This window comes from Lampetra fluviatilis, chromosome 51 (assembly GCF_964198595.1).
Source record: "Lampetra fluviatilis chromosome 51, kcLamFluv1.1, whole genome shotgun sequence".
NCBI classification, from domain to species: Eukaryota; Metazoa; Chordata; class Hyperoartia; order Petromyzontiformes; family Petromyzontidae; genus Lampetra; species Lampetra fluviatilis.
Genome location: NC_136325.1, coordinates 4432936 through 4505024, shown reverse-complemented (window position 1 = coordinate 4505024; position 72089 = coordinate 4432936). Strand labels below are relative to the sequence as shown.

Here is a 72089-nt window from a genome sequence, read left to right as displayed (position 1 = left end):
TTATTGAGATTGCACGATCGTACTTAAAAAAAAACGGAAATTGATTGAGGCAACTGCACTGAGTTACCACCACTGATATCATGGGTCCAAATTTGGACCCCCATAACCCATGACCTCAAATTTGGCATCTTCAAAATAAAAAGCGCAGCCCTGCACACGTGTTGCTCACGCTACTCCTGTCGGAATATTGTTAGCCAATTTGTACCACGCTGGCGGACTGTCTTGGGACAGATGAGAGTGCCCACACTTCATCCCACCAAGGACAAAGATACAGTTACCCCGTATAGCATTAACAGACGTTTTGGGGCCAGTTCTGTTAGCGAGTGGCACCTGTGAAGGCCAACACGGTACACGAGCGGGTGGCTGGGCAGCACCACGCTCGGCCGCCTTTGTCTCTCCCCAATGGGCGACGTTCACACACCGCTTCAGATACTCATTTAAGGCTGAGTCGACCTAGGGGAGGACAAGGACCAGTGGTGTTGTCCGTGAGCGGTAGACGAACTCGGGTCGCAGGGTTCATAACCCAGCGCGATAACCACTGCACCACAGCCCCCGTGCCCCCCAGAACACACACACACAAGACCTGCCGATTGAATAACTGTAGTCGTATCCATTTATTCAGCTGGATGGATAGAGGTGGTGTACAGGGGTTGTTTACGAAACTTGATCCATTCTTTCATCAAGTGCTGAACCGGCGGCCTCTGGGTTGCACATCCAGTGTGTTGACCGTTATCCATCGCAATGGGGGTCCCCTTTCAAATAAGTCCTTTAAAAAGAAAGCCATCTTGTAGCTTACGCCTCCAGTTCTCATCGTGTCTTGAGACGTGGGTCCCATTCTCACTTTATAATTCCAAATGGCACTGCATTTTATTTCCCTATTTCCCCCGTCGATGCCTACTGTATATAAAGTTATCATTAGTTGCCTCTTTTGTGTAAAACCAAAATGTCATTCCTGTGTGTGTGTACGCATGATGTGTGTGTGGGGGGGGGGGGGGCGGCGCAGAAATGAATGCCACATTTTTCTTTCGTGCGTGTAAAATTGCAGCCTCTTTGAGAGCCCCGGCGCGTTGGGTGTCGAACGCATGTGGGGTGCAATTGTAAAGGGGAGAGATTAAACGGCAGCTACCGGTGATGTTAATGTCGGGTTTGTTGGAGATGATTCAGACCGGGGTACGCTTTGTGGGTCTGTACATTGGTAAGTGAAAATGCCACATCTATCACGTGTTGTTCATTTCACAAGCTCCATCCATTTACCTTCATAGATATGACTCAAGTGAGACATATATAATACAACTCTTATCTTCGACCCTATTACATACAATTCTTGTTGTTTGCAGGAGCTGTATGGCATGTGAACACTCCTGTTATCCATGCCCATTGTCATCCAATTATCTGTGATATTCCATGGTTTATACATTGATGCATTGTGTAATGGCTTCCTATCATCCGCAAACTTTGTACAAATACTAATCATCGCACGGCAAATTAATTATGTTTTAGTTGCTGGTTATCCCAAAAAAAATGTCTTCTGACAAATAGGTGGAGTAAAGTCACGGATAACGTCGCAGATAACAGGATCCGTGATGTCCTTCCCGCACAATTCGGCAAAAGAGAGGAGTTCTGACAGCAAAATGTGTCAAGCTACAAAGACAAAGATCCCCCGTGTAGCCCTAACAGACTGTTGGGCCAAGTTCTGTCGGCGAGCACCTATAACTACAGCACACTTTACGCAAACGTTAAACCCCTGGCTCGGTTGACAATGATCATTTCTGAATATTTGTTTGTTTGTTATATTTCTCAGGCTTAAACGTCAACGGTTTATTAGCACTGCTTTATTGTGCTATGTACGCCGCGTCGGGAAGGCTGCCATGGTGCAATGGTGAGCACAACTGGACTTTTGAATTCAGAGGCTACGAGTTCAGCTCTTCTATCTCCCGGTGTGCCAGTTGTAACAGCGATGCAGATTTCTTAAAGCCCCCGCCACCAACGCATCAATATCAGAATCAGAGTGTTTATTTATACTGGGCGAATCCGATGAGCTACAAAGCTTTTTTTCACGAACGTCCAGCCAGGTTCACAGATGCCCAGTAGACAAGGGTACGCCAGAGTTAGGCGATCTGCAGCTCAAGTAGTGTGGGGTTACACGCGCCTGCTCAGCATGGATGAGCAGCAAGCTACCTGCCTCTGTCGGAGACCCTGCTACCAGCAGTGGCACAAACACATCATTGCGGTACGGGGCCTGCACGTTCTGACCGCGTGTTTTTGCTTGCAGCAAAATTCGGATCGCCCCTGCCGAGAAATCTTCCGATCGCGCATTGCAATGCGATGCGAGCTCAGGGTTCGTGCCGTGTGGGCGTTTCTCTCTCCCCCTCTCTCTGTCTCCGCAACACATTCCTGCAGTGGCCTGCAGTGGTGACGCAGCGGGGGCGATTGTATTGGACGCGTGTTGGAACGGGTAACGCGTGTTAGGTTTCGCGATGCTGGGTGTTCTGGAGGCTTCGGGCATGTTGGGCTCTCTCCCCTGCCCATTTTAAATCGTTCCCGTGGAGCCTGTTGAGAACGTGACTCGCGTCACTGAGGATTGCTGATCAATTGTCATTTTGAAATCTAAAATACTGCCATCGCACGTGCGTCAGCCAGCATTGGGTTCGTGTAAAACTATAAACATATATTTGTTTTTAAATCATAATTGGTGCCGCTTTTAGAGATTTGCCTGTGTTTGAAGACTTTTTGTAGCGCGCGTGTTTAATTGGGAGTTAAATGTGCTGATTCCGGGATGAAATGAGCAGCGATGATAGCATTACGTGTGTGCCTTTGAATCTCAGACCTTGCTTGGCTGTATCACATCACAAATGACAGAGCACTCACGGAATGTTTTAATATTCACTGCACAGAGCCTTCAACTAACATTATACATTTATCATGATTCCAGCGAGGGCGGGGGGCTTGCTTGCAGAAATTACACCAACGTAGATACAACTCTCTAAAATCCGTGCATCTAATATTATTCATTCACTGACACACGTAGCACACGAAAAACACCTGGGAATGTATCCGATCTCAGTCAGATCTCCGAAGCTAAGGATAACTTTATTTTTTTTGAGCAGGGAAAGTGCTTGAAATGGTGACCAGCCTGTGTGAAACAGGTGTTACAGGCAATTGCGGGGGTTCTGGGGGGGGGGGGGGGTACGTGTTTGGGCAGTGGAGTTGAGCATTGCAAGACAATCCATTACCAACCCCACCACCCCCTGCCCCCCTGATCTTCGCACCCGATTGGCACACAAGTGACGACGTCGCATTTATCCCCCTCGATTTCAGACCGACACAGGAGGAGGATGCCCCACGACTCTCTGGTCGTCGCCTGACGATGCTGGTTGTTGTAATAACTGGCCAAATGTCACGGTACTCGAATTGTTACTGTTGTAGTGCAGGGGTGGGGAACGTTCGGCCCGCGGGCCGTGTAAGGCCCGCGAAATAATTTGGTGTAGCCTTGCCAAGGTAACCGCAGGCTGGACTCGAAATTCAATAAATCTAGGAGCAAATCTGGAAAAGCAGTTGCGAGTAGCAACATCATCAATACCAGCTAACATCACACGCCTCACCAAAGAGAAGCAGTTCCAGCCATCACATTAGGGGCGAGTTAATTAAATGTTTGACCAAATATAACAGGATAATTTTTAAGCTGATCATTTTGTATGGCCCGCGAATGATGTTAGAATTATCAGCCGGTGTGCTGAATCAGTCACGGATTGGCACGTTCTGTTTACGTGACAAACCTTACTAATTGGCTGTGTCGGGTAGTGGCGGATTTAAGGACACATTTATATATTTACGCGATCTAACCCAAAAGCATCTATTATGGAATAAAATCCATTTATGCTCTCTGCCTCCATAAACCCACGATGGCCAGAGTGGTTCAGAGTGGTCAAATAACCCCCATGACCTGCATAGTACGGGACAGCTCTCATGCACCAGTAAGGCAGTGCATGTGAATATATATATAGACGTATACAAGGAAGAAAAAACATGCATACACATAGATTGCGTGATGTTTACCAACTGGTGTTTGTTTACTTATCAGGATGGAAGCCTACAGATTCCGGTCCATTAGAACTGCATCTGTAGATTTGCACATTTACTGTAGTTGCTTTCTTTTTGGGGTGGGTAATTTATGTCTCCATTTAATTTAATTTCGCCGATTTTCTCTCACAGCGTCACAAGTGTACTAACGTTTGATCAATGTTGGATCATCCTCACAAGAGTTGCCGTGCCGGCATGTGACAACACAGCTCAAGAGATGGACGTGCAGACAAAGGCTGATGCGCTGACGCTTTTTCAACCTTAGTTTGCCCAAGCGTTAATCATTTGATTTCACATTCCAGATAACCCTCTTTTTTCTGTCAATATAACCCCCTTCCCCAGCACAGATGTGCCAAATCCCCGCAGGGCGTGCTGGTGAATGAGTGAAGAGATTGCGGGCACTTGTCCGACTTTGGCTACTACAGGGATGCTAAATGGGCATTTCTTTTGCCAGCATCATGGGATTATATTGCTGGCTGCAAATTCATCGTGCTGTTTAACACTTTTATTGGTTCACTTTACAGGACAATCTTTACAGCGCGATATTTTCCAAGTCCCAGAGTTGGATACGAATGGGTGCGCACATTTTTATTGAAGTTGTGAATCGTGTTGGCTGCTGAGCCAACCAATCGGCGTTGCAGATTCAGTGTCCAAAAACACTGGGAAGAGAGATGCGCGCACTCAAGCGCCGTGCATTTTGCCAAACAGGCCACGCGGCGAGGCTCGTGACCGAAAGATGACAGCTCTTTTGCCAATCAACTGCTGGCTGAAGGTTTTCCCAACACCGTTCCGGTCGTTGGAGGGGTTCGTTTGGCCATACTTCATCACGCTGGCTTAGTGCAAGTTGGGGTGCAGCCACTGTGGATGTCATCGATGTCCGGACACCCCTAAATAATTTTGACCCAACTAAAACTATTAAACTTTTTTTTATATTAAGGCCCATTGAGTTATACAGCTATTTTTCAGAAGAGACCTCCCCACAAATGATAGCCCAACGAAGTGGCTTATCATCATGTGGACATTCATAGCAGTCAAATCCTCTGAACGCACGTTGATTCTAAACGTGGAAGGAAACACCCGGAGGACCTGGAGAAAAATGCACACGACCACGGGAAGAGAGACACACGAACTCCAATGCACAGCAGGCGTCAGGGTCAGGATCGAACCCACTTCCTCCTGTGTGCCAGGCGAGCGCCACCGTAGATGCAACTAAGAGACTCCCACAACATTGTTGGACAGAACTCATGGTGATTTTTCTTTAGAGTCCACGTTTTTCTCCCTTCAACGAGCAGGCACTCTTCGTCTCATTACGTGACAATTGGGATCAATTAATGGCGGCAAAAGGATTCAACAAAGTCAAGTGTTGAGTTCTGCATCAGTTTCAGATGCAACTCTTTGCCATATGATTATCGCCCCCAATCCCCCCTCCCTCCCTCCCTCCCTCCCTCACTCCCTCCCTCCCTCCCCGTCCTTGCAATTCAGAAACAATCGCCGCATTTAAAAAAAATATGTCAATTTATACACCTCCTCCTCACAGCAGCAACAACCAGATTCATCACGTTAACTCGAAACCCCGCAAGATAATCGTTTTTGCTTGAGCGGCCCTTGGCTGGTTGAATTACCGGTGAAGTGAACCGTTGCTAAACAAGAAGAAGCACTCCCTGATATAGGTGCTAAATTTCCCTGCGATCAAATGCGGCGCGCATATTGTCTCGCTGTGCCCAAACAGGCGACGGTGGCGTTTCGTGAGCGACCCTAGAAAAGTTGCAACTCGTGGATTGCAGCTGGAGGATTGGCAAACAACAAAGAGAGAGAGAGAGAGATCACCCGTATAGCCTTAATAGACTGTTGGGTAAAGTGCTGTTAGCGAGCACCTATGAAGGTCGGCAAGGTACACGAAGGGGTGGTTGGCCAGCAACCGCGCCCGGCCGCCTTTGTCTCCCCAGTGGCGATATTTACACATCGTGCCAGGTATTTACTTGAGGCTGAGTCCACCCGGGGGAGGCCTAGGACCGATTCAGATTTTCGTTACTGATGTTGGCCGTTGAGCGGGAATCAAAGCGCTAACCACTCCATCACCGCTCCTCCCAAATAACAAAGACAAAGATCCCCTGTATAGCCTTAGCAGACTATTAGCAAACACCTATGAAGGCCAGCACAGCACACGAGGGGGTGGGTGGCAAGCACCACGCCCGGCCGCCTTTGTCTCCCCAGTGAAGATGTTTACACACTGCCCCAGGTACTCATTTGAGGCTGAGTCGACCTAGGGGAAACCCAGTACCAGTTCGGATAATCGTCACTGGTGTTGGCCGTGAGCGGGAATCGAGCTCAGGTGGCCGGGTTCGTTGCGCAGCGCGCTAACCGCCGCACCACCGCTCCTCCCAAATAACACATTCACACACCAGCTGACTGGTGCTTTAGGCTGCAGGGCATCACGGCAAAATTCCCACAATGCCGTGATTCTGCTGCGGTGTAACGGTCGGAACACTGCGAGTTGCAATCCAGAAGTCGCCCGGTCGATTCGATCTCTTGGCACGGCAGATGAAATCACCGGCACGTTATTTTTTTTTCTTTAAAACCCCCAAACTCTGCCGATTCTTTTCCACCCGGCAGTATGCATGGGTACAGCACGGTTAGTTGACCGTCAGCCGCGTGCAACGGGGCAAAAGAGTGTATACTTGCATTCCACATCCTCACTCGCATCATACATTCATGGGTATAGATAAACATTCTGACGTCCCAGGGCGGTAGTTTGAGGGGCATCGACGGTAGTGGGCATAAGTCCTACACGGGGCTAGGTGGGTAGACTTTACCGAAAGAACCATCGAATATGGAAGGGATATTCTTTGGAGGAAGGGGAGAAGAGGGAGTTGATTGACCGGCCATTGCAGCTACGCCTTTGACTTCGTATGTACGTGTTTATGTTGAACTTCTGTCGCACCGTACGTAGCCAACTGTGCTAATCGTTGCGGCGGGGGAAGGACAACAAACTAAGCACAGTGAGCAGTGCTAAAGATTTGAGTTTCCATTTGAGATGTAAAAGTTGCATAGCTCCAGTGGCTTCCTAATATCGGAAGAAAGAGCGTTCCAGACGGCCGCAGACCCGCATCTGAAAGCGCGCGATGCGGTGACCGTCTTTGTTCGATGGTTAGTCAAACGCCGCTGCGATGATGACCGGAGTTCGTGTAATGAAGGTTCACGCTCCTTGACGAGATCAGCGAGGTATTGTGGTTCATTTGTGGCAAGCACTTTGTGTGGAATGAGAGTCACTTAGGCATCTATTTTTGGCCAATGAATCATCAAATTGTCCTGTGTGAATGTGAAACAAAAAATGGCTTTTCCATTGTCCGTTCAGCGTGCATTGAGTCTTCATGGCCTCTTTAACTCGCCTTTGTTTAAACGCTCGGAGCATTTTGCATGGGTTGGGAACGTGCAGGATGTACCGTTTGTTATTAGGCTGTGCACACTGGAACGTCTGCGAACAGTTTGTACTCTGGTGCCATAGGAATTGCCACTTATATATTTAAAAAAAAGTTTACATTTGACATAAATAACCTGGAAGAAAATAATACATTGCGTATAAATCAACGGGGAGCGCACGTAAATTATTGACAAACGTGTTAAACTAAAAGAAAGGAAGAAAAAACGAGTGCTTTACGTATGTAAAACGTAAATAATTTGTCGGTGCTTTCATGACTCACTTCTTCGGGTTGCATTGAAGCTCCCCGTTGTCTGTCTGGCTGTCATCTGCCATTCCCTCATCCTCTTCGCCTCCCCTCTACCCCACTCCAAGCGACCACACAGCGCCGAGAGGGAGGATACGTTCAGCGTTGTTGTCATTATTTCAAAGGCCTCTTTTTTTCTCCCTGCGAAATGTATTGCTCACAATTCTAACCCTAATTGTAAATCGAGTGCACGCTTCACACATAAAACATTTAGACAGTCGTGACTAAGTAACCGATGTATTTTCTAATTGTTTTCCAGAAGCTCGCTGATATTAGGCGTAAGAATAATGAAGTCACGTTGCTCTGCTGCGTCCATGCTGCTGCCATTGCTATGACATCTTCAGTCATCGTTGTGTCGTGTTCTCTGATTTCTGGTCTCGATCTCTTCCTACTTTGTTTTACACAGTCCTTCTGTGCGTTGACTTTTTTTTACCACCTCTTCCTTTCATTATCTGTCTCTCACATTAATTCTAATTATCGAAACTAAACACATTATATGCGCGCTGCATTGGCAGTGGTGCACTGATACAAATGGCAACAGCAATTCAACACTTTCGTCAATAACACCGTGGCCTTAAAAGGAAAAAACAAGTATACAACAAACATCATCGCGGCATCTGCCATGCTCCGTGCCATTGCAAATGATTGTTTAGCATCATTAAAATAATTACGGGTATGGGAGGGATGGCTCGTTATGGCGGGGCTCTCTCCCGCATCCCACGGGATGGACAAACAATTTATCGGTCCGCTCGCTCCCAACGAGCCGACGAAGGTCACCGATTTGTCATCGGTCCTAGATGGGAATCATCATCGTCATTATCAGCAGTGAGCCATGGTCAATCCGCCACTGGCTGAACGCCTCCCCCGGCCACCGCCACCTTCTCAGCGCCTCCGATTAGCACGGTCGGCTACGTACGGCGCGAAAGAAGTTCAACGTACTGACGTTCGACGTACAAGCATGTTGAACTTCTTTCGCACCGTACGTAGCCGACCGTGCTAATCGGAGGTGCGAGGGAAGGATAATCAAATTAAACACAAAAGCAGTACATACATTGAACACGTCCTCATGAGCCTGAGACGTAATCAATCACACGGCACCTGTTCAAGCACGTGAGCTGACGTCAGCGGCCCATGTCCACTGTGGACGTCCTCTCGGATGCGTTGCATTCAGCGGCTGCCACTCCATGGTGATTCTTGGCGGTCGTCGCCACCGTCCCTCCGAACGACGTTGTCGTCAACGCTCGCTTATTTTATGAACGGTGTGAATTATGCCATTGACCTCTGTGTCTTCCTTGATCCGTGTGTCCTCATTCTGCCTCTCAGTGTCATTCCAAGCGTGCCTCCCTCCGTGCGCCTCTGCGCGCTTTCAGTTTATTTCCCGTTTTTTATTTATTTATTTGGTTAATAATCATGTTTCTGGACCATGTGACATAGCTGTCAGAATGCACTGATCATTAGGTAATGGTTTTAAAACGCTTTCCAACTACACATTATTTATGTCCATCTATTCGTAATTGGGGAGACACTATTACTAAACTTAATACGAAACTATTTCATTTTAACGGGTAAGGCCCACTGAGTTAAATAGCTCTTTTTCAGAAGCGATCTTAGCACAAATGATAGCTCAACCAAGTGCTTCATCGTGTGAAAATGTAAAGCAGCCAAATACTATGAAGTTTAAACTCAAGTTTTTAAATGTGGCAGGGATAAAACTGGAGAACCCGGAGAAAAATCCACGAGACCATGGGGAGAACATGCAAACACCAAATATACAGCAGGCGTCAGGGTCGGCATCGAACCCACGTCCCCTGCATACCAGGCGAGGGAGTTAACATCTATCCCGTACAAAATAATTAAACGTGAATTAATCTTCGCTCTAAAGTCATGTTGTCCTTCAGCACTTTACATTTTGAAAATCTTTCGATTTAAAGCTTTCGTGACTGCAGGGATTCATCTTCTTGGTTCTTTCGGTAAAGTCACGTAGAAGGGAAGTAATAAAATAATAAAAATAAAACATAATAAAACAATTATCACGACGTTTCGGCTACAACGCAAGCAGCCGTCTTCAGGTGAATAATTCTTCACCTGAAGACGACTGCTTGCGTTTATTATTGCATTACTTCCCTTCTACGTGACTTTACCGAAAGAACCAAGACGATTTTGAAAATCAGCTAAATTTATCGATTTTTGTTATCTTTTCCAAAAACCCGCAGACATGATCCAGAGCAAAGAGGACAAATTGGCGAAATACGCAAACTAATTTTGGGGGCCTGGCAACCATTCGGTTTCTTGCTGTGCTGCCAATTAAATGCATCGGAGGACAACGTCGTTGCTTCTAACGTCGCTCGTTATTTATTTCGGACGCGCTCCGTTGTTGTTCGCGAAGTTTCGCGAGCGGACGCGCGCGCACAGCCACACCGCCAATCCTTTTTCTCGCCGCAGCGGGGCTGAGGGCGGATGGATTAGCGATAAAACTCGCCCCTTAATTGCTCCGCGACTCCGTCTGCTTTGTATGCAGACCTGCCGCGTGCCATTGTTCGCCCGTACGCACGACGGAAGCGCACACACCGCGAAGGCTTTAATGCGCCCGCGAACGTCTGACCACGTGCGGTGCTCGTCTGACCCCTTGTCGTGTGTTCGCACTAATTGTTTCCATTCATTTCTGTAATGTGTCTTTGTGTGCGTTAATGCACTCTATTGGGTGTTTTTTTTTCTCATAAAAGATGCCCGAAACTTAAAAAAAAAAGTATACGCATCCCCATTGCTCCAGACTCGTCAAGCTTGCAAATATAGTTAATTAAATCATGCACGCTCGGTTGTGTAACGTTTTAAAAATACGCAATACAAACTTTTTTTTGCGTTTACTTTTGTTGATTCATTCAATTGCGTCATTAACATTAGATGACACTTCTCCAAACGGGTTATTTTCCGGCTGATGAAATAAAAAAAACATTAAAACACATTATGCAAGGCTTTGTGTCGGATCTTACAATCTGTGTTTAGACAATCCGTTAAATAGGCTTATAGAATACATTGGGTCATGCTTATGTCAACATTTCTCTCCAGCCACCGTGTGACGGTTTGATCTTCAGTGCAACGCTATGCTTGTTATTGCACAATTATTTTCCGCTGTTCTGATTGCTTACTCAAGAAGGTCTCACTGAGTCTCCAAGACTCTTTTTCAGCACGGTGCTGCCAAGGTTTCACAGTGGGTAGATGGGGGGGGGGATGTTCCTTCTGTCTGCAATGTCAATTGAGTATTTTTTTGGTATTATTTTAGGCATTTTTTCAGCATTGATATGTTTGGCAAATTCCTGTTATATTGCAACGGTTTTAATGATGTGTTTAACGTTTCACTTCTCGGTGGAAACCAGAGAACCCAGACGAAAGCCAACCAGAACACTGGGAGAACAGAACGTAAATCATCCACCGTTGCTCGTCAGGTCAAGGTGCATAAACCATCACATGAACTCGTCATCCTCGCAGCGGCGTTTGGCTCGTCATCGAACAAAGACGGTCACCCCACGCGCCTCTGCGGCCTTCTGGTATACTCCTCCTTCCAATATTAAGAAGCCACTGGACCTATGCAACTTCGAGATTGTGAACCCATTTCTTTCGAACTGCTTTTTGTGTTTAGCCAGATTTGCTGCATCAAGCATCACTTGATGCAGCAAATCTGGCTGTGACGGTCCCACCTGATGACGGAGACTTGTGTTGCCTCCGAAACGTCGTGATTTTATTGTTTTATTTTTATTAATTTTAATTTCATTTTTTACCTACGTGACTTTACCGAAAGAACTAAGAGTATATAGTTTGTTGCCCTTCCCCTGCACCTCCGATTAGCACGTTTGGCTACATACGGTGTGAAATAAGTTCAACATACATCCATATGTAACAAACTCGTCCCGGTCAGGAATCGAACCCAGCTCCTTCTTGCTCTGAGGATAACGTGTTACCACTGTGCCACCCTGCCGCATGTACTCACACACACTTCACAACTTTAGAAATGGAATTGTTATTGTACAAGACCAACAACAAAACGTAGTGGTTCTAGACTATGCCAGTAAATGCGGAAATGATTGGTCAGACGTTTCGACAGATGCTGTGGACGAGGACAGATTGGCAACCAGACAGATGAACAGACGTGCAGCCAGGGAGGAGAGCATGATGGCTTCGTTTGCTTTGCCTCTTGTACAAAATAACGCTGTGCCATGTTGGTAAAGAGTGCGTATGTGGAATATCAGCAGTATATATTACTGGACCCAGGAACGGTTCGGGTACGACTCGCACTTATGATAGCCATGGCTGAGAATTGAACTCATGTCACTGAGTTTGAAGTACCATGCGCTAAGCACTGCACCACCACGACCGCCATGCATTCTTTTCACGGGTAAACGTCATTCGTGCAATATTGCAGAAATAAAGCCCTTAATTACAGTGCTCAGAAAATATTGTGCGTTTGGAATTACTACAATTAACTTGTTCTGTTATGCCACTTTTTGCTCTTTTTGGACAAAATCACATCATGCCAACATGCACCTTTGGGAGCTGGCAGGAAATTAAAAAATAAACGTGCACATCTCGGTCGCTTCAAGATTGTGTACAAGTTGACGTACATTGAAATCATGACATTGTGCACAGCACAAGGATTTTCCCATCACGTATGGATCAGAACAAATCACAATGGCAAAGCGTAAATTTGTTTCATTGTACGCAATTAAGCGTGGCGAGAGAAATACATCCTGGGAATTACACTCAGAGATAGGAGGAACACGTGGATTAGAGAACAAATGCAAGTCAGGGACATCACATTGGCCGTTAAGAAAAGCTTGGAGAGGGCACATCACTTCGAAAGGATGATAACTGACGAGACTGACGATGGCAGCCAAAGGAGGGAACAGGCCCAGAGTGTGACCATCAGCGAATTGGGTGGGTGAGATTAACTCACGTGCAGTATGTATTGTACATCGAACTTGTTGCGCGCTGTACATAGCGAAACGTGCTCATCGTGAAGGCGGTGTGCAAGACAACAAAGTAAACAGGAAAATCAGTTTAAAAATTAGTTTTCAATCTAGATTTAAAAGTGGCATAGCTCCAGTGGCTTGCTAATATCGGAGGAAAGAGCATTCCAGACGGCCGCAGAAGCGTATCTGAAAGCGCGCGATGCGGTGGCCGTCTTTGTCTGATGGTTAGCCAAAAGCCCCTGCAAGGATGACCGGAGTTCTCATGCTGATGGTTGATCAGCGAGATGGATTTCAGCATCGCTAAAGCCCATCAGGGATGGCGACGATGTGGGGCCGGGGGGACGGGGTGGGGGGGGGGAGGCCTTCATCCAGCAGTGGATAGATCATGTCTGTTGACGACGATAATAATTTTGCATAACCTTTTGCGGACATTCGTCACGTACAAGGGAGCCGACTCGCTTTCATATCGCTCTTACGGGAGAATGGTTGACGTGTATTATTTACCGTGCGGTTATTGCCCGCGTGGAGATAACCACGCACGGAGTTTTTTTTTATTATGACTAAAGGCGAAGATGAAATGGCTTTTGTCTGTGCCAAGGGACCTTAAGACAAAGAGCTAAAATGTTCCGTTCTAGTTATCCAGCATATTCATAATCACAACAGCAACCCCCTCTACCACCTGTCTCCTCTCGCTAATTGTTTATGAATATTTTCATGATGACCCGACTGAAAATATCCCCGTTAATTGATGCTCCCGACTATTTCACGCCGAGCTGATAATTTATTGCGCTGTGGCTGTTGCAAGAGCTGCGTGGTGGGGTGCAAGGCATTCGACCCAATTCGTATGACGGGTAGAGACGATAATTAACAGTGCTTGTTGTCCCATCGTGGTTTGGATGAGTCGCTGTCATTGCCTTGGCATGTATTATTACAATTGTTGTCACCCAGAAAACGCAATTAAAATTCCAGTTTATTAAACAAAAAATGCTTTCAATTGTTTTACGAGATATTTTAATTGTTTATCAATGCATTTAATGCTGGAATTAAAAAAAATTACAATTTTAAAAATGTAGTGTTTACGCCATTCTTATATATATTGAACTTCTTTCGCACCGTACGTAGCCAACCACTTGAATCGGTTGGCTACGTACGATGCAAGGCTATCACCAAGTCGCTGTGTTCGACTGATGCAGTCTGCAGCAGTTTCACGGTCGGGTGAGACGTGACTGCATGCAATCCCTATTGAGTAATTTTCATGGGTGCCACGGTGGCAAGATCTTAACGACCTCGCCTAGTATGAAGGATGTTATGGGTTCGATGCCAACCCTGACGCCTGTATATTTGGAGTTTGTGTGTTCTCCCCGTGGTCGCATGGATTTTTCTCTGGGTCATACGGTTTTTTCCCTCCACATTTAGAAACATGCGTTGAGAGCATTTGGCTGCTATACATTTCCACGTGATAAGCCACTTCGTTGAGCTATCATTTGTGGCCAGGTATCTTCTGAAAAAGAGCTGCATAGCTTCGTGGGCCTTACCTGGTGAATAGTTTGTGTTTTTTCTAATTTGGAAAATCTGCACCATAACGCTAGCACAGAATGGCCTACTCATTTTGAATGACGTCAGAGGATCTTTAATGTCCACTTTGAAGCAGATGGTCCATATTTTATGGCTAGTACATCTGCAGTAATAACCAGGGCGGCCTGTCGGTAACGAACCATGAACTTTGCGATACCCCTGGGCCATCTAACCATCCCAATATAGCTATTGAGTGGCAATAACAATGTGTTAATTGTATTCAGGATTACTTAGCACATGCTCATCTCAAGTTGTTCATTTTTGCCAACATCTCCATAACCAACATTGGGTTAAATCATCTTAGGAATTCTATTCCTGAAGAAGCTGCCAACACGTGGAGCAAAACGTCGAACATCGTGCCAAACAACACGCGTCACAACCCGAAAATGCATCGGAGGGCTGTACGCGCAATCGCAGAAGCCAACAAAGGAGTGTTGGTGTCAGTGACCCACACGTGCCACTGCTATTTATTCAGTATGTCAATTGGATTCCCAGCGTATTTTATCATCTATTATTTCATCATCTATTATTTATTCTCAACAATTTACCATCATCATCACATCATCGTTATCAATACGTACTCCTTAAATGGCAATATTTACTGCAATGGCCTTTCTCGTCAGCCAAAACGTGGTCAATGCCATGTCTTTTAATCCATATAAAACAAGTCTATTAAGCAAGTCGTCCTTAACAATTACCAACTGTTTGTTTCTCAATACATCTCTGAGACAAATCGATGTTCAGGACTTGAGGCAAAGTGTAGCATCTCTCCCTCTCTCTAACCCACGTGCTAATGCGTCGTCTGATCAGCGAGCATTCTTGCAGCCTGCAGGGAGTCTCTGGTGTGAAAATGCGAGCATGTGCAGACAGAGGAGAGATGTTGGGCATGTTGGAAGAGAAAAACAAGACAATGGACTCGAAGCCAAATATATTTCACACCCCCCCCTCTGTTGTCGTTGATTCCCCCTGGAAGTATCATGACGTGCCACTGTAGATATTCATTTGTTTCATGTCTAGGTTCTTCATTGACACCATCGCATGCATTTGCTGGTAAAACGCGTGCCCCGATCTTTACTGCGGCAGTGCTTGGCTTTTGGCATGAAAACAAAACGGGATAGATGGAAGCCCAGATACCTATATCAGAATACATACGTGCATGCCATTCGCAGCACGTGCACACCAACACAGCCGCACAACTTCCTTTAACCGTATATGACCAGAGCTTAATTTCTCACTGGATTTAAATTTCGATTTAAAGCTTTCGTGACTGCAGGGATTCATCTTCTTGGTTCTTTCGGTAAAGTCACGTAGAATGGAAATAATAAAATAATAATAATAAAAAAAAATAAAACATAATAAAATAATATAATAAATTATTATGTTTTATTTTTATTACTTTATTATTTCCATTCTACGTGATTTTACCGAAAGAACCAAGAAGATGATTCTCACGGGATGTTATCCACTATACTGACGACCTCGATCTGCCGTCCCGACACTCGCGGGGGAGTGGTGGGGCGAGGATGAAGTGGGGGGGGGGGGGTATATTTTCCGGAGCTCAGCCAAGGACGGCTTCGGGTGAAATGAATCCCTCGCTATGACGAACGGCGCCCATTTACGTGCAGTTCGCTACAGTGGATGGTAAGCAGCTTCACTTACAAACAGCGGAGGACGAGACGCACCGGCGGCACGCAATCGAACAGCTCTCGCGTTTACACCGCCAAAGTGTCACGCAGTCCGTACAGAGACCGCCGTGGACTCCCGAGAGCTAAGTGACGTTCTAGATTTGAAGCTTTCGTGACTGCAAGGATTCATACTCTTAGTTTTTTCGGTAAAGTCACGGAGGTAAAAAAAAATTAAATTAAAATTAATAAAAATAAAATAATAATAATAAAATCACGACGTTTCGGAGGCAACACAAGTCTCCGTCATCAGGTGGGACCGTCACAGCCAAATTTGCTGTATCAATATATCATGGGACCTCCTTTGCCAGTACCAAAATATACTAATAGGGTTTTTCCCCTTTTTTCTGGCAACAAAACTGACACCGTTTGCAAGGAATCATGCTTACATTAACCACAATACTTGCAGTCACGTTCCTGCAAAATGTGTCAGTTTTGTTGCCAGAAAAAAGGGGAAAACCCCTATTAGTATAGTTGCTGTATCAAGTGAAGTTCGAAAGCGTCGCCGCGGCATTAGGGGCATGGTGAGGGTGCAGCCTTCGCGGTCCTGATTGCAACACATCGCATCAATTACTCGAGGCTGAGTCGACCCAGGGAGAGGATCGAGGGACAAGGCAATTACTCATTTAAGATCGAGTCGAACCAGGTGAGGACCAGGACAGGCTCAGATAGCGCTTGACAGTGATGTTATCTGTTCCCGGGAATCGAAGCCAGGTCATCGTTGGGTTCATAGCGCAGTGCACTGACCAATGGGGTGGGTTTGATGAGAGCATGCAGCGAATGCATGCGCATGCAATGTTGGTTATCAGCCACGATCAAGCCACTGCTGGATGAAGGCCTCCTCCAGTTACCACCATCTATCACGTTCCTGCAATTTAAGAATACTAATCCATCTAGCACCTGCACGCGAGCTGATTTCATCGCTGCATCTCTTTCGGTTGACATCCTCTCTGACCAACGGACATCATCAGCCCCAAGCCCGCATTGCTTTTCTTAACAGTTTGAATCATACCACTAGCCTGCGCATGTACGTAAGTATGGTGAACTTATTTCACGCCGTGCTAATCGGATGTCTCACAGCCTCAGCGAGCCCCACGCATGTCTCCCTCCACGCTTCTCTGCGCACTTTGCAGCTTTTGTTTCGTTAATGATCGGTGTGTTCACGGCCCATGCCCGAGCAGATAGTGTACATTGATTAAAAAACGATTTCCTAAACGCACATTACGTTGCCATTCGTGATCACATCAGCTTTCTGACATCACTACAACCAGCTCTCGTCTCTCTCTTTGCTTCGTAGTATCAGTGGCCTCGCTATAAAAAAAAAACGAATAACGTCCCCATTGAAGCAGGTATATCCTGCGCCACCAAGCTCTTGTTGATGGTCTCCCGCTATACATCTCCACTCCACTCACTCCACTGACCACAGGCAACCGTCGCATCCCACGGAGCACTTCTAATTATCTACTCACCATCCCCACAACCATCCTGGCTGAGCGGCGTTTCTCTGTAGCTGCACCAACAGCCGTCTGGATCTCTCCCCGATGCACGCACACGCAGCAGCATCCAAACTTCCATCTACTCTCAAGCAGCAGCTCAAGGCTCACCTGTTAAGGCTCATCCATCCAGGAGCTCACCTGTTCCATGCTCTCACCTGGTTCAGGCTCTCACCTGGTTCAGGCTCTCACCTGGTTCAGGCTCTCACCTGGTTCAGGCTCTCACCTGGTTCAGGCTCTCACATGATTCAGGCTCTCACCTGGTTCAGGCTCTCACCTGGTTCAGGCTCTCACATGATTCAGGCTCTCACCTGGTTCAGGTTCTTACCTGGTTCAGGCTCTCACTTTATTAATGCTCTCACCTGGTTCAGGCTCTCACCTGGTTCAGGCTCTCACCTGGTTCAGGCTCTCACCTGGTTCAGGCTCTCACTTTGTTAATGCTCTCACCTGGTTCATGCTCTCACCTGGTTCAGGCTCTCACCTGGTTCAGGCTCTCACCTGGTTCAGGCTCTCACATGATTCAGGCTCTCACCTGGTTCAGGTTCTTACCTGGTTCAGGCTCTCACTTTATTAATGCTCTCACCTGGTTCAGGCTCTCACCTGGTTCAGGCTCTCACCTGGTTCAGGCTCTCACCTGGTTCAGGCTCTCACTTTGTTAATGCTCTCACCTGGTTCATGCTCTCACCTGGTTCAGGCTCTCACCTGGTTCAGGCTCTCACTTTGTTAATGCTCTCACCTGGTTCAGGCTCTCACCTGGTTCAGGCTCTCACCTGGTTCAGGCTCTCACTTTGTTAATGCTCTCACCTGGTTCATGCTCTCACCTGGTTCAGGCTCTCACCTGGTTCAGGCTCTCACTTTGTTAATGCTCTCACCTGGTTAATGCTCTTACCTGGTTCAGGCTCTCACCTGGTACAGGCTCTCACTTTGTTAATGCTCTCACCTGGTTCAGGCTCTTACCTGGTTCAGGCTCTCACTTTGTTAATGCTCTTACCTGGTTCAGGCTCTCACCTGGTTCAGGCTCTCACCTGGTTCAGGCTTTCACCTGGTTCAGGCTCTTACCTGGTTCAAGCTATAACTTTGTTAATGCTCTCACCTGGTTCAGGCTCTCACCTGGTTCAGGCTCTCACCTGGTTCAGGCTCTCACCTGGTTCAGGCTCTTACCTGGTTCAAGCTCTAACTTTGTTAATGCTCTCACCTGGTTCAGGCTCTCACCTGGTTCAGCCTCTCACTTTGTTAATGCTCTTACCTGGTTCAGGCTCTCACCTGGTTCACGCTCTCACTTTGTTAATGCTCTCCCTGGTTCAGGCTCTTACCTGGTTCAAGCTCTAACTTTGTTAATGCTCTCACCTGGTTCAGGCTCTCACCTGGTTCAGGCTCTCACTTTATTAATGCTCTCACCTGGTTCAGGCTCTTACCTGGTTCAGGCTCTCACCTGGTTCAGGCTGGCGTATGAGGCTCTCGATCAAAGTTTCCGTCCGATTCGCGAAATATGCGCGCGTTATAAATTAGAATTTAATTTTATTTTGTTATCTGTTTTCAATCGCTGCCTTCGGTAGGTATACATCTTCTGTGTTTTACAATTGTGTCCCTCCTACGTATTTCTCCAATTGTTTAGCATACACCATCGAGATGCATAAACACAGTAGATAGTGCGAGAAACGATCGTATCCATCGAGTGCTCGCCGCACTCATCACACACAATGTGCTTTCCACGAATTAGTCTAAATACCTTGCTGATCTGGCCACGGAGCATCAACCATCACTCGAACTCCAGTCACCCTGTCAGAAGCGGCTTTTGACGAACTATCAAAGAGGGTGACCGCCTCGCGAACTTTCGGATGCGCTTCTGCGGCCGTCTGGAACGTGCTTCCTACCTACATGAGGAAGCCACTGGAACTATGCAATTTTTAATTTAAGCTTAAAACCCATTTGATTACAACTGCTTTTTTTTCTAGATTTGAAGCTTTCGTGACTGCAATGATTCATATTCTTAGGTTTTTTCGGTAAAGTCACGTAGGTAAAAAATTAAAATTAATAAAAGTAAAATTTAAAAAATTTTAAAAAATCACGACGTTTTGGAGGCAACACAAGCTTCCGTCTTCAGGTGGAACTATCACAGCACGATAGCTGCATCAAGTGAGAGAAATTCCAAGAACACAGTATTTGTATATAAACTGGTTGAGGGTGGGAGGAGCCAAGGTAGGCCCTGACTATTATTCCTGGCAGCGATTTCAGCCGCACCACATCTACATAACAATAGGCTTAGTCAACCATTCTACACAACAAAGACTCATTTCCTGGCAGCGATTTCAGCCGCATCATCTCTACATAACAAAAAGGCTCAGTCCCTTTTACATGCACCTTTACATTATCCGCACCTAGTTTACACCACAAAGGCTAATTCCTAAAAGCGTGCTTCAGCCGTACCGAACCTCACAAAAATAATATTCAGGGCCTACCTTGGCTCCTCCCACCCTCAACGAGTATATATACAAATGCTGTGTTCTTGGAATTTCTCTCACTTGATACAGCTATCGTGCTGTGACAGTTCCACCTGAAGACGGAAGCTTGTGTTGCCTCCGAAACGTCGTGATTTTTATTTTATTTTTATTTTACTTTTATTAATTTTTTACCTACGTGACTTTACCGAAAAAACCTATGAATACAACTGCTTTTGTTGTGTTTAGTTTGTTGTCCTTCCCTCGCAACCTCCGATTCGCACGGTTGGCTACGTCGAGTGCGAAATAAGTTCAACATACATACACAACGGGGATCCATAAACACAGTAGATCATGCAGATAAGTCGATGTTATCACTCGGCAGTCTTTTTGTATTGCTTGCGGGTTCTTGTTTCACACATTATCCCTATGTTCGTCGACCCGTGTATAAAGGACCTTCCCATGGTAGATGCCAACTGATAGCGTCTCAATCGCGAGCATTAGCCCCTCCGCCTCATCCCATTCTGCTCCACACTTTAACCCGGACGGTGAGGTAGGGAGGGGGGGGGGCTCTTCACACAATCACATTGCCGGCAACGCCGAGCACATCGTGCTGGCATTTGCCCGGAACACAACAACAACCGCCATTCGCCACTAAGCAGCGGTGACGTCACCACGTCGCTTGTGCCAGGCTAGGTGCACGTTGAGGTCACGTGAAGTGTCCAACGCCCGCTGGCAAGAGGTCACGGGGCAGAATCAGGTGCCATGGGTCGACTGACTGAGATGACTGGCCGATGCACCACTTGTGCCCCCTACTGCACTCGGATGACGCACACGCAGGCACGGCGCTGCACAGTCTGATTGTCAATCCACCGCTGGATAAGGGCCTCTCCACGACGTAGGGATCTTTGGGGTTTATTTGACCATACTTCACCACGCTGCTCAGTATGGTGATGTGACGGCGGTGGGGTTAGACGAGGTTTTCTTCTTAGTTCTTTCGGTAAAGTCACGTAGAAGAGAAATGATAAAAGAATAAAAATAAAACATAATCAAATAATTCTCACGACGTTTCGGCCACAACGCAAGCAGCCGTCCTCAGGTGAAGAACAGGTCTGTCAGAAAGACGCTGTCTTCTACGTGACTTTACCGAAATAACCAAAAAGATGAATCCCTGCAGTCACGAAAGCTTTAAATCGAAATTAGACCAGGTTAGTATCAAAGTACAGTGCAATGCCGGATTTCGCGACTGCTGCGTGTTTTCCCATCGAGTAATTTGCGGTTACATTTTAACATTATATAAAAAAATTTGGGGCCAGTTTGGACCATGACGCCAAGAACGCAATGGGCTTACTCTTGCGAATCACGTCACGAGATATTTAACATTCGCCGTGAAGCAGACGGCGCGTGGAATTTTTTTCACGGTAAAATGCACCCGGAGGGTTTGATGAGGGGGCCCTGTGCAATGAACGGCGACAGCAGCTAGCTGGAGCTCGGGCACGTCACCCTGGTTGAGTACATTATGTTCTGGGACATGGCTACCAATTCCAACTGTGAACGGCGAACGTCAGCCCGTGTGATTATCCGAGCCTCGGCTCAGCCACGTTTCCGCATTTCGCTCAATACATCTGACGGGAACATGTGACTGACGCAAAGCGAGTTTACACGCTCGCGTTCAGGACCAAGGACAGTGCCCCCTCTGCGATTACTCTTTGGTTCTTTAGGTAAAGTCACGTATAAAGATCAAACAATACATTAAATAATAGCATACGACGTTTCGATTGCAACACATGCAATCATCATCAGGTATAAAAGAAATAGCAACAAAAATCTAACCAGAAAACTATTGACAGACATATAAGCAGACAGATATCACAAAGATACATAGAGAGAGAACACACATCGGCACTGTGTGCCGATGTGTGTTCTGATGATGATTGCTTGTGTTGCAATCGAAACGTCGTATGCTATTATTTAATTTATTATTTTATCTTTATACGTGACTTTACCGAAAGAACCAAAGAGTAATTCCTGCAGTCACGAAAGCTCCAAATTAAGATTCCCCTCTGCGATGTTATTCAGACTACTGCTGCCGCTTGCCGCCTTACAACGTCCAGAGACGCGTCAGTTAATGGACACGGCTTTGGCCGTAGAAACGTTCGTCTGCCGGACCATTCTAGAGCATCAGAATGAACTCGAGTCACTCGGTCAGCGACGGTCTATGCGCATTTGGAAGTGAAGACAATAGGGTGAGCCTACGAAATGTAGAACCAGAGATAATGGTCGAGCAGAGGACAATGTGGTCGAGGTAGCGGTCACGTGAGCTCTCGCTTCGTCTCCCCCGCCCTCTCCCTTGGCCGTGCAGCGCCCATTAGCTGCAAGTGGACCTGGCGTGGAAACGTCAGTTTCCAGGAGAACATCGGCGCAGTGCCCGTTCAATCCAATGTCAAGTTAAAGAAAGAGACCGTCACTTGCCATGGTCGTAAACGCTTGACACAGCTCGCCATCGCTTCCTTTCTCCTGATATATATCAAATTCAGAATCAAAACACTGATTTATTTCCGGAGGAATCCAATGAGCTATAAAAGTTTTTTCCCCCACAGGGTTAGAACGTTACAACAACAAACAATGAAAAAAAACGATAGGAGTGCAAAGTACAGGAAATGTAAGCAAATCACGAAATAAATACAAAGACAATTTTACTTTTTATTTTATTTTATCAGCTAAAGTCCACTGAGCTCTTAGATGTTTTTCAGAAGCGACCCGGCCACAGACGATTAGCTCAACGAATGGCTTGTCGCGTGAAATTCAACACTCATTCTCCAAAAGCCGCTCTCCCGCTATCATCCCCGCCACCGTATTCGTCTTCCCTCTGTTGCACAGCCGAAAGCCATTTGAAGGACGCACTCTGCAGTTGCATTACCACCACCACCAGTGGCGGCTCCTGCAAAATCTCTCAGGGGGGGCAAATGTCTGGATGATTAATAAGGATAAGGTCCACCCATGCAATGGATACATTAACAGCTTAAGCATGTAAAGGCAACTTCACTTCTTTAATATTAATGAAAAATAAAGTGACTCTTACAATACATCTTGTTTGTTTCTATACTAACTATTAAAAAAACCACTCAAGTTTATTTTATTAAAGATTCCACTAGGTGGCGACAAATTATATTATTGGATGAAACGTGCTTACGTATGATGACGTAAGCACGTATGATGACGTAAGCACGTATGATGACGTAAGCACGTTAGGGCGAGCCCTCCCGGAAGCCATAGAGAATGCATTGCAGCGCCCCCGTTCGAAAAAAAACATCTTTGAATGTAAGTCTATGGGACCACTCGGGGCGATTCTCAGCTGGAGGGAAATCGCCCAAAAAGAGGCGGTACTCTACAGAACGTAGCATGACGCTGATTGGACTATATCCAGAGGCACAGTGACGGCTAGCGTGACTCTGTGGTTGAATGACATTGGTGGTGCGTCGCCCAATCGCCCTAATGAAGAAACCGCCCCTGACCACCACTCTCTTGGCTTCAGTTATTGTTAGCCCCCTTTCGCCATAGACCTCTGAGTTCCCCTCCAATGCCGATCTTGGTAACCGACCCTCTGCTCCTCTGCTACAGTTTTGGATTGACTGCATAAACCACTTTGGAAAGGTGAATAGGTAATAATTATGAGTATTAAAACATGGGTATTTTGCGGGAGTTTCTGTACCCCTTCCCTACATCGCCGATTTTTCTCTGTTCCGGGCTCATATTGAAGTATAATCAAAGCATCTTTTAAAATATATTATTGTTTTGTGTTAGGAGTAATATCCGTGCTACTATTTGAATCAGACAGCTGGACTTTTAACAAAGCAATAAAAAGAGATATTGTGAATGTCTCAGAAGTTAAGAGAAAAAAACGTGTTTTTTAATAATAAAACAAAAAATTACTTGCAAGTCCGTTTAGATAATCTATGCAAGCAGAACAGATTGCAATGGGTCACGGATCCAAATCTCAAACCGGGGGTGATTTGGCTCATTGGCACGGATAAAAATAATGGAGCAAACCTATAAACAGCTCCCTGCTTCTTTAGTTACCTTTCTGTCTGCTTCTTATTCTTCTTGTTGTAGAGACGATAGGGCCAAGCGACCACCTATCCACCTGTCCCTTTGACTCGCAGCAGCGTCACAGCTTCACTGACACTTGTTGGCCAACCCCCGTTTTGTGTCTTCTTCTTGGTTCTTTCGGTAAAGTCACGTAGAAGGGAAATAATAAAATAATAAAAATATAACATTAAATAAAAAAATTCTCACGACGTTTCGGCCACAGCCCAAGCAGCCGTCCTCAGGTGAAGAAACAGAGCTGTCGGAAAGACAGCGTTTTTTGTTCGAGAACAGAATGCGAGAGGTGGTTGACTTGTCGGACTGTGACATCGAGAGACGGGGAAGGGGAGCTCGTGGATTTACAGAACAAACGCAAAATCCGACGCAAAGTCAGTGAGAGTGTGGCTTGGGGAGGACGTATCTCTGGAAAACTAAAACTTGTATTTCACCAGGTGAGGCCCCACTAGACTGTATAGCTCGTATTCAGAAGCGACCTGGCCACAAATGATAGCTCAACGAAATGGTGTATCACAATGTGGAAATGTATAGCGGCCAAATACTCTAAACGCGTGTTGATTCGAAATGGAAAATATATGCGACCACGCAGAGAGACACACGTGCGCAGACTCCAAATATACAGCAGCCGGTGTCAGGGTCGGGGTTGAACCCATGACCTCCTGTATACCGGGCGAGGAAGTTAACATCTCGCCATCGCAGCGCCCCAGGGATGAGACTCACGATAGATTGATAACGGAGATTAGAGAGTGTGTCTGAAAGGGCAACAACCGCATAGATCTAGCGTTGAGATCAATTGTTGGTGGCAATTTGGAACCTTGGGCGGGTGCGTGGAGACGACTTGAGGAGGCCTTCGTCCAGCAGTGGATAGACAATGGCTGATGATAATGATGATGATACGGAAGGAAACTATCCGCAAAGTTCCTCCGTAACTGGTGAACTTTATGATAGTGGATCTACCCCAGCCGCTGCATGCACGCGCACATGCTGATCACGTGGAGGGACTGCAGATTTAATGATGACATTTATAAGTCATGAGGAGCGTGTTTAAGCCTCACGTTGGCTTATTTTCGCACTCTGAGGTGAGGGTGTGTGAGGGCGTAGGTGACTAAACCCTGAGCCTAAATGTAAAGGGACACTGCTATGGTCCGCATGCAATATAATTAATTGCTTGTCCCGAAATATATTTTTTTCTATGGATTATCAAAGAATACATATAAAGCAATCGTAGTGTGTTTTTTTTTCTTTTCCGGTAGCGCTTATAAAGCTATTACCCCAATAACGAAGAGTAATTTGATTACACTGGTCTACGAATTTTTTTTAACGGAGTCTGCTTCAGAGATTAAATGTGCTGTTTATTATGGATTTTGATGTGCTGAATTCAAATGTGACAATTAACACAACTGATAGGGTATTGTTCCCAAGATATTTCAGTTTTTACATTTTACATCTATCTATATTGTGTAGATAGGAGGGTCTAACTCTTAAATTGTAAACCTCGGTATTTTCATGCGTTTATGGTTGCTTCACATGATAACATGTCACTTGTCCTGTTCATGTAACACTAAAAAAATCAGCAAAAAGGGTTATATAACTAAAATGTATCATGAAACACAAAGCAAAACACTATTACGTATATGTGTATACGTACCCATAGTTTAGTCCTCGTTCAGTGTCTACTCGGCACTTCTTGGCTTGTCTATTGTGTTCATTAAATGGAGCATCTCTTGTCACTGTCCAGCAATAGTCTCTAAGCATTGATGGGCTCCATTTGCCCTGATAGCGTTTATCCATTGTTGCAATGTCCTGGTGACATCGCTCGCCATGCTCGTCGCTCACTCCTCCGCAGTTCGGTGGGGAAAAATATCGATGAGAGTGCTAAAAAAATATCTTTAGTGACATGTTGCAACCAAGGCTTGACGAGGTTTTCCACCAACTCCCTGTAGTTGCATGCCTTGTTGTTTCCGAGAAAATGTGTTGCCACTAACTGGAAGGCTTTCCATGCCGCCATTTCCTTGCCACGCAGTGCACTGTCAAAAGCATCATTTGGAAGAAGTTCACGAATCTGAGGACCAATAAAGACACCTTCCTTTATCTTAGCTTCACTCAACCTTGGAAATTTTCCACGGAGGTACTTGAAAGCTACTTGTGTTTTGTCCATGGCTTTGACAAAGTTCTTCATCAGACCCAGCTTGATGTGTAAGGGTGGTAACAAAATCTTCCTTGATTCAACAAGTGGTAGATGCTGAACACTTTTCCTCCCAGGCCCCAATGACTGTCGGAGTGGCCAATCTATATTGATGTAGTTGGAATCTCTCGCACGACTTTCCCCTTCGCAGAGAAAACAGCAGTACTTTGTGTAGCCAGTCTGCAAACCAAGCAAGAAAGCAACAACCTTCAAATCGCCACAAAGCTGCCACTAATGTTGGTCATAGTTAATGCACCTCAAAAGTTGTTTCATGTCGTCAAAGGTGTCCTTTATATGAATTGCATGACCAACTGGAATTGAGGGCGAAACATGTCCATTACGCAGCAAAACAGCTTTAAGACTCAACTTCCATTAATCAATTAAAAGTTTCCACTCATCTGGATCATGAACGATGTTGAGGGTTGCCATCACACCAACCATGATATTGCAGGCTACAATATCACCTTCCATGAAGAATAATGGGACAAGATACTTTTAACGAACACGGAACAGGGAAACCCTCACATCACCTGCCAAGAGATTCCACTGCTGCAGTCTGAAGCCCAACAGCTCTGCCTTACTCTTGGGTAGTTCCAAACCCCTAACAAGGTCTTTCAGTTTACCTCGTGCAATTATGTGTGGTTCAGAGGAGGAGGATAGGAGAAAACCTGGGTCATGTGACCTTCATGGTTCAGGACCAAAAGTTTCATCCTCTTCCTCATCTGACTCAAGTGATAATGATTCTGGTGCATCAGGAACCGGCAGACCTTGTCTGTGGGGTACTGGGCTTATAGCTGATGGAATGTTTGGATAATGCACAGTCCACTTTTTCTTCTTTGACACACCTTTCCCAACTGGAGGCGCCATGCAAAAATAACAATTGCTGATATGATCTGTTGGCTCTCTCCAAATCATTGACAATGCAGAAGGCATAGATTTCCTTTTCCTATTCAACCACTGGTGAAGATTTGTTGAAGAGTTGTTGCACAAGTGTTGTAGCATATGTGTGGGGCTCACATCTTGTCCCGATCTCCAATCTTGCAGCCAAAATAAAGGTGATAGGCTTTCTTAACCATAGTGGTTATACTGCGCTTTTGTGATACGAAAGTCACTTCACCACAAACATAGCAGAAGTTATCCGCTTTGTTCACACAACTACGAGACATCTCTGCTCACTTTGGCTAAACAGAAATGTGTCCCTTTGCAAAATCAAACACTGACAAATAAGAGAGCACGACACTGTATGATTTCTAGAGCTGATGTAGGGAAATTTGCTCAGCAGAGGTATGTAATCCTAGTTACGATTACATCATCCATGACTTCTAGGAATAACATGATGCAATTCATATCATGTATAACACAATACCAGGTTCAGATTGCATCATTCATTCTTTAGCTCAAAAAGTAAGTACTATCCAAATCCAGTCATATATTTATTTAGAGATACAGTCAAATATGTATATTAGTCATTTCCGGTTTGAATTGAGATCCCTTCCCTTTATAACTCACTTATCATCCGCCATTCCCAAGTCAAGGGTCATATATACTGACCCAGTAGCATATCTTCAAATCTAGAGCCAATCAACAATTTTAAGCATTTTTATTCTCAGTGACCCAGAATTAGTCAAGTTGGATGACATTTATTTCAGAAGCATTTTGGCTGCAGACCAGTGTTCCATACGGCTTTTACACATCGAATACTGAACTCGATTATCATGCTACCTGTTGCAACGTTTGGTTCATATTTCACAGCATTGGTCGGTGCTGATTGGTATCAGTGGCCATATATACAAGTATAGTACAGCAGCTGATTTATTTTCCTGCGCAACTTTCGCCACGTGTGCTTTTATTACATTTTTGCATGACTGTCACCTCATGCCAGCACTATCCAGACTCAAACATGCTTAGTTTCCGAGATGATGTGACAGTTTCTGGACGCATCCTCTGGGGGTGATTTGGACATCAGCAACACGGGGGGGGGGAGGGAGGTGGGGGGACGTCTATGGGTTAACGATATGCAGGGCTGGATAAAGACCTCCTTTCCAGCGGTGTCCTGTAAGCGCTTGAAAAAGCGTGTCGAGGCTGAGTCTACCTAAAGGATGACCCTTGCCGGGATTATTTCAATGTGACCGAGATAATTGGGACATCATTAGCTGTCGTCCGGTTTGTAGACTCGGCGAGGTGTGACGCTTCTCCGCAAGCTCGTAGCGTAGAATTTAAAGAATCCACTTAATTAGGTGTCCGAGCCCAGATGCAGGCAGTGAACATTCGTTGACGTGCAAGCACGCCACGAAGTAGCGTGAAAAGCATGGGGGGGGGGGGGTGCACCCACCCCCGCCCTGCCCCTAGTGGCCAAAGTTACGAGTTTGGGGCCCTCATTGACAACCACCGTGAGATTGTTTTCATCAACAGTGTAAGAAAACAAAAACACGGTATTTAAAACGGTTCGCCCCTACAGCGTTAAATGTTCGAGACCGTGTGCGTATAGCAAAAGGAGGCCGTGAAATACAATAGCCTCTAGGTACGACCGTGCGAGACAAATCAAACACTGGGGCGCCCATCTAACCGACTGCCGAACGCCTTGAGCTCATAATGGAGTTACGTTACTATGGGTTGTGAAGAAGCGGCGATGCCCAGGTTTGCTATCTGACTCAGATGTGTGCTGTATGTATTTTGAACCTCTTTTGCAGAGTAGGTAGCCAACCGTGATAATTGAAGATGCGACTGAGCATGATAGCAGTGACCATACGGAGCATTGCAAGTGAACGGTAAATTGGAAAGTGGAAAGGGGCTGTTGCCGAAGCACTGGGAGGTGGAGGTAAGGGCGGTGTTAGGGTTAGCTGGATGTAAGGGCGGTGTTAGGGTTAGGTGGAGGTAAGGGCGGTGTTAGGGTTAGGTGGAGGTAAGGGTGGTGTTAGGGTTAGCTGGAGGTAAGGGCGGTGTTAGGGTTAGGTGGAGGTAAGGGTGGTGTTAGGGTTAGCTGGAGGTAAGGGCGGTGTTAGGGTTAGGTGGAGGTAAGGGTGGTTTTTAGGGTTAGGTGGAGGTAAGGGTGGTTTTTAGGGTTAGGTGGAGGTAAGGGTGGTGTTAGGGTTAGGTGGAGGTAAGGGTGGTGTTAGGGTTAGGTGGAGGTAAGGGCGGTGTTAGGGTTAGCTGGAGGTAAGGGCGGTGTTAGGGTTAGGTGGAGGTAAGGGTGGTGTTAGGATTAGGTGGAGGTAAGGGCGGTGTTAGGGTTAGGTGGAGGTAAGGGCGGTGTTAGGGTTAGCTGGAGGTAAGGGCGGTGTTAGGGTTAGGTGGAGGTAAGGGCGGTGTTAGGGTTAGCTTGAGGTAGGGGCGGTGTTAGGGTTAGGTGGAGGTAAGGGCGGTGTTAGGGTTAGCTGGATGTAAGGGCGGTGTTAGGGTTAGGTGGAGGTAAGGGCGGTGTTAGGGTTAGCTGGATGTAAGGGCGGTGTTAGGGTTAGGTGGAGGTAAGGGCGGTGTTAGGGTTAGGTGGAGGTAAGGGCGGTGTTAGGGTTAGGTGGAGGTAAGGGCGGTGTTAGGGTTAGGTGGAGGTAAGGGCGGTGTTAGGGTTAGCTGGATGTAAGGGCGGTGTTAGGGTTAGCTGGAGGTAAGGGCGGTGTTAGGGTTAGGTGGAGGTAAGGGCGGTGTTAGGGTTAGCTGGAGGTAAGGGCGGTGTTAGGGTTAGGTGGAGGTAAGGGCGGTGTTAGGGTTAGCTTGAGGTAGGGGCGGTGTTAGGGTTAGGTGGAGGTAAGGGCGGTGTTAGGGTTAGGTGTAGGTAAGGGCGGTGTTAGGGTTAGCTGGATGTAAGGGCGGTGTTAGGGTTAGCTGGATGTAAGGGCGGTGTTAGGGTTAGGTGGAGGTAAGGGCGGCGTTAGGGTTAGGTGGAGGTAAGGGTGGTTTTAGGGTTAGCTGGAGGTAAGGGTGGTTTTAGGGTTAGCTGGAGGTAAGGGCGGTGTTAGGATTAGGTGGAGATAAGGGTAATGTTAGGGATCGATTATGGAGGTGGAGGTTATGGTGGTGTTAATGTTTAAGAGAGAACTATCATAATAGGGTGGGTTGGCTTATTGGTTACACCGAGTTGATTAGTTAGGAAACTACGAGCTGGTTTGCTTGATTATGATTATGCTCAGCAAGAGGCCTAGTAAAAACGGCTGGTTAACTAGTTGGTTACGGATAGAACCCGTGGGCGGGATAGTATTAGAAATCTGGCAAGCTAGCTTCTTAGAGTCAGTTGAGAGTCAGTCAGATATAACGAATAGCTCTATCTGGCTGGCTAGTTGGTTACGGATATGTGTAGGGCTAGCGTTGGATGATCTCGTATGGATGTTCTCGTATGGATAGTCTCGTATGATCTCGTATGATCTCGTATGCTCATCCTCCCTCAACCTCTTTGCCCGTCCTCCACAATTGCAATGCGTGGTCCTTTCTCAGTTGTTTCGTTTTAGCCAGATATTCGATAGTGTTGCTTGGGCCGTTTTTGACCATGCCACATCGCCCTAGCCGAAAGAGCCCCTCTAATGGTTGAACGATCTCAAACGCCAGCCTATTTTCTGCTGGCGTTATTGTTGGAACATTGTAGTTCAGGTTTTTGTTTTTTTCTAATGGAGCGAGGGGAAGTAAAGCAGCAGCAACAACAACGTTCAGTCGTTGCGTTATTGCGCAGTGCTCGTAGCCAGACAAATACAAAGATCCCCCGTACAGCCTTTAACATATTGTTGGGGCAAGTGCTGTTAGCGAGCCAACACCACGCCCGGCCGCCAGATACACACACACACAAACAACCAGTTTGTTTGTTTAACGCGCACACGGAGCCGCGTCAGATGTGAACGTGACGAGGCAGCGTGCCTCTCGTGATGCCGTAGTATTGCCAATGGGCACACGGCATCCGTGCACGCTGTGGATGCTGTGGATGTACCTGAACGTCCAGGATCAGGCTCAACCCACTCCAACCACATCCCCCCACTCGTGCAACCATCGCTCAATGGACCCCTTTGACTCTCTTTTTTTTTGATGCTCTGATTAATAATAAAAAAATACGCATGCGTCGGTTGAGCCGAAAGTGAGACTTATTACGCAGGTTATAATTAGGTGCGCATACATCATAAATGCAATACAACGCAGCAACAACAACAACAACCCAAGGGATGTGAAATATATTTGTATGTACACGTTTATATAATTCTTCCTAAATCAATCTATGCAAATATTGATCTTCTGCCGCAAGCTGCATGCGATTTTAACTTCGTATTTAATGTCCTTGAGATACATAGGGGGGGGGGGGTCCCCCTCCGTATTGTTCCTGTAGATAGTTTGATGGTATGATGATGGTTTTATTCCGTGAGCTTGTTGGGGTTTTTTGCGGTGCGGTGTGACGCAGGGACGTTCATCCGAGGCGAGATCCGTGCAGCCCACAAGCAGCACACACACACACAGCGGCTCACTCACAACGCAACGCAGCTCCGGTGCAGTTGCTACAGAGAAGAAAGGTGGGGAGTGGGGGGGGAGAGAGATTGTATTCCACACAACCGAAAATAGGGGCAATCTACATACAACAGCAAACAACCTGCAACAGCAGCAGCGAGAATAAAGGACACAGTAGCATCAGCAGTTGAATGATGCGATAAATGTGTGCAGTTATTCGACAGCAGTATGATTACCGTCATCATGAGTGGCTTATAGGGCGTACTTCGAATTCGATTTTTGTTGTTGTTGCGATGTGGTGGTCGTGCGATTAGCGAGCGATGTTGGGTTCGAAAGCGCTCGCAGTCTGAAGCGCAGGACGAATATTTTTTTTTCTTCTTCATATATAGTCCTGGGTGCGTGGAATATTCGGAGCGGGCATAAGTAGGATTATTTTCAATTATCTTACTCGCATGGCTTATGCAATGCAGCACAATGTCATGCCATTAGTTGTTTGCTCGTGCTTATTCCAAAAACATTCGCAATCGTAGATATTTACATAAATAATTGCCGTTCAATATTTAGGCTCTACTTAATTATCGACCTCAAAAATAGGTGACTTTTTTTTACCCCTTCGATGCATAATATATACGTATATAAACCAAGCCATTAACGTAAAGTTATTTTTTTTGTAATCTTCGGAAGTCTTTACTGACGGGAGCGCGCAGCACTTGACGGGATGTACTGAGACGATCGCAACGCTTTGGTGTCTCTCGAAGCCCGTGGCAACTTTGACGACGGAGCCATCCGCTCACCCCCCTATACCACCGAGCACCGGTAAGTGCAGAGCGCATCTAACTCGACGCAGAGCGCGTGCAATTAACGCCTGCTCACGGCCGACGGATAGCTTGCAAACGAAATGTGGTTAGTTGTTGTTGTTTTTTTTCAAACGGACAGCCTAACGTGCGGTACAGCAAATAGGTCAACATTTGAAGTGGGTGGAGGAAATGAGGTTTGGGAACGTTCAGATATGTAAGGTTCTTTCTGGATTGGGGAATACAAAACAAACAAATATTCTTGCAAAGGTAAGATGCTATAATGGACTCTTCATCGTCAACAGCAGCCACGATCAATCCACTGCTGGATAGACGCGTCGCCATACCTTCGATGTTTTGACCCTCCCCATGGTAGCTAACAAAGCGCAGACAAAATGCGTAACGGGAACAGGCGACAGAAAGGGACTTCCCTCTGACGGGAGACGGAGCGATGAGATCAGCTCGAGTGCGCAGGCACGAACGTGGATTAATGCATTTGTGTTGAGCGATGGCGGCGGCTTGGGGAAGCCTTCATCTAGCAGCGGATTCAGCGTGGACTATGGTAATGATAGAGTCCGTACTCTCAGGCTCGTGTGGGGATCTCACAGCAGCTCTAGAATCCCACATTCTTCTCCCCCATCCTCCGTGCGTATCTCTACCACGCGCCCCGTACGCCATCGCATGGAGACGAGTGGCAGCGCTAAGAAGAGCACACACGTCGTGCGCGCCCGCATTACAAGCCACTGAAATAATTGCCAAATTAAAAGGGGGCCCGCTTAACGTGTGGCGAGGTGGCAGTTGAGGTATAGGGTGGCCAATCTAATTTGTGATCTTCGTCCATGTCAGTCGCTTCACAAAGACAATTGACTTTAATGTTGCCGCCGCTGCTGATGACGACGATGATCGGTGAACGGTGTATTATAGAACAGCACGTAATTGTTGTTCATTACACTTCAGACATTCTCGAGTCGGGTTTCCCCATCTCGTGTCGCGACATCCCTTCGGATAAGGAAGAGGCAAGGCAGGGAGAAAGAAAGGGTTGGTGGGTGGGTGGGTGTTTGGTTGTGGGGAGGGTTGGAGGCAACGGGGAGAGAGAGAGGGGAGAGAACGGAGAGAGGGAGAGAGAGAGAGAGAGCCAACAGTTACCATAATACGTATTCAGCTCACGTTCATACTCGATTCACAAACTAAGCTGAGTGGGCCAGGCATCGCGACTCGGCCGACAGTAACGCCTTTCTCTCGTAGTGCGCTTGGGCAACGCTCACAATGGACGCTCATTTAAACTCTCTCTCCCGCGTTTGTTGTAATAGAATTTGCGATGTCCTAGGTCCGCGAATCTGCATAGCGATGCGAGTGTTGTAGACTCTGTTCTCACTGTGATTTTTTTTTACGTGTGTACCGATAGACGGTACGTATGTTTGCGGTCTGTATTCATTACGTATTGTAATATAAGTGTAAAGGAATAACATATTTACAACAAAAAATCCTGAACTTGATTTTTTTTAAGCATCAATTCCTACTTAAATTTGCGCTTTAAGCTTAATTTTTTTGTTCTCCACGCTCTCTTTCCGCAAGTGTTAGAAAACGAATCTTGGTTGGCGGGGCTGGCTATCCCTTACATGGAATACCGTTAGCGGACAATCGCGCGCTGCTTGTGTAGAGCAGTCCTCCTGCGCGCACGGCGGTGCCGGGCTTGCTCTCCGCACGACACTTATCCGCGATTCAAGCTCGGCACTTCTCCAGGGCCTCTTCCGAAGAACAATACCCTCCGTCTTTGGGTTGTTGTTTTTTTTCATCATCCGTGACGAAGAACGGACTTCGTCGTCGTCGTCGTCTTCGTCGCTCTGAGATTTTTGTTTTTAATTCAAAGGACGGGAAAAAAAATTCGCGCAGCCCTCGTCCCGCACCAAACAAAAAAGGAGCAACGTTCGGCAATGCTGCTGGGAGCTTCCAGCACTTAACAAACGAGGTGTGTACGATTGCATCTCAGCGCACCAGCTCGTGCAACAGTATTGAAACACTCGCCGTTTACCTGTGCTCGTGTTTGTATCTGGACATGCGGTGTAGTCGTAGTCGCGTCTGTGTGTGCGCCTGTGTGTGTGTGTATCCGCTTGTGTCTGTCCATGTAGGTTTGTGTGTCGTGTCAGCACTGTTATTCGGAAACTCGAGTTTCGCTTAAGTTGCTATAGCGATGCCTGCGACAATGGCATTGGACTGACCGCGACGTTTTAATTCCATCGTGATCATAATCATCGGCAACATCAACGATAACAGGATTAATATTGTCATCATCAGCAGTAGCCAATGCAGCAACACTATCAGCAGCAGCAGCAGCGCCAGCGTTAATGTTATCAGCACAGCAACAGCAGCACTATCAGCAGCATTAGCAGCACTAATAGTATCACAATTAGCAACAACATCAGTGGCAGCACTAATAATGTCAATGTAATTAACAGCAGTACTTTCATCATCAACACCATGGGCCGATTGCAATCTGAACCTCGCTTAAGCACCGCCTCGGTCAAGTCGGGACTCAAATGACCACGGCAGTCAGTGGTAAAGTCGCCATCGACAGCGGGGAGACAAACACGGCTGGGCGTGAGTTGGTTATGCATGACCCACGCCATCATCTTCATGCTCCGGTCGAGACGACCTCAGTGGGCACTCGCTAACAAGCGTTGTAGCGGATGGAGGGCGAGGGGAGCCGTTACGTTGTCGCGTTCTCACGAGCTCATCTCCTAATATTCATCTCGACTCGTCGCTTATTGTGAATATAAGTGCGCGGATTTCCCACCGTGCCTCGGCTATACAGCCAAGCCACGCATCACCACCACCACCACCAAGAACATCAGCAACAGCAGCTGGTGCCATGATCAATTCACCGCTGGATAGAGGCCTCTCAAAGCCCGTCGCCACCGCCGTTATTGCCGTTATTGATTTGACTTTTGTTGCGTGTGACGCAAACGATCGCACGAGAGGACAATTGTCTCAGCTCCATCTCTCCGCGGCTGCATTTCCTTCGGGGGAGTGGGAATAACAACAGAACATCAGTAGAGTACTCATCACACAGCAGCGCGAGACAGAGACGAACATCTCCCCCTGTTCAGTCGTACTGTGGGCTTGTTTGGGGGCTGGTGGTTAGCGAGCACCTATTAAAGGCTGGCACAGCACAAGATCACAGACTCGTGGTGGTGCAAAGAAGCGCTCATGCCATGCAAACCACATTCGCCTCCCCTTTTGTCGCGAAGTCGTATTACAGGATACAAGATCAAATTAGCACTCGTCACCGACGATGTCCAAGCATCTTAGAATCGAATCCAGGTGGCTGGGATCATTGCGCAGTATGTGAATCATGCCCCCGCATAGCCTTTAACTCACTGTTAGCGAGCACCTATTTAGGCACGCAAGGTGCACTGGGGGGCGGTGGTGTGGTCAGAATCACGCCCGGCAGCCTTTGTCTCCCCAAAACCGATGTTTGCAACACCGCCCTCGGTATTCATTTAAGGCTGAGTTGATCTAGGAGCTGGCCCACGACCTCGTCAGATATCACTCGCTACTGATATCAGCCGTGGCCGGTAATTGAACTCAAGTTGTCACGCAAAGACAAAGATTCACCCCCACTCCTTGTAGCATTTCACAGACTGTTTGGCCAACACGCTATTGGCGAGCACCTATCAAGGCCTGCGCAATGCACGAGGGTTGTCATTTGGCCAGCGCTAGGGTCGATCGGTTTGTAGCGCAGGGCGCAAACCACTGCGCCACCGCTCCCCCATGCACGTAAGCTATGCGCATGCACAAGAGTAGAGCAGCAGCTACGAGATGGAGCCGTGCGTTGGGAGCCGAGGGCTGGCTTTGATTTTGTGCAAGCGCTCGAGTCTCGAATGCGCTTGGGAGCGATGTCATGTCACGTAACGGAACCGCTATCCTTAAAAAAAAAAACTAATCAATCAGTGGATTCCACCACACGACGGGCTATGATGCGTGTTAAAGATAAGGCTAGCAGTGTCTGTTGGTCGGTAATCATTAGAGGAAGTGTTCGTGGCTAATGACAATGGTATTGACGGGGTTAGCGTTAAGGATAGCGTAAAATATTCGAGTGGGGATGGGTGTTATTGGTAGGGTTAGTGTTAAGGATCGCGTAGTATTAAGGTTATAGGAAGGGGATTATGGTTCAGATTAATATTGTCAGGTAGTTTTAGAGATAGAGGTTAAGGATAGGGTTAGTGTGAAGAATAGTGCTATACTGGTAGGGGTTTGATGGTGATCATTGCTGAAGTTACGATGGTTAGAGTTATGGATATGGGCTACAATTAATGTCAGAGGTAGGTTCTATTAAGGAGAGTGTTAGGGAGTAGCAATTAAGTGAAAGGGGTGACGCGAGTGTTAATATCATGGCTTTTGTAGGGGTTGGCGTTAGGGTTGGACCAACCCAAACGTATATGAAGATTCACATTTCTTAAAAAAAAATTTGTATAGATTTCAAATCCTTTGAGAGTCACGGTTTTTTTTTCCTCTGGGGGAGTGAGTCATTTTTTGGTCCAGCCACTTTCTCAATGCTTTGACCGCATAGCAGGACCGCTCATTAAAACGACCAGCGTGGGTTTTTGTCATCATATCGTACAAAGGAGGGGGGGGGCATTCCTACGCTTGTCATTTTCACAAAAGCGTAGCACTGCAGGACCCTCGACACAAAACGGAGTCGATTTTTTTTTCTTTGGAAATTTACGGGAATCACGCGGGGAACTCTTGTTCGATGCCTTTCATTTTTGTGCATTCTCCTAATGTGCGCGGGGCCAGTGTGTGGTGGTTGCTCTGGCCATGAATATAGACTGACCTTGAAAAGGGCACTCACAAAACGACAGAGATGCCCAATAGTAAGCCTAAAACAGACGGCTGAGGGTTGTTTAGTGAGTGACTATGAAAGCTTGCACGGTGCATGCATGATAGGGTGGTGTGGACAAAACCGCACACCTGGGTGCCTTTGTTTCTCTCGTGTTGATGTTTAACGCACTGCGCCAGATAGTCATTTAAGCATTCGCCAACCCAGGTATGAGATTCCAATAACAGATCATATAATCACGACTGATGTTAGCTGTGGCCAGGTATCGAACCCCATGTAACAAGTGTGATAATCACTACACTACAGCTCCATACACGCACCTGAACCCTGTGCTGTGATGATCTACAGGTGAATTCACTACCACATGCCTCCCTTCAGCACCACCACAGTCCGCACCATGCAAAAAAAATGACCTGGACAGATACGGTGCTGAATAGCCATATGGGTCAGCTACAGCTTAGCTGGGACAGATGCACCCATGCGTTCAGCGAGGTCAAACAGCCACCTTCCACTGAATTCATCATTGCTCCTCGCCCAGTCGCGTGTTCACGCACGGAGTCTTTATCGCCGGCGTGATTGATTATGCCCGAACGAATTGCCATTCCTATTCACGTGCATCCGGGAGCAAAGCTGCTGTTGTTCTTTGTAGGTGCTGCTGCTGTTGCTCATGGTGGTAATAATGGTGATCATCATTATCATCGTCGTGGTGTTTTTTATTTTGTAATAGTATTTTTTTGTACAACAAGGCAGCGTTGCCCATCACAGTTTATCCCACGCTTTTAAATCTTTGCTATGAGTTGCATTGTCATCGTCGGCATCATCATCATCAACATCATTGTCGTTCTAATCCCCCGTCAATGGCGATAAATCATCGTCCCGTCCATAAAATGTCACCGTGCGGAATTCCAGAGCCGCTCTCATCGGCAGTAGCAGCAGCAGCAGCAATAGAAGCAAAGCTAAATAACTAAATAAGTGTTTGGATAAATAAATAAGAGCTTGCCAATTGTTTTTGTACATTATTGTACGTGACACATAAATTCCACAGTGTGAAGATAGAGTCTGTGTAAAAGGCTCCTGCAATTTATGTACGGTCGGCTTTGACGTTATTATTTTCTTTCCTCTCCCACCTAGCGATACATGCATGCATGCATACATAATCATGTATGTAAAACAGAAATAGAATCTTGACATCTCGTGTGAAGGATTATGCCAGGCAGGTTTTTATTTCGTTGTTAGACGGATGCTTGGTCCTCCTATTGCATAGTGCCTATTGCCATGCATGGATTACACTTTGCAGAAGATCGTATAACAGGAATATGAGCTTGTCCCAGGACGTTACATATGTTCACAGCACATGTATAATGCAGTATTTCATGCATGACCAATATTGCTTGGCTGCATTTTGGCCAAAGGCTGACGGAAACAAATAGCTCACCACGGCGAGATGACTTTTAAAATAATTATTTTTGTATGAACAGAGTCATTTGCGTTGTAGTGCGGACGTATGCATGCGTAGGTTTGCATTGAGAAATAATTACGGAATTAACAAGTCACTAACCGGTGATGAGCGGGGGGGGGGAGAAATGGACTTGTGATTTTTTTTCACTTGCACTAATGCACTACGTTGTCCACTTGTATGTAGGCTTAACGTCAAATGAAGTGTGTATGGGACGGAGAGGGGGGGAATAATATGATTTATGAGGGTTAAAGAGCGATTACTACAGAAGAGAGAATGCAAGTAATTATGTGTCACGTGGCACAATATTTATACATCGGCGTGTGCATGTTGTTGTTGTGTTTTTTTCTTTACTGTGATATTTTATGGCTTCATGCAACGTCCCACAAGCCACGCGAAGTCAAGTCCCGTTACGCGCCACTCGGCATGTATGAACGTTGAACTTCTTTCGCACCGTGCGTATAGCCAACCGTGCTCTTCGGAGGTGCGGGTGGGGGGCGCAGAACAACAAACTAAACGCACCAACAACAACAAGCAGCCGGCTCGCACGGCCGTCCATAAGCGTCGTTCTCTCTCTCTCTCGACGTAGCCGTGGGGACAAATTCCGCTGTGGGACATTTTTTTGTTTACTGAAAACTTTCGTGACTGCAGGAATTCATACTCTTGGTTCTTTCGGTAAAGTCACGTAGATAGAAAAAATATATATATTAAAAAAATATCAATAAAAAAAGCAAAAAAACACGACGTTTCGATAGCTTGTGTTGCGATCGAAACGTCGTGGTTTTTTGCTTTTATTTAAAATTTTAATGTATTTTTTCTATCTACGTTACTTTACCGAAAGAACCAAGGATATGGACATTGTTTTGCTTGTTATTCCGCACCGGTTTTTTTTTATTGTTTTGTTGAGGTGTTAGAACCTCCTACGGTAATGCAACGTACGGGAAATGGAGGAGGGTGGAGGGCGCATCTAATGGGAGTCAATTGATATTAAGGATGGCGTTAGCTGCTAGCTCCCCAGCCCCGCTGTTTGCAGGCTTTGACACAGCGTGAGCGTTGGAGAGAGGGCTGTGATGGTGGGAGGCGGGCTGGTGGGAGGCGGTGTGCTGCGGGAGGATGCCGTGGTGACTTAAATTCTAAAGCGGAGCTAAGGAAGTGTGGCCTCGCATTACTAAAGAATGGTGGTGGTGGGGGTTGAGGATATTGGGTGTGTGCTGTGGGGTGGGCGGCCTTGGAGACAAGAGAGTGACACGGGTGTTTGTTGATACGAACTCTTTCCGACGTGCGGAGATGGCGCCTGGCTTATTCATTGTCGAGAAACGCGTGGGTTCTTTTTGTTTCAATCGCTTGCGAAGAACACTTACCTGATGGGCGCATCCCTTGTGCGCCCGTGGCTGCATGCCAGAGCGTACAGGCAGCTCGGCATCGGTGGGGGAGGGTGGAGGGGGTGTTCTCACGGAGCGTGCTGCGTCTGTGACACCCGGGGTGCGTAGTCAACATTATCCGTTTAATTTGACAAAGAGTGGGATGTGTGACTCAGCGGTGTGACGGTTAGCACGCTGAACTTGCAATTCGGTGGTCGCTGGATTGATTCGATCTCCCGATTGTGGCGGTTGAAACAAAAGGGGGCAAGTTTCTGAAATATATCTCGCCTGCCTCTGTCCACCCGGCAGTTGCGACGGGCACAACACAGTTAGTAGATCGGTGGGGTTGCGTGTGGTGAGGTTATGTGGCCAGCGTGGGAGAGTTCGGCCCAAAATCTCCTCTAAGAGTGGCTCTGTAACCCTTCTGCTGGCAGTGGAGTGGTGAGAAAGGCATTGCAGAGCTACGCATTAACCTTTTTTTTCCAATCAAAAGCGTTTCTTCGTAACGGCATTCCCAAAGCACCGTGGCGCATGCGTGCACGCGCGCGCACACACACACACACGTGCAGCGCGTTGCACGCGCGCGCACACACACACACGTGCAGCGCGTTGCACGCGCGCGCACACACACACACGTGCAGCGCGTTGCACGCGCGCGCACACACACACACGTGCAGCGCGTTGCACGCGCGCGCGCACACACACACGTGCAGCGCGTTGCACGCGCGCGCACACACACACACGTGCAGCGCGTTGCACGCGCGCGCACACACAAACACGTGCAGCGCGTTGCACGCGCGCGCACACACACACACGTGCAGCGCGTTGCACGCGCGTCGCGATGAGTGACACTCTTTAGGGAGGACGACTTTTTGTGAGGTTGGCTTCGGCGACTGTCTTCTGCCTGATTCACATCCCCCCGAAGCGTCTGCTTCGCGCGGACAGTCCGAAGATGTCGCGCGTTGTCGACCTCCCGATGCCGTGTGTGTCGCAGGGGATTAATTGTCCATGCTTCACCACGCAGGGTTGAAGACTCATTTCTTGAGAATTGCTTTTTGGGTTTAGATTGTTGTCATTCCCCCGCACCTCCGATTAGCACGGTTGGCTACGTACGGTGCAAAAGAAGTTCAACGTACATACAGGGTCAGCGCAAGGTCTGGTGCTGCCCTCTGTCGGCAACAACGCCTATTACAACTGTCTTTAGGGCGAAATTGCCATCCGTGTATTCTGATAAGAAGGCTCAAAGCTTGCTGAGATCGGATGAAATCAGGCGCACACCGGATGATTTGGTTAAGGGCCACTATTAACTCCTTGCTAAGGGTCCCTACAACTCCTTATTGAAACCAACGGTTGGTTTTGCTATGGGTATACTTGACCATACTATAGGTAATTATAATGTACACCATTAGCTAGGGGTTAGGAAGAATGGATGAGTGTCCTTCTATGCAGTTTTTTTTACATATAGAAATCACTTCGAGTTTTGCTATCAATAAATATTGACAGTGATCATCGTGCTAATATATAATGCCCACTGACTGTGTAATGACAGGCAAATAAACGTTACGTCTGTACAAAATGCAACGACGTATTGTTTTAAATAGAGTTCATGTAATAACGTACGTACGTAGACACACCGCGCTAATTGGAGATGTGGGGAAAGGACAACAAACTAAACACACCCTGAAAAACAATTTTCACCAAATCATTACGAATGCCCTTGACCTCTTCATAACTTGGAAGCTAAGCAAAGTTGAGCCTGGAAGAAAACAAATATTGTTTGGGCAAACGCCGCGCACATCAGGTCTGTGTGGTGGCCATGATGGGGGGCAGCGCAGCATACACCAATGGTTGTACTCTACTCCTATGCGACACCTTCACAAACCCAGGACTAACCTGCAGCGTGGCTTTCAACCATGCACGGTACGAGACGGGAACGGGAGGTGGTGTGGGGGGGGGTCTCACATCCAGGAGTGTACAGTATTTGTCTAACAGCTGCACACGTGTTGTATCGAACATTCAGCAAGCATGTACGATACATGCGCAGGGAGACAAGAACAACAACACGCACGCACGCACTCACGCAAAACGTCCCATCCAGTGAGCGCGGTGGCTGGGTAACGGCGACCCGCGAGTGTTTTTGTTGCTTGCGTGGGAAGGCGCGCGGAGTAGGAGGGACCTCAGCGTTGTTTTTGTTGTGTGTGTGTGCTGGTGTCGGCGCAGGGACGGGCGCGCGTGGGAACGAGCGAGATGCGGGGCGGCGTTCTATTGAGGGGGCCGAGCGGCAACATTAATACAAATGAGAGTGCGTCTGTACGGGCGTTGCGGTGTGTGTGTGCGCGCGTCTGTGTGTGTGTGCGCGCGTGTGTTGGTGGAGCGGTGGCGCAGCGGTTAGCGCTGTGCCGCGCTACGAACCCCGGCGACCCGTTTTCGATTCCCGCTCACGGTCCAACACCAGTGACGATTATCTGAACCGGTCGTTTGGTTTTCTCTAGGTCGACTCAGTCTCAAATGAGTACCTGGTGCGGTGTGTAAAATATCGCCACTGGGGAGACAAAGGCGGCCGGGCATGGTGTTGGCCACCCACCCCCTCGTGTACCGTGCCTTCATAGGTGCTCGCTAACAGCACTTGCCCCTACAGTTTGTTGGAGCTATACGGGGATCTTTGTCTTTGTGTGTCGGGGAAGGGAGTTGGGAGCGGTTGAGATGCGGAGGGAGAGAGAGAGAGATGAGAGACAGACGCATGAAGACGCAGAAGAACAGAGACGGATGCGAACATGCAGAGAGAAATCGTCGTATGCATTGGGTTTAAAACAAGTAAACCCGTAAAAACAAAGTTTTTCACTAAAAATCCTTTATATGCGTGGCGGCTAGAGTCTTCTCGTCCTCTGGCTTGAGATGGCTGCCACCTATGGGTCAGATGATTGTCTGCCAGTATTAAGCAATTGGTAATTAAATATTTAATTTGTTTTCCCTAAACAATGTAAAATTTTGGGAATTTTTTTTCACGAACATTAATTGTCTCGCACAACGAGTCTGTGTGGAAAATATCAGCTCGATTGGATCACGGGAAGTGGGTTAAAAAACGACCGAAAGATTTGCACGGTCGTAAGCAAGCAAGCACGCAAGCACGCAAGCAAGCAAGCGAACTTAATATAAAGGATTAAAAAAAAAGAGGCAGCGACTGAGACAAGGGTGGAAAGAGTGTGCACGGAACACAGAGATAGCGGGGGAAGATTTAGAGATGTAGTGAAATAGGCTGGGAGAGGGAGTTTGGGAATAAGGTAGGGGAGATAAGCAAGCACCGGGCAGTTATAGTAGGCTGATTAAAATGCAGCATGCGATTTGCATACAATGAGCGATTACACTTCAAATATTTAAATTACCATCTCTCCTTTTCTCACAATTTGAATCTCATCATTCATGGTCAGCCCTCGCTTTCAGAGCCTGAAACCTGCACCGAATGTGTTTGCATCTGTAATGTTGTTTCATAACCGTCCGGGCGGACTTCCGTGATGTTAACGGTGAGCGCACTGGAGGTCATAGGTTAGATGGCCCGCTAGGGGGCGCGTGGGGGGGGGGGCTCGACAGCACCTGTAGTGACCCTTTCCGCTAGCAGTGGCATGAACCGGTCATTTCAGGGCTGCACCTTTAACTTCACCAGAGTGATTTAAAGCTTTCGTGACGTAGAAGGGAAATAATTAAATGATACAAATTAAACATAATAAAATAATTTTCACGACGTTTCGGCCACAACGCAAGCACCCGTCCTCAGGTGAAGAACTTCTTCTTCACCTGAGGACGGGTGCTTGCGTTGTGGCCGAAACATCGTGAGAATTATTTAATTATGTTTTATTTTATTTATTTTACTATTTCCCTTCTACGTGACTTTACCGAAAGAACCAATAAGATTTACCAGAGTGCTCATATTTTTTTTAAAGAAATCTAAAGTATAACTATTTATATAATTCGGTCCATTTTGTCTCAAATTACATATTTTCAAGGTTGCTATTTTTGTGCTTGTATGTTATACATTTTATTCATAATAAACGCAGACCAAGATCAGTTAGAAATGTTAGTAAGAACGACCAAGCATGGTAATTGCATGTATGTATGTTGAACTTCTCCATAATAGAGGTTTTTGGGTTAGATCGCGTAAATATCTAAATGTGTCGTTAAAACCCGCCACAACCCGACACAGCCAACTCATGAGGGTCGTCACGTAAACAGAACGTGCCAATTCGTCACTAGTACAGCACACCGGTGTGTTGGAAAGCCAAGCCACAGCATTTACAAACTGAGTACGACGTTTCGCCAGTAATTACAACTTGCTTCATCAGGCAACAGCCAGATTTGTGGAGAAGTCCACCTGTTCCGTTTTTTATATAGAGGCGTAGACCACACTTCTGCGCTCTAGCGCAAAGTAGGGGGGGGGGGGTTAATGAGGCAACGTACATTATGCATGCGCATTATGCGAGCCCTTTGATCTTGTCCTTCCTGTCCATTGTGTGTATTAAAAAACCCGTACCAACGGTAATCCGTTATTTTTTAAAGACATTTTAAGTAAACAATTCGGTCAATTTTTTTTATTACATATTTAATGTGTTGCATTGTTGTTGTTGTAAGTTATCGTAAATACATTTTTTAAAAGACATTTCAAGTATATAATCAGGTACATTTATTTATTAATTTAATCTTTTTTAGGTTGAATTTTTTTCGTTGTTGTAAATTATCATGAATCATATGTTCTGAAGACATTTAAAATATAATCAGGTCCATTCTGTCTTAAATATTTTTTATGTTGGATTTTTTTTTAAGTTATAAATAATCATCATAAGCATGATCTTCTTGACCACCACTGCCAGAATGGAAATCTATCTGTATTAAACACTAACATTGCAAATTGACAAACACCTCGTAGTAGTGTTTATATTCACAGAGATTATTAGTCAGCCCTCTTACTTACGAAATGCCTTTGCAGCACCAATGTTAAATTCAAAATCATTTGACCCAGCAACTACCAGACTGTTAAGCTTAAGAGATTGGTCATTTATGTGGCCCTAATTATAAATCATTAAGACCAACACCTCTGTGCTTTTTCAAGCTGGACTGAAATTTGCATGAACAAAAACAACATTAAGTGATTAAATCAAAGTTATGTTTTCAAGAGATTGCGCAATACAGTAGAACCCCTCCGATTAACGCCGGTGATTGGTTCAACGAAACTGGTCGTTATGCGAATATAGGGAATATATTTTAACGGCTTAATTCCTTCCGATAACATTGAATGTTACCCTTTGTCATATTTTAACAATAGATACTAATACATATTCTTGGTTCTTTCGGCAAAGTCACGTAGAAGGGAAATAATATATTTTTATTATTTTATTATTTCCCTTCTATGTGACTTTACCGAAAGAACCATGAATATGAATCCCTGCAGTCACGAAAGCTTTAAATCAAAAGATACTCATGCATTAAGATACTAACAACGTTATAAACACATACTATAAAAAGAAACATGGTTAATCAATGTATTCATGAATATTTACTTACAGTACCTACGGCAGGCCGTCGTTAACTGGGCAATGGTCGGTAAGCGAACACATTGGGCTCTATGGAGGCCTGTCGATAAGCGATTAGTCGTTATACACTACACTATACACTACACTATGACACACTACTATACACTACATTATTGTACACCATACACTACACTATACACGACTATACACTATACACTACACTACCATACCATACACCACTATACACTACAATACTATACACTACACTATACACTACACTATAACACACTACTATACACTACATTATTGTACACCATACACTACACTATACACGACTATACACTACACTATACACTACCATACCATACACCACACCACTATACACTACAATACTATACACTACACTATACACTACACTATAACACACTACTATACACTACATTATTGTACACCATACACTACACTATACACGACTATACACTACACTATGCACTACCATACCATACACCACACCACTATACACTACAATACTATACACTACACTATGCACTACACTATGACACACTACTATACACTACAGTATTGTACACCATACACTACACTATACACGACTATACACTACACTATACACTACCATACCATACACCACACCACTATACACTACAATACTATACACTACACTATACACTACACTATGACACACTACTATACACTACATTATTGTACACCATACACTACACTATACACGACTATACACTACACTATACACTACCATACCATACACCACACCACTATACACTACAATACTATACACTACACTATGCACTACACTACACTATGACACACTAATATACACTACATTATTGTACACCATACACTACACTATACACGACAATACACTACACTATACACTACACTACCATACACTACAATACTATACACTACACTACTATACTATACACTACACTGCTATACACTACACTACAAAACGCTACACGACTATACACTACATTATACACTACACATTGGGCTCTATGCAGCCCCGACGTTTAGCGATTAGTCGTTAACAGGGGTGGTCGTTGAGACGGAGGGGGGGGGGGGTTCAATTTTGTGATAACAATCGGCGATGGTATAGCTCGGACGAACGGTGTGTGGGTGGGTGGCGGGTGGTGATGTCTCCCCGCCTGATATATAAATCACAGACAGCCCTCGGGGGCCACCGAGGCCTCCGTGCCATCTTTTCAAATGCAATTTTCCAGGAACGTAACGATGGGTGGGGTGGTGGTGGTGGGGGGGACAATGCAAAGTGCCCCAATATCGGTTTGACTGCGGTGTCGTCCATCGCTAGCCTCGTGTCGTTGCGAGGCGGCGGTGGTGGAGCGGTGGCGGAGCGGTTAGCGCGCCACGCTATGAGTCAGACGACCCGAGTTTAATTTAAGCTCGCGGATCAACACCAGTGACGATTATTTCAAGCGGTCCTGGGGCCTCTCCCCCTAGGTCGACTCAGCCTCAAATGAGTACCTGGTGCGGTGTAACAAAACAAAAAAGCATCGCCACGGGGAGACAAAGGCGGTCGGGCGTAGTGTTGTCCACCAACCCCCTCGTGTACCGTGCCGGCCTTCATAGGTGCGATTCGCTAACAGCACTTTCCCCAACAATCTGTCGAGGCTAAACGGGGGGGGGATCTGCGTCCTTCCTTTGGCAGGGGCGGCGCCGTTTCATCGCCCTTTTACATTTTGACTTACGACTCTCTTCCACGTGCGTCGCCGTCCATGCACGCGCGCGCGCACGCACGCGCACGCACGCGCACGGCGGCGTGACTCGTGAACGGTGACTCACGCCGCAAAGCCGTCTTGGCTCGGCTACTCGCACTACCACCACCACCACCACCGACAACAACATCGGCAGATCCTCTTCGCGACACATTTCCCGCACGAGACACAGCGCCCCTGTAAGTGGTTGTAAGTCATTAACACACGGGCTCTGTGCGCTGATTGCCGATGACCCACGATGATTGTGCTTTCGCGTTTTTTTGCCCGACCTCATACAAAGCGAGCGGTGTATCAATTCGTGTGTGTTTACGGCGCACGATTGTGTAGTCGCTCCATTTAAAAAAAAATTCGCAAATAGGATTAAGCAGCAGCTCGTTCGTCACCTATCACCAGGAAGGGAACAAACAAAAACGGTGCCGCGGGATGCAGGTAATTGCCTCTTTGTAGGCTAATAATAAACATGCATTCAAATTGCCCCCAAAAAGACCACGGGATTTTCTCTCTCTCTCTCTATTATTTTCAGCATAACCATTACAAACAGACTTGCGCGCGCACACACTCTGAGCTATCAGACGCAGACTGTCGTGATTTGCTCGGCTTCGAATTTGTTTCCACGGGGGGGGGTCCACAAGCTGAGACCATCCCTGCTCGAAGCAAAGAAGATGAGGCTCTGACCACGCTGTATTATCTGGGTGTGGAGAAATCCCTCTTTCAAAAGCTACTTTCCATGAATGATTTACTGAATATCACTGGATGCACCCCCCCCCCCTCTCATTCCACCAGCAGTGACACAACTACGCAATTGCGGGGCTTCACCTTTCATCTAGAGGCTTGCGCACAGTCAGACGTCTGGGTTCTGCAACCCAAGGGGAATCACTTTCCAACGACACGTGTGCTCTTCCAGCAATGTCCTGTTCAATATCAACCAACGATTAGCAACGGTTGGCTACGTACGGTGCGAAATAAGTTCAACAAACAACGAGCTTAAAACTAAATCACTTGTGATGTGCGCTACCTCATCGGAATCTGGGAAGATAAGCAGCATTTTTGAGCGCGGATAGTGCTGCGTTTGGGTCACAATCGTGCATAGCCAGGTTGTTATAGGCTGCCGTGCGGGGGGAGGGGCTACATTTTGTGTTTTCTCCAGTGGAGGCCAACAGTGGCACGAGCAAAACATTGCAAGGCTGTGATCTCTCATTTACTTGATACAGCTGTCGTGGCTTTGACGGTTCCACCTGAAGACGGAGGCTTGTGTTGCTTCCGAAACGTCGTGAATTTTTATATTTTGTTTTATTTTACTTTTATTAATTTATTTATTTTACCTACGTGACTTTACCGAAACAACCTAAGAATATATTGCAAGGCTGCCCCTTTGTCCTCACTACTGAATGTCACGCAGACGTTTTAATGTCAAGGGGAAAATCTCCCGATAGGGCAGCAGTTTACAACCACAAAAAATAATAATCCTCAGAGCGGGAATTGAAGTTCTTCCGTCGTGTCCCAATGTTTTGGTGAATTGAAAAAAATCGAGTAATTTCAATGCACACGGGCACGAGAGCCGTATTTGAATGGCCCTCGTGTCACTGCGGATATATATGTATGAATGCCATAGATTTGTAGGATTTTCTTCGTACATTTTTATTCAATTATTCATGCACGTCTGCGGGACGCATGGACCCAAATCTATAACCAATTCATCATATTTAAATGGCAATGCACTTCCTACGAACATCGTAATTGCACAATTTTTCACTGTCATTTCACGAGCATATTTTATTTTTACTTTCTTTTTTTAAGTTGGCACCTTTGATCGTGAGTCTAAAAAAATCACAAAACGTAACAAAGTAGATTCATTAACACATTCCCTTGTGCTAAATTTTTTTTATTTATATGAATTAATGCCGTCAGAGGAGGCTGTTGTTGTGTAATGGTTAGAACGCTCGCGTTTTAATGCACAAGGAGCTAGTTAAATCTAGTCTATGAACGAAAATATTAAATATGCGTGTATATTTTCCAGGTAAGGCGCACTGAGCTATATCGCTCTTTTTCAGAAGCAACCTGATCACAAACGGCCGCTCAACGAAGTGGCTCATCACGCGTAAATTTGTATCTGCCAAAAAACTCTACAACGCATGTTGATTCTGAATGTGGAGGGGGGAAACCGGAGGACCCGGAGAAAAATACAGCAGGTGTCAGGTTCGGGATCGAACCCACGACCTCCTGCATACCAGGCGAGGGAGTTAACACCTCGCGCGGCTTTTGAAACAATGCTGCAAGTTGGTTAATCCGCCTAGCCGCCCCTGTCCACCCAGCAGTAATATGAATGGGTTCATCAACACGGTTTGTCGACCGACAGGTCGCGTGTGGTGGGGTAAAGTGTGAGTACTCCCAGCTCTTCCAAGATGTTTAGCCAGCATGGAAGGAGTAGGCCAAAGAGCCTCTATCGGGGCTATGTTGAGCTCCCTTTAGTGGAGGTCCTCCCACCAGCGGTGGCAGGAGAAAGGAATTGCAGGGCTGCACCTTTACCCATTTCTGCCTGGAAATACCTCCGAGTAATAAAATTATTCACACCACACCAAACCACCTTTTATGAATAGATAAATTGTCACGATGCGTTTCGATAATGAAACGCTCTCTCTTGTTGCCGCCACCTAGCTTTCATTGTCGCGTATTTATTCCTCCTAATTTATACTGCTTAGTTCACTCTATAAACCTAAATGCAACATTAGCATACCATTCATGCATCACTCTCTACGAATTGTATATAATCGACTCTTGCACGCGCAATTAGATGCACTCGTTATAAGCTCAGAAATCCGTTTTAATTGATGAATTGGTGCATCATCACATGCTTAGCACCAACGTTAGCTCCGCAAGCCTTTGGGCATGCCCGTCTAATCCAAAGCAACGCTGCGGCCGCTTGTGACAAATCGCACGGCGCATTCACACCAGCACATGCAGCTCCACGCTAATTTACCTGTGCCATTGCTGGGAATTATTTTGGCCTCGGCACTACGAAGCCGTACGCTTTCAATTATTCTCTATTAGACTCTCGTGATAGAGCCACCGCCTGCAGCGAGCGCTGTGCGCTGGTGACCCTGCATATCAACATGAAAGCGCACTGGGCAAAACACATATTATAATACAAACCCACGTTAAAACGCTGGGGGGATACTGGCCGCGGTATAATGGTGAGCAACTTGGACGAGACGGGAGGTCGCCACTTCGATTCGGTCTCCCAGCGTGGCAGTTGACGCACCGTCAGTAAATTTAATAAGGCTGTAATACTCTGATGAGCAAATGAAGTTCTTTTTCACAGACGTGCAAATGGATAAGACCACACCACAAGCGAGTCGGACAGCAGGTCCGCGATGTGGTGGGGTACACGTGTGGGCACTTACTCCCACCTCTACCAAAGACCTGGAAAAGTAGGCAAACATCACTCTCGTTCGGGAATCTTCAGCGCTCCCTCTTAGCGGAGGCCCCTCCACCGACAGGGGGAGGGGTGTACATCGACCTGAAGGCTGGCGCAAGTAGCATTACAAAAGGCCCTTTCATTTACATTTTGGAGCCTGGCTTCTGCAATACAGGGGCATCAAAGCAGTTCGCTCTTGCCCAATGCTTGTCCAGCAGTATCCGGTCCAATGAGTTGTGGACCAATTCACTTGTAACGCGCCCGATCTCATCAAGTCGGAGAAGCTAAGCAGGTGTAAGACCGGATCGTGCAAGGTCGGGCAACTACCCTCCAAAAACAGGCTACTGTGGGCCTAGGTTGTTGCAGCAGAGAGCCGTGTAGCTAAATCCATTGTTGTATGTATGTTGAACTTCTTTCGCACCCTACGTTGTACTGTGTGCCATGCTCCACCGCCGATGCTTCACACATTCTGAAACCCATGCTGACCAATACGGTGTGAGGAGCCCCTCATCCAGCAGTGGATAGATAATGGATGATGCTGATGCCTGTGTAGGTAGTAGGGGAGACACAGACTACCGACGTTCAATGGCAGGAAGCAATAACTCTCAACACAGGACTCGTGTGGGAATCGTCAACATTACGCTCATCATCATTGTTGTCGGAGTGATCATGGTCATCAACAGATCCATACAGCCCTCTCCGATTAGACTCGCCCGGACTATGAGCATCAGTCGTGGTTAATCCACTGCTGGATGAGGGCCTCCCCATGCTCTGTGCATCGTGGAGGTTTTTTGCCCAAACTTCAGCGTACTGGTCAGTGCGAATCGGTGAATGCAGTGAGCAGAGAAGTGGAAGGATAGACATATGGTACTGCGTTGGATTTGTATGTACTGCCGTCTTTCGCCGATGTAACATCATACCCCGCAAGCCCTATGCCAACCTGTTTGCACATGTTGATCTGTGATCAAATGGTTACCCAGGCTCAAACCTGTTTAGCTTCCAAGATCCGACAAAGTCACCGTTTGCAATGAGATGTTAGCTGTCACGCGCAGTGTATTGTGACTTCAAAGTAATTTACTCTCTCTCAAAAATGCATTAATTCAATAAACTACTTGTTATTTTAATTGGCGGCACTCGTGTTAATATCACAACGCGAAATGGATGCATTGTAAATAGCACAGGCGAAACAGATAAAGATTCAGCCCTGAAACTGCTTCCTTATGCCACTGCTGGTGGTCTGCCTTTGACTTGAGGTGGCTCCAGAGAGCTCCGCTGAAGGGCGCAACATTTTTGACCGACTCTTTCAGCGCAGGGCCAGACATATGAGAATAAGTGGGACTATCCAGACTTTACCCTACCAGACGCGACTTGCCTATTGACTGACTGCGGCGTAACCGGTAGCGTAACGAGCGAGGGGGCAGGGCGTGCCTTGTCTCCCCCCCCACTCCCCACCCCGTGGCCAAAGCGACCAGCTGGGGCCCCCTTGACAATGTTTTCAGCAACATTGTAAAAAGAGCAACAGCACTATTTTTAAAACGGTTGTTTAAATGTATTTATTTCTCATGAAAATCCTTCCATCAGCGCTCCGCGTTTTATTTTCATTTAATTAGAGCGGTGACGTTTGCCGCCCGCAAATTGTGCAAATTAAATGTTGGGGCCCCTGCCTGGCCAATTACTGCCGCACTCCCTGAGCTGATAAGGAGGCCGTTCCAACGCAACTGTGGCGTGAACCATTTATGATGCTGGGTGGACAGAGGTGGGATGATTTAAAAACGTCCACGCCCGGAGACGAACTCCGATCGAAAGATGGACCTTTCGATCGGAAGTCCAATGTTCTTACCCGTTACGCCAACCATTTACACTGTACAAATGCACAAGTGTGACTTAAACTCCTCACATTAAATACAAACAGAAGGTCTCCCTGCCTCGTCCGTTAAGACCAAATCATTTGCTGCTTCTTTTCACGCAACAGCAGCAGCAACAACAACAAAACCCCAATAGAGAAAACAAAGCTGCTCATTAGGAGAGATATTAAAGGCGACGGTATTTGCTGTCCTTAAATTGGCTGGGTAAGTGAATGGGTAGACGCGGCCAGCGAGCGAAGCAGGCATCTCGGGGAATTCTGGCCTTGTGTCGAGAGCCGTGACGGCGCTGTTTGTGAAACCTCTCATGCAACATCGCCCATAGCACCACCGTCCGTATAACCCCCCCCCCCCGCGCTCAATACAAGACAAAGATCCCCCGTATAGCCTCAACAGACTGTTGGGGCAAGTGTTGTTAGCTAGCACCTATGAAGGCCGGCACGGCACAGGATAAACAATATGCTATTTTCATTTGACCTGGTATGGCCCAATGAGCAATGTAGCCATTATTCAGAAGCGAAGTGGCCACAAATGATAGCTCAACGAAGTGGCTTATCATCACGTGGAAATGTATGGCAGCCAAATCCTCTGAACGCACGTTGAATCTAAATGTAGAGGGGAAAACCGGGGATCCCAGTGAAAAATCCACGCGACCACAGGGAGAGAGGGGCCGTCCATAAATTACGCCACGCACCTGGGGGGGGGGGGTGTCAGACATTTGTGACGATGTGTGACGAGGGGGGGAGTTGAGAAATGTGACGTCACATCAAAATGCGCAACTATAAATAAATATAGACAACACGTTCTATTCAATTAAATAGACGTTTTCTCCTACAACATCAGAGTGCAGCGCCACATTAAATACGCACTACAATGACAATAGTTTAAAGCGATTTAAAGCATGGTTTTTTTTTGGGGGGGGCAGATATTTGTGACGTCATATACGAGGGGGGGTCTGACTTGTGGTGACACCGTGTGATGAAGGAGGGGGGGGTTCAAAAATCGTCCAAAATCGCGTGACGTCATTAATGGACGGCCCCAGAGACATGCAAACTCTAAACATACAGGCATCAGGATTGGGATCGGACCCACAACCTCCTGTATACCAGGCAAGGTAGTTAACATCTCACCACCGTCGTTCCCGAGGGGGTGGGTGGCCAGCACAACACCTGGCCGCACCAGGTACTCATTTGAGGCTGAGTCGACCTAGGGGGAGGCCTAGGACCGGTTCAGATAATCGTCATCGTTATTGGCTGTGAGCGGGAATCAAACTCGGGTGCTCCCAGGTTCGTACGGATTGCCATCCCCTCGCATCACCCCACCCCCATCACCCCCCCATCACCTCACCCCCATCACCCCACCCCCATCACCCCCCCCTCATCACCCCACCCCCATCACCCCCACCTCATACGCACCCGTGAAGAATTCCACGTCCACCGGCTCCTATTTATTTTCTGCTCCGTAAAATAGTGTTGGCCGTGAGCGGGAATATGTTTCGAGCGGGAATATCTTTCGATGTTACAGGGACAGACAATGCAGGTGGTCACAACACAGTACCAGATGATACACACGTAAAACTAGGAGGTGTTTTTGTTGTTGTCCGTGTGTGTGTATGTGATTCTGCTATGGTGTACTGGTTAGCGCACTGGACTTGCAATCCAGAGGTCACCGGTTCGATTCAATCTCCTGGCATGGAAATTGAAACCAATCGGTGCAGGGTTTTTTGTATCCACCCAATCATCTGATCCCACTGAATTGGATTGGTTGGTGGTATTACTCTTAGCTATGTGTGTGTGTGTTTGTTGTGGGAGCGGTAGTGCAGCAGATGGTGCTATGAACCCAGCGACCAGAGTTCAATTCCCGCTCACGGCCAACACTAGTGACGATTTTCTGAACTGGTCTTAGACCTCTCCTCAGTCGACTCAGCCTTCAGTGAGTACGTGATGCGGTGTGTAAGCATCGCTACTAAAAAAACAAAGGTGCTCGGGTGTGGTGCTGGCCACCCACCCCCTCGTGTACCGTTCTGGCCTCAATAGGTGCACGCTCAGAGCACCTGCCCCTACAGTCTATTAAAGGCTATATGGGCGATATTTGTCCTTGGTCTGGTCAGTAGGTGTATTGACCATGCATTGAACACAACGTGACTGCGTCAAAGCTGGGTGATTGACTGATCGGTTTCCTAAATCCTTAAGTAAATATTAGCCACCAATGCTTAGTATCTTCGTGTGGGTCAGATCTTCCTGCTGAGTCACATTGTCCTGCATTTGATATGGGAGTTGCGTTGAAAAAAAGATAGTCAAAACAAGCTTCTTCTCCTCGTATCGAGCGCACGAAGATGATGATGACGTGGCCTGGTCTGCAGCCCTGGTGAGGTCACTACATTGGCGAGATGTTAGCTCCCTCACCTGGTATACAGGAGGTCGTGGGTTCGATCCCGACCCTGACACCTGCTGTATATTTGGAGTTTGCATGTTCTCCCCGTGGTCATGTGGAATTTTCTCCGAGTCCCCCTGCTTTTACCTTCCACACCGAGAAGCAACATGCGTTTTGTTTATTTGGCTGCAATACATTTCTAGCTGAGAAGCCACTCCGTTGAGATGTCCTCTGTGGCCAGGTCGCTTCTAAAAAACAGCCGCAACGCTCAGTGGGCCTTACCTGGTAAAAAAAAAAGTAAAGGTCGTCCCATCACAATGATGTAATACTGTGAGAAATATCGCATAATTAGGATCGCTAATCAGCATTGTAACATAATGAGTGTGAGTGGACACGGTGTTCGAAATGGCACACACCTCCAGGGCTCGCAAGGCAGTCCAGTGTCATGACCCTGGCAGCGTGGCGCCCGAACATAATTGCCCAGCCTTCACATTCGCGTACGCATTCGAACTAACAACATTAATATGGATGCACCTTGATTTATCCGGGGAATCCTTTGGAGTCAGACTTCTATTTTCTGAGTGTTCTACGCGGCGATGGTTAGACGTGTCCAATAACGAGTGGTGGGCATATGGGAGGAAACTGAAGCACCTGCGTACAAGGAACATGGCTTGCCAAGACCGAAGTATTTCTGCAGCAGTGATATAACATGGGCCGGCTAAATCGCTTTTGTGAAACTACTACAACGCACCCCACCCCCCTCGCCGCACGGCACAATAACCGAAAGGAAAGGCGTGTACCGAGCGATTTGAGTGGTATCAATTTCAGCAGATGGCAAACTTGGCACAAGCCGGCGGAGGGCACGCTAGCGTTTTGTGCTGGCTTTGGCGACGTTGCTCGCCCCCAGACATCTCGTGCGGCATTTGGCTTGGCATTTCGGGTCGAATGTCGCATGCGTGCCTACTTTTGCCCTAGGCCCATTGCTCCCTGCGATCGCTTGCCCGCTCGCTTTGCTCGCTGGCTTATTGCCCCCGCGGCCGGTAGATTACGCCAGATGGCAGGCGGACGACCGGTGGTCGAGACGATGTAGCCATTTCAGATTTTTTTTAAATAAATAAACAACAAACATGGGTGCTCCTCTTGGGAAAATGGAGGATTCGGGGTTTTAGTGGCAAGAATGGGTTCGCTGTGTCTTCCTGATCTGATCGTGAACATCTCGTCACAGGAGTTTGCATGCCTCTCTCCCCGTGGTCACGTGGATTTTTCTGATAACTCAGGGTTTCCCCTCCACATTTAGAATCGGCATGTGCTTAGAGTATTTGGTTACGAAAAAATCCCACCTGATAATCCATTTAGGTGAGCAATCATTTGTGGCCAGGTCGCTTCTGAAAAATAGCTATATAACTCAGTGGGCCTTACCTGGTAAAATATAAAGTAGTTTCATGTTTTGTTTAGTTTTAATACACAGACAGTCGATCAATCTATAAATGTATGCTGCCATGGTCTTATAGTAGGTGCTGATGTCTTTCCAGCATGGAAGAGTAGGCAAAATACCCTCTAGAGCGGCTGTCTAGAGCTACCTCTAATGGAGGCACTTCGGCCAGCAGTTTCGTAAGCGAGCTATTGCAGGCCTGCACCAATCCATCTTTAAATAAAGCAATAAGCGACTGTGTGGACTGTACAAAAGCTCACCCACCACCTCGTAATTCACACGGTAAATATAATGTATAAAGCGCTTCAAGCAATGGTCATTCGTCAGAGCGGAGGGAGGGCAGAACGATAGAGTTTGCAGTGTGCGGTGCCTTGCAAAACACCGAGACAATTGAAGGGAGTTGGCGCATTCGCCGTTTTTTTTATTTATACATGAATAGCAGATAATGACAAATGCTTAAATGAGGGGTGGGGGGGACCCTGATACATTAACTGATGAAAGACATATACGTTATTAGTTCGAGATGGAAGCAATGCGGTGGTGCACAACCGCACTAGAGCACGTTTGGAGGAGACGGTGAAGAATTTTGTGAAGCTGGGAAACCCATTTGGGCTCCGAGGTAGCTAGGAGATGGCAGTATGACACGTGGGTTCTTAAAATACATCTGTGCAGAGTGAGTGATACTCCTTCGTGTGCATACAATTCATCTGAGATCTCTGCCATACTCATTGATGAAATTTCCCAAGGATTCCAATGCAGATTCCTCCTCTTCCTGGATATACAAACTATTTTATTATTATTATTATTATTGTTCTTGCATTCCATCAGCAACCTTGACCCACAGACCAACGTCCACAGTTGTTATGTTGAGTAACAAGATGCTTCTCATGACGCGAAAATCAAAATCTTTATTAATCCCGGAGAAATCCGATGAGCCCTGAAGCTCCCTCCACAGATGTATCCACTTGTGCTTGCCGAGTCTGACTGAAGCTTGGCGACCGCGTGACAATGCCGCTGACATCTTGCCTCCCTCGCAGGTGGCCTCCGTCCTCCGCACGGAGACCGCTCCCCCCCCCGGTGCCACCGACCCACCTCCGCCCTGCGTCGGAGGGCACCTCGGACGCCACGTCCACCCCCTCGCCTCCGCCGTGAGCGAGCGCGTCAATGGGGACGTTCATGGCTCCACTGCGACTGCGACCGCCGCTGCCTCCGCCGCCGCTGCTGCCGCTGCTGCCGGCTCTCCTGCTCGCGATCGCCCTCCACGCCGCCGAGCCCACCGAGCTCCGGCAAGCGGCCGCCTACGGCGCAGGGGGAGCCGGAGGGCCCGACCCGTGCCCCGTCATGTGCGGGTGCGAGGAGAAGGACAACGTTCTGCAGGTGTACTGCGACAACCGCGGCTTCTCGGACATGTCCCAGCTGCGTGCGCCGCCCGCCGTCGTGCCGCCGCGGCCCTACAAGCTGTTCCTCAACGGCAACTCCATCGGTGCCCTCTACCTCAATGACTTCGTCGACTACGGAGCAGCGGTCTCGCTCAACGTGGCCAACAACGGCCTGCTCGAGATTCAGGCCGGTGCCATGCTGGGCCTGCAGGACCTGCGCCGCCTCTACCTGTTCAGCAACAAGCTGGAGGTCTTCCGCAACGACACGTTCCTGGGCCTCGACAATCTGGAGTACCTGCAGGCTGACTACAACCTCCTGCGGCACATCGAGGCGGCCGCCTTCTGGGGTCTGACCAAGCTGCGCGTTCTCATACTCAACGACAACCTGCTCCAACACCTGCCCGGCGACATCTTCCGGAATGTGACGCTGCGCCACCTGGACCTGCGCGGCAACCGCCTCAAGACGCTGCCCCACCGGGGCCTGCTGGAGCACCTGGACCGCATCGCCGAGATCCAGCTGGAGGAGAACTTGTGGAACTGCACGTGCGAGCTGGATGCCCTCAGGGCATGGCTCGACCACCTGTCGCACTCGGTGCTCGTGGGCGAGGTGATGTGCGAGACGCCGTTCCGCTTGCGGGGCAAGGACCTCAGCGAGTTCCCACGGCGCGAGCTGTGCTCTGAGCGTGCGGGCGAAGACTTCCCGCCGCCTTCGGAGGCCCTCAACGCTTCGCGCGGGGGCACCAACCTCGGCCCCATCGTGGGCGTCCAGGCCAAGGCGCCCGTCGTCACGAGCTGCCCCACGGTGTGCAGCTGCAACTTTCACACGGGCGACATGGGGCTCACGGTGAACTGCCACAACCGCAGCATCCTGAGCGTGCCGGCGCTGCTGCCGCGACCGCTCTTCCCCAAGAAGCTCTATCTGCCCGAGAACCTTATCAAGACCATCCGCAAGCTCGACTTCAAGGACTTCACCAGTCTCGAGCTGCTGCACCTGGGCAACAACCGCATCTCGTCGATCCACGAGGGCGCCTTCGCCAACCTCACCAACCTGCAGCGGCTCTACCTGAACACCAACTACATCGTGACGCTCTCGCCGGGCATGTTCGCGGGCCTGCGCCGCCTGCAGTACCTCTACCTGGAGTTCAACGAGATCCGCGAGATCCTGGCGGGCACCTTCAATGAGCTGAGCGGCCTCCAGCTGCTGTTCCTCAACAACAACGAGCTGCGCTCGCTGCCGCACGGCGCGTTCGCCGGCATGGCCATCACCCGCCTCAACCTGCGGAGCAACTTCTTCGAGAGGCTGCCCGTGGCCGGCGTGCTGGAGCACCTGCATGCCATCGTGCAGATAGACCTGCAGGAGAACCCGTGGGAGTGCGGCTGCGACGCCGTGACGCTCAAGCAGTGGATCGAGGGCCTGAGCGGCGGCGTGGTGCACAGCGAGGTGACGTGCGAGTCGCCCGCCCGGTTCGCCGCCAAGCGGCTGCGCTCGCTGCCCTTCGAGGCGCTGTGCCCCGACCCGCCGGCCAACGACCACCGATCGCACACGTGGTCGCCCGACTTCGACAAGACCACGTCCGCCAACTCGGGCTTCGGCGTCATCTCGGGCAAGAGCGCCGTGCCGCTCTCCGTGCTCATCCTCAGCCTGCTCATCGTGCTCATCCTCACCGTGTTCGCCACGGCGGGCCTCTTCGTGTTCATCCTGCGGCGGCGAAAGGCCGCCGCCCAGGGCCAGTGCGACACGACGCTCAACCAGGACCTGGCGGCGATCCCCCTCGACTACGGATTCTACGAGCCCAAGGCGGAGCCGGGTCCGCCCGAGCGCCACGCGTCGCGCCACCTCTACGAGTACATCCCGCAGCCGATCGGCACCATGTGCAAGAACCCCATCTACATCCCGCGCGAGGGCGACAGCGAGCACGAGTACAAGGAGGTGCAGGCTGAGCCGGTCGCCTTCCGCGACATCCTCGACAAGACCATCCAGCGGCAGATCCTCAGCATGAGCTACTCGTTCGCGGGCGCGGAGCACGGCCCTGGGACGACGTGCGCCGCTGCCGACGCCTTCTCGAGGATGAGCCTCATGGGCACGCATGCAGAGCAGGGCTCCATCACCCTGCAGCAGCAGCAGCATCATCAGCATCATCAGCAGCAGCAACACCAGCTGCTGCTTCACCACCAGCAGCAGCAGCAGCAGGGGAACCAGCAGCTGCTGCTGAGTGGCGGGGATCAGGCGTACGGATGCGGATACCGTTCGGCGTCCTGCAGGAAAGCGTGCGAGCCGCACCCCGAGGGAGTCATCAGAGAGACAGTGCTCTTTGGTTCACCCAACGGCACGGCTGCTGCTGCTGCTGCCGCTGCCGCCGTCGCCGGAGGCGCAGGCGGCGGGGAGTACCTGGAGATGCGAGCCAGATTGCAGTGCGAGCCGGACTACCTGGAGGTGCTCGAGAAACAGGCCGCGTACAACAAGCTTTAATGAGCAGCGGCTTTTGCTCAGGTGCCCTTACAATGGACCCAATGCACGGGCTGATGATGATGACGATGATGAGGATGGAGGTGAACCGTTATGACGAATATTATGAAGATGGCGATTGTTTAACAAAAAAAAAAAATCAGTATTATAATTATATATATGCACACACATGCTTATATATATAGGCACATATGTGGTGTAATGTAAACGGCTACATATACGTACACGGTATGATGTTTTGTATGTGTATATACACAAACCGTCGGGGGCTGTCGAAACGTTTTGAGAACGAGACGGGCGCCAAGATGACGTCCCGCTGGACAGCAGTTGCTTTTTGAAACTCTTAGGTTCTGATCATATCGTCACACAGCTACAATGTACCGTAGTGAACGGGACGAAACTTAGAATATGATGATAAAGTAAACGTTAGTCCGAGTCTTACATGCATTAAGATCTTTATTTTTCCCCTCTAACCTATTGACCTCTTCCCTATTAATATCCGTTTATCTCTGTGTGTGTGTGTATATAGCATTTTTTTTTTTGCCAAGGTGTTTTTTAAAAAGTGCCTTTATTGATGCACACGGCACTGCAGACACTTTAGTCTATTAAATGGACACGGGCGACGTAATGCAGTTTCGATTTCCTCCCAACTAAACCGACTTGTACAGCATATAAATACGGAACAAACTCACGGTCATGTACATAAATACATTCGGTGCGTACACACATTCGCACGTATATAACCCGTGCTACACTGGGCAGTTGGAAGGGGTGGTGTTGGGAGGGTATAACACGCTAAGCGGACTACGGGACGCGAGCTCTCACAGCATCCAACAGGAGTCCACGCAGCACCGTTGCAGGCTTGTAAAAAAACAAAAAAACGCCAAATGTGCAATTTTTTTGTGCACCCGTTTGTAAACAACGCAGGACTGTGTACAACTCACAGCGCCGTCGATGTACATACGGGATGTAAATATGACACCACGAAGCTGGGTTGTTGTTTTCTGTTGCTTTGCTGGACCACACGTGATTGTTAAGTAACGCTCGAATCAAATTTCGATGACCGTCTCGCCCACCGTCCGTCCCTCACCCCGCAAAACCCAACTCTAAAACAGCCTCCTGGGAAGATCGCAGTGACATTACCGACAGCAAGACGGCTCACCCCCCCCCACCCGACCCCTCTCTCTCTCCCAAATATCCTCTCGCTGCCTGTTCTTTGAGCTTGTTCGCGTCCAGCCCTCGGACGCAGTGCTGCGGAACTCATCCACTTGGGTGCGCTTCGCTTTTTTGGGCAGGAGCTGCGTACCTCCCCCGCCGACTCTTCATTGCCGCAAGCGAGGAGACGCGATATATATAATGTCCCGTGATGAGCGATATTATTTCGGTTATTGCTTGCGTGCGGCGCCGCGTAACGTCGCAGCCCTTCCATACGCGCGAGACGACAACGCAGCATCCGCGGTTTTGATATCGGCACACGACGACGCACACACGACCATCCATCACTGTCCCCCTATCGGCATCCCTGATATAATTACGGCCCGAGATGCACTCTGAGGCCACGGCAATGTTATGAGGGTAATGGTGACGTGTTTTCGGGATGATTGATTGCGCTCCGAGGGGCCGGGAATACCGCGGTGGGGACGGCAGTGTGGGAATTTGAAATTTGGAAATCTGGTCCGTTCAATCCCGTGGCCCTGAGTCGCGCAAAACGGGACTCGGGACCAGAGGAACGCGCGCTCGCTTGGCCAACATTGCAGGGTGAAAGTTTTGCCATATTCAACTCCCCCCCCCCCCACCCCGTTTTGAGATCTTGGTACATCCTGGTATTGAAGGAAAGCTCAGCTCTGACGTGCATGGGATTGTGCCATCTCACGAAAGGGGTGTCACCACCTTTGCGGTGTTTTTAGCCCAAAAATGTGTTTGCGGTTCAAATCGCCCTGGATTCCTCAATTGGAATATATATGTACGTAAATCGATGCCACCTCCCCAACTGTGGAAATGTGACAGAATACACCTGAAAAAATAGTCATGGGACTCAAGGGTGAGGCTTTCCTGGGTTGAAGAAAAAAAAAACGCTGAATCGTAAATAATGTAATGTTTTACCTGCACCAAGGTATACAACGAGGTTGCAATCCTGTTAAACAGAGCTTTTAGGCTCCCAGTATAATTTGTCCGTTTAATTTATGATTGACACATTTAGTCAAAGGCAAGCAGAGAGTGGGAATGCGCTTATCAATCCAGCCAGCAATGGAAATTCCATATTGCTATGGCGGGGCGAGTGATTGTACAGGACAACCAATGTGGACCTCACAAAGCGAAAACTCCTTATTATCATGAATACATAAGAATAGGCTTTACCCTTTCTGGCAATTAAACAGTTGTTAAGATGTTCAAACATCAAATAGATACCGTTTTCAAGGCATCAAGTCTGCATTTACCACACGTACTTGTGGCAAAAACATGCAATAATCTTAACACATGTTTTATTGCCAGAAAAGGTAACCTGTTCTTATTTTTGTTCATAATATTGATACTGCCAAAAAAGGTCCCGGAGATACTCTGAAAAGGTAAAGGATTGAATCAACCCCCCCCCCTCGGCCCAGCATTTGAACTTACAAATTCCCACTTACCGGTCGCACACTCTAACCAACATGCCACCCCTGCCAAACGCACTATGTCAGAGGCAACTCGCCTTGCCTGTTCATTCCTAAGGCTTCTACCCTCCTCCTAATACCACTGCCCTACCACCACCACGTGCGCTCTCGGTCCCAACGGATCTGCCTGACAGCTCTCGCGATGCGTTCTCGGTTCGCACCCGCGCATCGTTCACTGTTTGGGCAACAACGATCGATGGCTTCGCTCCGCGCCGTGGGAGCCGTTTCAGCGTCTGCGTGAGGGCCGAATCGCTCTCCGCTGCCACCCCCACCTCCTTTGCTCCTCTTCCTCCTGCCTGCCCTAATCTGTTCCTGAACAAGATCCGGGCGAAACGTCGGACGTCGCGGTGAACGGCGGGCGGCACAACCAGACGACGCATCGCGGCGCCAGCGTGAAATAAAACTGACGCAGGCAGATCTGCCCGGCGTTCAACAAAAGAATAACACTTCGGAAGGAGAGCTGGAAAAAAAAAACATATAAGGAGCCGCGGTATTTTAACTTAATTGCTGTTATTATTATTGTTATAACTATTGGATTTGTTTTTTCTTCTATATATGTATTGTACATAGACAGCGGTAAATGCTCTCTCGGCTTGCTGGGGATACTCACCGGACCCTGCGTGCAGTAAATGGGTTAAATCATTCCACACCTCGAGCCTCCTTCCTCCGACGGCAACAACTGGATAAAACGAGATGTAAATTGTGCTGCAGTTTATCCAAGGCGACACGAACCGCATCGGTCCAGTCTTGGCTGATCACACCATAATCGTCGGAAGAAGGGCAGAATCAATTCCAGGTAATGTTGCACTTGAGCAAGCTATCCTGTATAGATTACAGGGTATGGTGTACCTTGCTATTTGGTTTGTAATGTCTATCCCCCCCACCCCCACCACCTCTTTCATCCTAATTTACATTCTGGCAATCGATTTCGGAGTTGGAAGAAATGCGGTCTGACCGAGTCATCTCTGCCCACTGTCGCAGTATTAAATTGTAATCGCCCCACCCCACACCCCTGCCCATGAACACGTATAAACCACGTCTGTATGCCAAGCGCGATTGATGTGCAAGTCCGTGAATTCCAAGTGTGGCATTGCGCGGGCGTGAATGAGTGAATTGATGTGTTCCCGGGTCTTCAAGGTTGTCTGTGCATTTTTTTTGCCACAAACTGCATTCATTACATTCTGTCTCTTTTTAACTTAAGGTACAAAAAAGAAGGTGTGAGGCCTATCCAAAAAAAAAACGTCGCGTTATATTTTAACGGTGTATCGGAAGATATCATGGCTACTGTTGAGACATTTATCACTGCGTGGGCTATCATCGGTGGCAAGCAATATTTGAACTTGTCCCTGTGTCTCCCCCTGCGCCCCACCAACCCACGTTAACCGAGACGGTGAAGTATGGTTAAAACAACCCTAGGGTTGTCACCTCTGAGGTAGAAAAAATATGCTACGTATCATCATACAAATGTCTCACGGAAACCAGTAGAGGGGAGAACTGCATGCGAATGCGTTGTCTTTGGGTGGTGTAATAATATTATTACGCAACTGACAAAACACATTACTTGTGATGGCCCAGGAAGACTCGAAAGATTTCCCCAGACAGCTGCCTCAACAAGAGAGCAATACTGGGAAAACCAGGACAGGTGGAAACCCTAAGCAACCCTCTTTGCCCGCACGACATGGGGGAGGCTTCGTCCAGCAGTGGATTGACAAGCTGCTGTAAATTATTCCTCTTTAGATCGATATCACCCACTGTTAATAATATAAAAAAAAAATTGGTAGAGAAGTGGGAGCATAGCAAACATTGAAAAAGATATGTACATTTTAAACAGATATATATTTTATAAGTATACATAAAATATATACATTTTATAAACAATGTTGATATATAGTGTATCAGAATATGCGCAAATCTGCGGCTGCGTAGACATCAATTCGGCAAGCTTACATCTCTTTCGGATGGCGCGCACATATCAATGGCCACGCGCACATACGTGGATCAATTGAAACGCAGAGGATCCGTTGTGTGGTGAACGTGCGGATTAATCTGCGCCACACCTTCAACGGGAACCTGAGCAGTTGGGAGAACGGACGCTCTTCCGCCGGAGCCCGATCCGTCGTGTGTGGTTAACGAGCAAACACAATTGGTGCCGTTACGTACGTAAAAAATAAAAATGACGACATTTATTAGGCATAATTTCAAAATAGCGCATCCATTTTTTCTGCAGTCATCGGTTCTTCCTCACTCCTCCGCCTGGAGTTGAGATCATGTCAGGACGCAAGGCAAACAACATTAACCACAAAGCAGGATAAAGCTGTACTACGCATTAAATGTATTAACTGTATTCCACAATAATTAGCAGCATTGTTATTATGATTGGAGCAATTGATACAGCGACGAAAATTCACGTGACGTTACGAATTCGCAAGACCTTTTTAACATCATATTTATCAATGCAAGTCAAGTGAAAGTGTCTCATTGTTCAGGTCAACAGGCACTCATCTGCTGTCCGTCGACCCTGGACAACTTTTCCACAATTCCACGCAGGATAACTCTCGTTTGCGGTCCTATTAACTGCAAGGAGGACCTTTGGGGGCCCTATTCTCCGCAAGACCTATGGCGTCTGAGAAAACCATGATTATCCGTGCCCCCATTCTTCCTCATTTACCAATATCTACCCCACCTCCCCCATCCTATATTGTGGGTTGGCTTCCTGTTATCTGCAAATTGTTCACAGATGAGTGAAGTCGCGCAGAAAACCATCCTATTATATCTTGGTTGCCCGTGGGATCTTGATCGGCACTTGTTGCTGGCATGCACTTCGTGAAATTACATCAATTGCGCCAATTGTCTGTGACCTTTTTTGCGAATATCTACGCACGTTGAACTTCATTCACACCGTGCGTAGCCAACTCATCGGAGGTGCGGATAACTGGAGCAGCGCAACCATTTAAACCAATTGCGCAACATTGCCTATGCTTTTTCACGGATAAGTGAAGTTTATGTGTGGATAACATTGCGGATTAAAGGATCTGTAATCTTCGTCCAACGCCCACCCTCCCACACATCGCCACAGATGAGAGGAGTTCTACCATACTCATTCGCCCCAGATGAGTCCAACCCTGACTCCGAGATTTTTATTTTTAACCCCACAGTGCCACTCTCAATAGAAATAAAATGAAGCTCATTAATTGTGTGAAAGAAATCTGTGTTGATGTTTGTCCATTGAACAACTGCTGCAATGAAGTTCATGACGTGTTTACAAAGCCACAGCCGCAACCATTGAATCTTTCCAGGAATGGCCAAACCATTTGAGCCCTATGAGTAGTCTTCTGGTTTCTTCATGTAGCCGAGAGCTAAAACAGACTACATTTTATTCAACATTATGACTAAGATATCATAGTCTGTGTTTTACTGATTGGAAAAAATACATTCTATATTACCACTATGATTGGATACCATATGTAAAATGATATCCATAATTGGATATCATACTCTCCTTCTTGGCTTTTTATTATTTCTTCCCTATCTTCGGCTCTTTCGATTGTGGTTCGTGGCCACCCCTAATTTTTATCGAACACTCGGGATGGGGTGCCTAGGGTTGCCACCTATTTCTCCTGCAGACCTCGAGTCAACCTCGGCCCATGATCGCAAACTGTGCAGCGTGCTCTCAAATAAAGTTCAACACAATAAAGGCGTCGGATCTCGGTACGAATTAATTCCTGCCACCCCAACACAGTTGCCAATTTACTCCCAGACTGTTATTGGCCACATTTGATGAACCTAGGTGGCGATGTGTTATCGTCCTCGTCTGATACGCAGGAGGTCGTGGGTGCAATCCCTACCCTGACGATGACTGTATATTCGGAGTTGGAATGTTCTCTCTCCGTGGACTTGCATCCAGTTTTTCCCTCCACATTTAGAAACAGCATGCGTTTTAGATGCTTTGGCTGCTACCTTACATTTCCAGATATCATGAGCCATCATGTTTGGCCAGGCCACCATCTGAAACACAATGAATAGCCCAGTGGGCTTCACCTGGTAAAATAGAATAGTTTAGTTTGAGTTTAGTTCGCGGGAAATTGTAGTCTGCATGAGTTTCACGGTCGTGAGAAATGTTGCTATGTGGATTTTACCCAGATAGATAAGTTGCATTATTATTTGGTAACTGTGAACCGTGATGCCGGTACAATGGTTTAATCGTTTTAAAATAATGCCACGGGATATTTAACGTCCGCTATTAAGCCAACGGGGCATATATATCTTATTTTTGGTTAATATATTCGCAGGATGATCGAGGGTGGCCGCTTGCCTTTCACTGCGAACCTCTGAAACGAGGGGGCAACCACGACTCCATCCGGCCATCCCACAAACCCAATTATTGCAACAAATTCAACAGTAAAATATGTTGGATCAATCGAATAAATATATCTGGTTGCTTTTTTGATAACTAAAAATAAAGCAAATAATGCCCTTTATTTATCCAGAAAAAGCCTCATTGATTTCATGAAGATTTTTCAGGAGAGTCTTGAAAGAGGATGTTTGGACATTTCCATTCACGAATATTTGGCGTATAGTATGAAAGCAGATTACCTGCAGAAAGCCCATGCACAAAAGGGGGGTAACACTCAAAGCTCTGCGCAGATGGATAAAACAAATCCATTGTTGAACTGCCATCTTCTGAGTCACACGGCAGCCCTCATCAGCAACATCCAGATACTCCCAGGCAACGCGTGGCACCGCCAGGCAGTCTCCCATAAAAGCACGAACCTGCTTCAACATCGCTTACCTCCTTTGAACTGGTGAGTTTGGGCACGTATCTCTTTTGTATGTTCCAGCCCTGTCTGCCGCTCTTATATCTCCGTCTAATTGTCCCCCGATCGTCTCCCTTTGTCCCTTCGACTGGAACTCGTGTGTAGTGCTCTTCTGAAATCTCACATCATTCCACCCGTCTGTCTCTCGTGACTAACGTCTCGTCATCTCACCCACACAAATTGTGTGTTCCTCACCGACCTGAAACTCAAAAACACATCGCCCTCCTCCTCCTTCGCCGCCACTTGCTGTGAACTCAACATACTCCTATGCCTTCTCGCACGATTACAATCATCACTTTTTTAAGTATAATCTCACCTACTTACCGCTCTCTCGACCCTGCTTTGCCAATGGTCATTACAGTCGCAAAGTAGAAAAACATTTGTGGCAAGAAATTGCTCTAAATTCTTGATGTAACTTTAAAAAAAAAAAGATAAACTGCAGTTGATCATCCAGGTGAAACCAAAGATTTGCAATTTTTCTGGCATTGTTTAAATCAAGAAAATTGGGATCGGTGAAGTGTTTAATGCACAATTAAATGCATTTTTCGTCAATAAGGCATTTTGATGAGCTCATTTTGCTTGAAGCACTTTAAACGAGACCAACACAACGAAAGACGCTGCAGAAGTGCAGTGATTGTGACGATGGCTACTGATATGTGAGGCATCCAATTAAAGTAAACGTAATATTTATTTTCATTCGTGAATCGATCTGCAGATAGCACCACCACTTGAGTAATTACCACCGTAGCACAGTCAAGAGAGGACTCATTTTGATTGGACTGATCCAGGCAGCCACGCGCAATTTCTGATCAGCTATGCGCGACCTATCCAATTTGACCTCGATCAAAATAAATCTGTTTTAGAGTTGGAAACATAAGAAAAATCCATGTAACTTGCGGGAGATATTTTGTGGCCTTTTGGTGAGAGCTAAACGGTAAAATGTTGAGAACATTGTCTAGTTTCATGATGACACTCCAGCTCAAGGCTCAAGTTCAATAGGCCGGTTTCTCCTGGTGGATCCGTTCCAATTATTCCGTTGAACCACCTGCACACTTAACCAGAGACTAAAACTAAATCCGAGGTGGAGTTTGTTGACTCTGCAAGCTGAAGCCAGAAGCCACCAAGGAAGGCAAGAGAGAGAGAGAATGAGGCTACTGTGGAGGTATTCGTGGTTGTATGTATGTATGTTGAACTTCTTTCACACTGCACGTAACCAACCATGCTAATCCGAGGTGCTGTACGGCTCGCTGTTGCGTGGTTTGTGTGTAGCGCACGGTGTCCAACGGTTCACTCAACGTGCTGGGAGCTTCTTCAGGAACTCAATCGAGCAGCTTACTCTCTCTCCCTTGATGACACAGCGTTGCCGCCCGCTGCTGTTGCTGCTGCTGGCGTTCGTGGTTTTTCACGCTGATTGGCTCAGCTCTCTGGCATAGGATGACCGATGTTTCCCTGTTGACTGGGAGGAAAGCGGAGTGCCCGGAGAAACGTCGGACATCGTGTCGATTAACGTGCGCGGAAAAAGCCGAAAACCCTTCGGGGTGCTCGAGAAAGCGTCTATACGTTTTATTGGTGCTTTCCTGCCAGAACGTTCGCAGCCGCATGCCTGCGACACCAGGACGACAAAGTATGGGCCATGAGTTTTATTATGGCCATTAATAACCCGCAGTTTGGTAATGTGCGTTCTTGCTCAGGCTGCTGGGCGTGTATGGATGGTGTCCAACTTGCAAAATCCGTGTGCAGGGCTGCAATGAGGCCAACTCGGCATTTACTCTTTATCTAATTACACAGTGGAGGTTGTGGACAAAACAGGGGGTAAGTGCATCCTGGAAATTGTGCACACATCTTTGGCACGCTATTTGGCGATGCTGCGTTGGCGGTGGTGCCACAAGCACAAGTAGCAAATGACAAAAAACACTCAACGCATTCGTCAATAGCACTTTTTGAACAAAGAAATTTAACAGGCATAGTTTTGGGCAATGGACATTCTTCATAGCGCATCAGTCTTAAATCATGTAAATCATGTATGCACTATGAAGGAGGGTCATGGCCTCAAACGTTGCCTATTGTACGTGTATTGTTTTAAGGCCACGGTGTATTTGATGGATGTGTTTAGTTAATTTATCTTTAACATCGGTATCTATTCACCATCCAATTACGGGCAGGTTCACCGACCACTTACGAAATTATTTTTTACAAAGTTAAGCATCGCATTTGCTTAGATTCTATTAGTTTTGGGGTTGCCACTTGTACTGGTTATTTTCCAGGATCGTGAAATGGTTGACATAATTGCCCTGGGTAATCTTTAAATCTTCCCAGGTTATTAAACGTCAAGTTATTTTTCGTGTAATTTTCATAATGACACACAACTTCAAGACATTAACTTACATGTAGTTTTCCCCTGTTCCGGTATTGTGAGAACGTCTTCTTATTCTCTTTATTCTTTCCACGATATGTCCTGGTTGTTCTTTTTTGGAGCGCCGCGGTGGCGAGATGTTAACTACCTCGCCTGGTATGCAGGAGGTCGTGGGTTCCATCCCCACCCTGACGCCTGCTGTATATTTGGAGTTTGCGTGTTCTCCCCGTGGTCACGTGGAGTTTTCTCCAGGTTTTCCGGGTTTTCCCTCCGCATGTCGAATCAACATTCGTTTTGAGTATTTAGCTGCTATACATTTCCATGTGATGATAAGCCGCTTCGTCTGGCTATCATACGTGGCCAGGTAGCTTCTGAAAATGAGCGATTTAGCTCAGTAGGCATTACCCAGTAACAATACAAAGAAATTAGTAAAAAAAAAATTGCACTTCAGAGTTGACAACCCTATTATTCTATGTGTACAGTTATATAGGACGCACCGTTCTTTCACGATTACAGGAAATCATTTTCACAATTGATCCTAAAACTCATCCTCGTGTGTTTCCAACAGAATCACTCAATGGTCTGCCCCCGCCCGCCGCACATGTTAAAGTGAAAAACGCAATCCGTGACGCATGTTCGTGTGCGTGTGTGTGTGTGAGCTTCTATTTACGTCCGTATTTTGTACATACGTAATGTATGCGTGCATTATGAACGCCTCCTTGCGTGGAGTACACATTCGGGAATCTGATCAAATGACACCAGGGTTGGGGTGAGTGCCAGCCTGCAAAATCGAGCAACTCTTTTTTCAGTTTTTCCCCGAATAGTTTCGACAACGGATTTAATCTTCGTTATCTCTGTGAACGCAAATATAATTTCATTTTTCCCCGTTCGCCTGGCGAAAACACAGGTTTCCCTTTCCCCGCTACCGCCGCCCCGCCGATGACTCGCCGTCGTGTATATACTCAAATCGCAATCAGTCGCAGATTTTTTGTTTTTTTCGCCTTTTTATGATTTTGTGTTTTGTGGACAAAACAAAAAAAAAGAAGGCCAATGTATTCGTATTGCCATATGAGTAAAATAAATGTTCTTCTGCAGTGCTGAGACACGATGCTACTGGCGTGCGCGCGACGCAACGGTGCGACACAATGGTTTGACACAATGATTTGACGCAACAGCGTGATGCAACGGCGGAACACAATGGCACTACACAACGGTTTGACACAATGTTTTGACGCAACAGCGGAACACAACGGCGTGACGGTGCCTCCCTCCCTAACGCATCGTTGCCCAAGCTCCCCGCGATCCACCACACCGCGCCTTTACAAAGATCACAGATCTGTTTCCGATTAAATGAATGCACGCTTTCTCATGGGGTTGCTGCCACGGTCGCGATGGTTCAACTCGCCACCCCAGCCCCACAGCCCCACGCACTCCGCCCCCACTCCGTCTCTCTGTCCACCCGGCAGAATTTTCTTTTTTTTAACACGCTTTAATGAAATGTACCGTACTAATAATGGAAGAACTCGACGACTCCAGGCAGTGGCCCCGAAGCTTGCCATAACGTAAGGGGCCGTGGTCAATTACAGCCAACGTCAGTTTACCGTGGACAATTAGACCCGAAACATAACATATTAAAAATAATGTTTAAAAACATTTTTTTTATTTTTTTTATGATAGAATATAGTATTGTCATCAGTATGACATAAGTATACCAAGTTTGCAGTCGATACAACATTGGGAAGTGGGTAAAAATTGAGTTACAAGATTTGAGGATACAACAACAACGACAACCACGACAACAACAGACAGAGTGAGTTAAATAAAAGCGTGTAATAAAATGGATATATACCACAACGTTAGTCGGTGTGTACGCAATTCTTTCGCACGCTTCGTGCGGGGTTCTACAATGTCCACCCATGTCAGTCCAGTGC

The 72089-nt window shown here is 47.3% G+C and overlaps 1 protein-coding gene across 1 annotated transcript; it reads left to right on the top strand.

Moving 5' to 3' along the window:
- Positions 1 to 32394: 32394 nt before the first annotated feature.
- Positions 32395 to 64487, top strand: LOC144948878 (SLIT and NTRK-like protein 2). Its single transcript, XM_078878585.1, has 3 exons — positions 32395 to 32480; positions 34329 to 34427; positions 57529 to 64487. Exon 3 carries the CDS (start codon positions 57656 to 57658, stop codon positions 60338 to 60340), a length of 2685 nt encoding a protein of 894 aa, XP_078734711.1. The 5' UTR covers positions 32395 to 32480; positions 34329 to 34427; positions 57529 to 57655; the 3' UTR covers positions 60341 to 64487.
- The last annotated feature ends 7602 nt before the right edge of the window (positions 64488 to 72089 follow it).

Bases quoted from the DNA above. Each gene is read 5' to 3' on its own strand.
- LOC144948878 (XM_078878585.1), top strand. From the start codon at position 57,656: ATGGGGACGTTCATGGCTCCACTGCGACTGCGACCGCCGCTGCCTCCG.